General features: G+C 53.6%; 2 protein-coding genes across 8 annotated transcripts in view; both read left to right on the top strand.

Moving 5' to 3' along the window:
* The window catches only part of ABHD14A (abhydrolase domain containing 14A), an 11,297-nt gene extending 2,341 nt beyond the window's left edge, over positions 1–8,956 (top strand). The window contains exons 2-6 of one of the 3 annotated variants that reach the window (XM_032791331.2): positions 573–681; positions 5,396–5,666; positions 6,551–6,666; positions 7,175–7,410; positions 8,002–8,956. In XM_032791331.2, coding sequence (XP_032647222.1) covers positions 5,407–5,666; positions 6,551–6,666; positions 7,175–7,410; positions 8,002–8,184 — 795 coding nt within the window. In that variant the 5' untranslated portion in view covers positions 573–681; positions 5,396–5,406 and the 3' untranslated portion in view covers positions 8,185–8,956. Of the gene's footprint in view, positions 1–572; positions 682–3,995; positions 4,248–5,395; positions 5,667–6,550; positions 6,667–7,174; positions 7,411–8,001 lie in introns of those variants that run through there. The other 2 variants (XM_032791349.2, XM_032791340.2) reach the window with 2 other exon arrangements.
* Positions 8,957–17,280: 8,324 nt separating this feature from the next.
* ACY1 (aminoacylase 1) lies at positions 17,281–38,956 on the top strand. 5 transcript variants are annotated; one of them, XM_032791248.2, is made up of 16 exons: positions 17,281–17,562; positions 18,327–18,423; positions 21,422–21,560; positions 25,286–25,350; positions 28,512–28,616; positions 29,930–30,024; positions 30,739–30,815; positions 31,625–31,714; positions 32,170–32,226; positions 32,386–32,459; positions 32,932–32,981; positions 33,565–33,709; positions 33,986–34,054; positions 34,306–34,385; positions 35,344–35,404; positions 36,358–38,955. In XM_032791248.2, exons 2-16 carry the CDS (start codon positions 18,421–18,423, stop codon positions 36,520–36,522), a joined length of 1,275 nt encoding a protein of 424 aa, XP_032647139.1. In that variant the 5' UTR covers positions 17,281–17,562; positions 18,327–18,420; the 3' UTR covers positions 36,523–38,955. The 5 variants fall into 5 exon arrangements, with proteins under 5 accessions (XP_032647139.1, XP_074929164.1, XP_074929165.1 ...); XM_075073063.1 differs by lacking the exon at positions 18,327–18,423; XM_075073064.1 differs by lacking the exon at positions 18,327–18,423 and having other exon boundaries at positions 21,242–21,560.
* Positions 38,957–68,870: the final 29,914 nt, after the last annotated feature.

The raw sequence follows: 68,870 nt of genomic DNA, 5'->3' as shown, positions 1-68,870 counted from the left end.
GGCAGGGCCTGCAGGTTTTAGGTAGAGTGCTCCTAAAACAGAGTAGGGGAGTGCAGGGCAGATTTTCCAAGGGTGTGTGGGATTGGCTGTGGGGAAGATCTGTGGGGTAAAGGGTTGCAAAGAATCACAAACAAGGGAGGGAGAAAAAAGCCCTAGGGATAAAACCAGGGACAGGTTGAAGGGAGGGCCAGAGAGGTGGGGCAGGACTAGGGATACCCCCAAACCTCCCCACCCATTCTGAAACTCCAGAGGAGGATGAAACTCTTAGAGACCAGGCTCAAAAATCCCTGGAGGGCCTGTACAGCCTCACCCTCCAAACCACCCCCATCACCTGCCTTTGGGGAGTGCCCGGACTGGGACCGGGAGGAGTAATAAAAGGGCACCCCCCAGAAGTCCAAAGGCGGCTGGGGAGTGTGATTCCCCCGGCTCAGCCCTGTCCCAGTCCGCCCGCTCAGAGGCTCCCCAAAGGCACAGAGTGGTGGTTGCAGCAGCTGGGCTAGGGACCGTCCGGCTCTGGGGAAGAGCGCGGAGCCGTTTGTCCGCAGCTGCGTGTTCTCGCCTTCCCCCGCTAGGTGGGACTGTGGGGCTCGATTCGGGCTGGCAGCGGAGGGTGGGGGGGCGCTTCATTCCCACACCAGCCCGGGCGGAGGCGGCGGCTGTCGGGCGCTGCGCAGCAAGGAGGTAAGTGCGGGCGGTCCCTGGGGACTGGGGCGCTGGATCCGCCTGGCCAGCTGGCCCCGCCTGCGCTGGGATCCGGCGCGCCTGGGGCAGGCTCAGGCGCGCTGGCCTAGGCGTGCTGGTAACCAGGGCTGGCCCCCCTCTGCGGGCGCTGGGGGCACAGGCAGGCCGGGCCGGGGGCGGGAGAGGGCCCCGGTGCAGGGGGAGCCGGTCGGGGCGCGCCCAGGTGGCCCGTGCGGTACAGGGGTGCACAGGCCCGGAGTCGCTCCGCTGCACTGCGATACTGCGGGGAGGGGCTCTAGCCGTGCGGGCCGGCTACTCTGGAGCGCCCGTGGCGCAACTGGAGGCGGAGAGTGGGGAGAGGAAGCTGATAAACAAGGGTGTGTCCCAGGACACGGGCAGAGGTGGGTCTGGCAGCCCCAACCTTCTCCCAGCGGAACTCCTGCTTCATCGCGCAAGGGTGACCCTGTCACCTGCCCTGATGCGCCCAGGTGGGGTGAGGTTTTGTGGGACAGACTCTACGCTGGTTCAAAGATGTCCAGAAGGGAACAGGTGACAGATCGTCTCTCTGTTCGTGAAGGCAAGCATGGCACGCGTCTCTCTGCAGCGAAATGCCATGCCAGAGTGGCTGGACCAGGTCATCTCAGAGCAGGCCACCCTGGGTGAAGCCTTGGCTTCCCTCTCAGAGGAGCTGCATAAGCTGGTGAAATGCCTGGAGGAGATGGCCGGCTGGGTGGAAGCCCAAGGTTGTGACCAACCAAGCTGCATGGTGAAGCAAGCAGCTCTGATGAGAGAGCTGGCCCTGGGCAGCCTGGAGACAGAGCACCAGGCTGGAGAACAGGGTGTGGGCCCGGAACGTCAGAGTCATTGGGGTTCCGGCCACTGTGAAAGACACAGACCTGATCCCTTTCTTGGAAAACCTGGTGCTGGCTTACCTGGGCTTAAATATGAAGGAGGCTCCTATGCGTATAGAAAGTACATATCTGCTTCCCACGAGGGAAGCAGATGACGGTGCCCGGGTGGCTAACACTGGCACTGTGCTAATGACCCCTCTCTGATTTCTGGTCTCGAGAGCGGCTGTGGGCAGCACAGGCCTGCTGAGCAACCAAATTCCAAGGCCCCAAGGTCTCCTTCCCTGACCTCAGCCCTGCCACGCACGCCCAGCAGCAGTGCCTTGTGGTGCTCAAGCAAGAATTTGGGAAGGAGGGGGCTCAGACCTACTTCCTGTACCCTGCCAAACTAAAGGTCTTGTGCTGGGGACAAACCTATGTCTTCAGGGACTGTGCGTCTGCAGCCCGCCTGCTGGATGAGATCAGACAAGGTAGTCGGTAGTGGGTGCAGAGAGTAAGGCTGAGCCTAAAGTGGAAGGCCCAGGGCCTTCCTGCTGGTGGGCAGTAAAGATCCTGGGGCACTTCTAGCAAAACAGTTCAGCACTGAGTGCTGAGTTCCTTAGAGGCATGCTCAATAAGGGGGAGTTGTGTTTGCTCTGTCTGTCATGTGGATGAGCCCCTCAGGTAATTGGGAGCCTCAGATGATTGAGGTATGGTGTGTCCAAGACAGCTGCTTTCTCCCTGCCTAAAGCCTCCCCTGCCTTTGGTTCTCCTGCTACAGTGTTCTTCCTCCTCTGTATTTGTGTGCTTAGATTTCAGCTCTTGGAAGCAAGGACTGTTGCTTTGTTCTGTATTCGTACAACTCCTAGCATGTGGGGGCCTCATCCATAGGTGGAGGCCCTTGGCCCAACCATAGTACTGATAATAAATGAGTGTTACTGTGCATCATCAAGCAGCTATTATGTTTCACCCCAGAAGTGGCTGCATGTCAGTGGTGGAGGAAGTGAGCTTCCAGTGTCACTTGTGAAGTGCATTGGGGCCCTCCTGGATCAGATGCATGTCAGTTACCATCACTGTCAGTTACTTGCATCTTGACAGGACAGCTTTCAGCTTGAGTCAGGTGATCTGCCATACAGGCTAGTGCCTGTGGGGAGAACCTGTCCTCATTCAAAGGTCTCATTCCCTCTGTGTGTTTGGGCTTCTTTGAAATGCTGCTTGCCAAACGTCAACAGCCCTTGAAAGCAAATAGCACAGAGTACGTGCCCAGCCTCAGGGCTCCCGTGCAGCTTGCGTGGCTTGCTGTCTGGACAGGCCTTTGAAAATCTCATCCCTGAGACTGCCCACAGGACACAGGGAATAATTGGGGCACCTGGAGAATGCTGGGTCCCTCAGTGCTGTCTGGGAACAAGAGAGTACAGCAGGTGGCCCCTCTGACCTAGAGCAATCACCTGTGGCATTCTTCTCATGCCTGCCAAATTAATTACAGAAAGCATCTCCCAAGCAGCAAGTAGGGAGTTGTTTCTCCTTGCAAGCGTGTCTTCGCTTGTGAGCCTCCTGCAGAGCCAACTCTGTATGGGCCCTTCCATCCCCTCTATGATGTGTGCGGGAGAATTTCCCCCAGTGCAGGGCCTGCCAAGGACTCCAGACAGCACTGAACTCCTTAGGGTGGTGTTTGGGGCCCCTCTACGCTGGGGGGCAGTGAAGTGCATTGCCCTGTGTGCCAGTGGAGGTGTAATGACTGTGCAGGGAGGGCATCCCAGCCCAGCATTCTGTTAATCTGCTAGCGGTGGCTGTTCTCTGTCTTGTGATGTGCTGCAGCCCAGGGGTTCAGGTTTAAAACCTTTCTGTAGAAGGGGCTGGATAGTGCAGGAGATTGAATAATGGGCTGCGAAGTCTCCAGGGTACCTGCTTAAACCCCCGATGGGTTGGTGGTTCCTAGCAGGTAGGTTTGTGGATAACTGGCCCCCATGGAGACTGACCTCTGCTTCCTTCCTTATAACTGGGTCCTTCACATCATAGGCTGGGAAGGGGGAAGCTTTCATAGAATATCAGGGTTGGAAGGGACCTCAGGAGGTCATCTAGTCCAACCCCCTGCTCAAAGCAGGACCAATCCTCAGATTTTTACCCCAGTTCCCCAAATGGCCCCCTCAAGGATTGAACCCACAACTCTGGGTTTAGCAGGCCAATGCTCAAACCACTGAGCTATCCCTCCCCCTGCTGCTTTCACTGCTGCAGCACCTGTGTTGTGGGTTAAGGGACGCTGCTGTCTAGGGCCATCTGTCTGATGCCCTGGCACTAAGCCCCCTGTAAGGAGGAGAACGCCATGCATGTAAGCCAGGGGTAGGCAACCTATGGCACGTGTGCCGAAGGCAGCACACGAGCTGATTTTCAGAGGGACTCAACGCTGCCCAAGTCCTGGCCACCGGTTCGGGGGGCTCTGCATTTTAATTTAATTTTAAACATTTTAAAAATTTTATTTACTTTACATACAACAATAGTTTAGTTATATATTATAGACTTATAGAAAGAGACCTTCTAAAACATTAACATGTATTACTGGCATGCAAAACCTTAAATTAGAGTGAATACATGAAGACTCGGCACAGCACTTCTGAAAAGTTGCCAACTCCTGCTGTAGGAGAACAGGCTGCCCCTGAAGATGTGCCAGGTGACATGAGTGTGAAGTTTCCTGAATAGTAGAACATGCATCTGGGAGCAGCTCCTTATAGTACCAGCCAGGTGCCTGCAATAGCCATAACTGCGGGGGGAGAAGGGCCAGTTGGGGGGCCTTTAGGTGCTACCATGCTGGGGGATCTGGAAGGGGTCTGCCACTCATCTCTTGGGATTTGACCCACGTTTTCTCAGGGCCGTTGCATGCCATGCAGGTATGTTGGGGGGTGGGACGGAACATTGAGCTGGAAAGGTTCTGGGCAGTTGGGAGTGATGGGTGGGGCGGGGGGCAGTTGTGGGGGCAGCAGGAGGCTGCAGATGGGGAAAAGACCACAGGGACAGTAAAGGGGAGGCAGGGGGAGTGTGTGGGAGATCAGTGTTGGGGCCTGCGTTGGGGTGGAGCGGCATAGAAACCACAGACTGGGGAGTGAGCAGGCTGTGAAAACCACTGCGTGGAGGAGTCCGCCAGTGCCAGGTGGGCCAGGGTGGATCTGTTTCTGCAAGGGGCACCTGTCTATTAAACTTTTCCTCTGCGCAGTGACCCACCACTACTAGCTGGGTCCCAGGGGTAAGTGATTTGGGGCAGGGGAGAGGTACAGTGAGGGCAGTTGTCGCTACGTAACATGGTGCATGTGCTGGGGTCACGGCTCCAGACCAGCCTGCCTCCATTCAGGCATGACCAGGATGGTGACTAGGAGTGAGTGAGGCAGAGACCAACGCCAGCTGCTTCCCTGAGCCCTAGACAGGGTAGGACCCAGCCTGAATTGGCCTCTGACCCTGGGCCTGAAGTGTCTTGTCTTAGTGACCGTAGCACCAGTCTGACTGAGCTCTGCCACGTTCCCCCAAATGTCTCTTCTGGCCTATGACCATGCATGAGACTTCAGGAATAAAGGAAGCCCTATCATCCCCCCCAAAAAGCTGGAGGCCAGAATCCACCTTGGGCTCCAGAATCCCCCCCAAAAAGCTGGAGGCCAGAATCCACCACCCTCATGGTGCCTGGTATTTGGGTGGGGAAGGATGCATTCCTGATTGGGATGTGGCCCTGGGGGATAATGGTGCCACCTTAGTCTGCATGTATCCATCCCTCTCCTCCTGGTCATTGTTGAGCCGTTCCTTGTTTTCTCTCCCATGGCTGGGCCTTGCTGTGCATTGTGCTGTCTGAGCCACAGCACGGAGCCGGTGCTCGGCTGTTCACCTTCTCTCTCTGCCCCTTTCAGAACGGCTGACGATGGCTCTGATCCGCACCAGACTGGGGCTGCTGGTCCTTGGGGTTCTTGTCACTTTTGTCCTCTACCTGTTGCTCCCTGCCATCCAGCATGAGAGGTTCACGTCCAGGGCAGGCAGCCACAAGGCCCAGGCAAGGGCTGAGGAGAAGGGCCAGCGAGATGTCAACGTCACCGTCCTAACGGGGACCATTGCAGGGAGCCCGTCCATCTTATTCAGAGAAGGCTTCCTGCTCCAGAGAGCTGGGACTCCCAGTCCCAAAAGGTGGGTTAGTCTTAGAATTATCGAATATCAGGGTTGGAAGAGACTTCAGGAAAACATCTAGTCCAACCCCCTGCTCAAAGCAGGATCAACCCCAACTAAATCATCCCAGCCAGGGCTTTGTCAAGCCTGACCTCTTTCCTTAGAGGTTTTTAAGATTCCACCACCTCTCTAGGTAACCCATTCCAGTGCTTCACCACCCTCCTAGTGAAAAGGTTTTTCCTAATATCCAACCTAAACCTCTCCCACTGCAACTTGAGACCATTACTTCTTGTTCTGTCTTCTGACTACCAGAGCTGGTTCTGGAGTCAGCACCGTGGGTCACCCTAAGCAGTCTATATCCTGGATCAGCTATTCCGGACTCTGTGCTCTTATCTGAGCTCCTAGGATGAGCAAGGTCTGGCTCACCTGGTACAGGAGTGGGAGACTTCCAAGGAAAACCTGGGGCGGGTGATTCAGCAGCTGGTATTACTCTCTGTAAGTCCATTGTGCCCATCCCAAATCTTGACTACTCTTAAATGACCGTCCAATTGAAACCGCAGGGGTGGTGTTTGTGCATTTCCTGTCTACACAGTTTGGTGAGCTCTGAAACAGCTGCTGCGTTCCACCCCAAAGGTTGCTGCACTACTCTGTTGGGGGAAGTGACTCCCCTATATGTTCAGCAGGGATCAGCCAAATCTGAATGTGGAGCAGCTGATCCAGAGATCACCATGGATCTAGGTAGATAATGATGACAAACAAAACATAGCATCTGTCATCCTAACAGCCCCAAGCTCTGCTCCTGGTAAACTGGCACAGAAACAGCCTCCTCTGCCCCAGCCACAGCAGGGTGGGTCTCATTTCCCTCCTGGTGGGTGCCCCTCTATCTGCTGTCATGTGTTCTGCAGGCTGGAGGTCATTTTTCTGCATGGCCAGGCTTTCACTTCCAAGACCTGGGAGGACCTGGGGACGCTGACCCTGCTCTCAGAAGAAGGATATCGCTCCATTGCTATCGACCTGCCTGGTAGGAATATGCCAGCCATGTATTCAAGTTAATTTCTGCCTGCAGCCATAGCCCCCGTCTCCCTCTGCCCACCAGCCAGCTAGCATGTGCCAAAGTGACAGTACCTCTTTAAGTGGTCAGTTCCAGGGAGTTGCATGTCTGGTGGTGATCACTACCTAGTCCATGCTTGCGCCCCTGGCTCTGTTCCTCTCCTGGGGTGCTGCCCGTATGCACTGGGCAGAAGGCTGGGGCTTCGGCAGGGATTTTGGTTTTGTGACACTGTTCCACTTTGCCCTGGAGATGTGGCAAGACTAGCATATGTGAGTCCTGCTGGCATCCAAACCCAGCACGTCTGCTAATTAACGTGCATGTCCCACAAGAAATCTCTATTGCACTGGCTCCTTGCTGGGGTGGGGGGCGGGGGAAAGTTTTAGGATAGTGAAACCTTCCTACTGCTATGGGCTCTGGCTCCCCCTGCAGACACCTTCACCTGGGCCTTTGGGGCACGCTAACCCCTCCTCCTCCGCAGGCTACGGCAACTCCCCGCCTTCCGATGCCATCTCCACAGAGCAGGGCCGTGTCGCCTTCCTGCAGCATGTGTTGAAGGAGCTGGGGATCCAGAGGCCCGTTCTGATCAGCCCGTCCATGAGTGGCCGCTATTCCATCCCCTTCGTCCTGGTGCACGGGGCGCAGCTGAAGGGCTTTGTGCCCATCGCGCCTGTGGGGACCCAGGACTACACGTCCCAGCAGTACCAGCAGGTCCAGGTACGGCAGGGAAGGGGAAGCATCTGGCTCTGGGGCAGGAGACAGAGCTGGTCCCTAGAGCAGTTGCTTCTCAGCTGGTTGGTGGGAAGGAAAGGGGGTGGGGAGGGTAATCAGGGCCTGACTCACAGAGGAACTTGTACAGCTTTGTAAGTGCAGCCCTGAGCTTCTCCAGTCACTGCAGCAATGGCTTGTTGGCCCAGCTGGCTGCAGTACAGCTCCCCTGCTCAGCTACAGGCTTTGCTAGGGCTAGGGGGCTGTGTGTGTATGTGGAGGGAGGAGGCTGTGGGCCTCGCTTCCCGGGGTGCTGTGTGGGGAGGGGCAGCCCCATGCTCTCTGGGACTGGGGGACATGGCCCCAGGCTCCCCGAGGCTCTGGCTTGAGCGTTTGGGCCCCAGGCTCCCAGTGGGCCCTGGGTTGCACTCTGCCTGGACATGTCTGCCCTGTCTCAGGACTACAGTCCTCTCCAGGTAACTTGAGTCCCTCATTCCGTACTCTCGGGGCAGTGCAGGGGGGTGGGGGTCTGTAGCCCGTCTCCCGCTGCTGGGGGGTGGCGAAGGTGTGACGGCTGAAGTTCTCCCCATCTCTCTGCAGACGCCAACTCTGATCATCTATGGTGAGCGTGACACCGGCCTGGGCTCTCAGTCCCTGCAGAGCCTGCAGCAGCTCCCAAAGCACAAGGTGGTGGCACTGCCTGATGCTGGCCACGCCTGCTACCTGGAGAAGCCTCACGAGTTCCATGAGGCGCTGCTAGCCTTCCTGGGCGAGCTGCAGTGAACATGGACCCTCCTGGGGCTGGAGCCTGGCTGCGCTGAGCCTTGGCTGTGTGGCTGGGACGCTGACTTTCTGACCTTGTCGTTAAGGGCTGTGGGACTTGTCTGGGGGTGGGGAGTTCTCACCGCTGCCACCCTCCTGGCTGTCTGATCCCACGGCGAGTCGGGCTGGAGTGGGTGTGGGAGCCAGGGGCTTGGCAAGGGACTTTGTTCGATGTCGTCAGCCTCTGCAGGGGGATGTGCCAGATGCCGGGATTGTGCCTGCTTAGGGGCATGATTCTGCCGTGTGTGTTGGGAGGTAACCAGCCCCCTGCCAGCTTCTGGTTGTGCTCTCCTGTTGCACAATCCTCATCTTTGTTGCTTTCTCGTCCCCCTGCCTTGCCTCTCTGCAAGGAGCCCTTGCTCGGGCCCCGGACCATTGCTGCTGAATGATGGGCTGATGTGTTTGCCCGAGGGATGGGACACAGGCCAGGTGACCTTGTGGGGCTTGTTCCAAAGAGTGTTACTGTAGAGTAGCTGAGCCTCTCGCTTGGCAGGGGCTGGGGTGCAGCGGGACTTGGTCCCCACCAATGGCTCCGATGGGTTAGCGGTTGTGTCTGGTTGTTGTTTGTAGGGGGCATTAAATGAGCCCTTTGCCGTTGAAGCAAGGGCTGTTTGGCATGTTACCGGGGGGTGATTGATTTAACTCCTGGGTGGGTAAGCTACTCTGACCAGGCCCAGGGGAGGGGTCTCTGTGGAGGAGTCTGTTATGAGGCCAATAAACCATTTGTACGGTACTCGCTGGGCATCTGTCTCTGGTGAGGCCATGCCAGGCTGTCTGTGTTGGCCCACCCCCCACAGGCAGGGGGTAACTCCTGCACCAGGAGCTGGAGCTTCAAGGGAGGATGCTGGCTCCTAACTACCGCGCAGAGTTGCCTCGGGTGCTCTCAGCTCCGCCTGTCCCCTGCCTCACCTCTAGGACAGGTTCCAGAGCAGCCAAGGGGGCACTGGCTGCTTGAGCCCCTCCTACAGTAGATGAGCAGAGAGCTGCCCTGCGTGCAGCTTCACGGGCAATGGAGCTGTTGCTGCTGGGTAGGGCAGTGGGAGCTTGGCTCTCTGGGACAGGGACTGTCTTGTCCATGCAGTGCCTAGTCCAATAGGCCCTGATCCTTCAGGGGGATCCCTACTAGCAGTGGGGGACCAATGGCAGCAGTGCACTTGCTGTCTGCACTCGCAAACTCCATGGCCCAAAGTATCTCTGCTGGCTCTAACCATGGAATTGCTCCCTAGTCCATGATTGCAGGTCCCCCTCTTCTCTGCTTTCAGGGGCTTGTGGTCTCAGTTGAGTGTTACTGCTCCAGAACTTGTAGAACTTCCCTGAACAAACACAGCCCATCTAGCTCTGGGACTGCTACCACAGCAAGCCCTGGGTCAGCCCCCCAGCTGGTGTCTGTCACCGCAGCTCAGACTTTAGTGGTGAGGGGCTAATTGCCACCTGGTATTTCTGAACTAGAATGATTCCAGTCTCATTGCCAAGCCACCCTGTGGTGCCGTGTCCTGCCCCCTACATTCTGTCCGGTTCTGCTAATGTTGCAACTCTGCCACTTCAGGAATTAGCCTCTCTGCAGATTCTCCAAAGAGCCGGCTAAGAAATCATTTCCCGTCCGCCGGAGCTGACTTTACTGCTTCCCCTCCCTGTTGAATGGAAAGGACAAGTTGTTACCTGGTGAACTGAGCCTCCTGTGGGGAGTTAATCACACTGATTCATCCCCTGTGTGTGCTATGTTCTGCCCCACACCAGGCTGCATTTCAAGAGGTGAATCTGGTTAAGTCTTATACCATGTCTTCCGAGATGAATCCTGCCTGGAACCCTTCAGGGTGGCTCTAACTAGCCATGAGAGGAAGCGCTGTAGAGTAAGTTCCTGCCCCACGGTCCCCAGCAAAGTGGGAGCAGTAGTTCTGAAGGGAAGTGCTTGCTCATCTACTAGGATCCCTGATCCTCTCCCAAGTGTACAGGTGCACAGCCAGTTTTCTTAGGTTGGTACTGAGGGAGACTCCCTTTGCCCTGTCCCTGGATCAGCCAGGCGGGGTCGCGGTGCAGCAATGAAAGTGGTGGCCTTCAATCCAGATATTCCCCCAAAATGCACCGTATAAATACTCCCCCACATTGCACGCTCAGCTTGGTGTCTGGCAACTGCTCAGCAAGGCTGTGCAGGGGTGGGGCGGCCCAGCAGTCAGAGCGCAGTTAAATTCAGCAGGACATGGGCCGTGATGGCGGATTTCCAGGCAGCGAGGTGTAAATCAGTCTGGGGTGGATCTTGGCAGTGGCACATTGCAGCTTGGGGTGTTCTGCATTCCCCAAGTGTTCCTGTTGGACTGGCAGCTACAGTGAGACCACACTGATGATCTGTGCTGCCTTCCAGGTTGGGGTCACTGTGGGGGTGAGGAGTTGTCTAAACAGTTACAATGTATAGTAAGCTGCCCGTAATGCTTCCCACCCACAAAGCTCTGTACACCCAGTCCCCACTGACTTCACCGTACTGCCGGGGGAGGGAAGAGTATTAACCCTTATTGATGGGGAAACTGAGGCAGGCTGTGATATGACTTGCTCAAGAGCGGAGAGGGTGTCAGATCAAGGATCAGAACTCAGGATCTCCTGTCTGCCAGTCCTGTGCTTGGACTGCTCAGATGGGCCTCTCCACTGAAGCAAAAGTGCCCCCGGGTGGGACTTTCGGTTTGGCCTAGCCCCTCTGGGCTGCTGCAGGGAACACAGAAAAGAGGAGCTAAAGACAAGTATTGCAGGGGGGTGGGGACACTCTCTGCCTGGGCTAACTGGCCTGGGCTGGGGCTGATCAGGGAAGTGGGGATCAGAAAAGGAGGTGTTGAATGAACAGCTGGAGAGCTGAAGTGAGCTCATGAGATGCACTGGGAGAGGGCATGGCTGAGTGGGAAGGAAAGGAATTATATAAACTGAGTGGATTCTCATAAAGGGGATGAGTGAGCTAGCTAGCTCAGGAGAGAAGGGAAAACCTCTGCAGGTCCTCTGGGGCAGAGAGGGAACAAGGTGGACCAGGTAGGAGCCCTATTGGGGGTTAAGGAGAGACCATGGGTATGGAGGCCTGGTGTCCTCTTCTGAGAGGAGTTTGAAGGCCTGTGGGCTGGAATCCTGGCCAAAAGACAGAGGACAGCCGGAAGCAGGAGTGAGCTCCTAAACCCCCAGGTGGGGGGTGAGCTGTTTCGTGTTTGACTGACTGACGTAGGTGATGAGGTGGAGGCTGCAGTAAACCCCCAGCTGAAGGGTGCAGACTGTCATTTCATTACCGGTGTTTAATGCTGCCAATGGGCATTGTGGAGGACACTGATGCCCCAGAAGGGGCATGAATCCAGAGGAATTGGGCTGGAGGGACAGGTGCCCTACAGAGCAAGACAAAGGACAATACCACAAGAGGACGCTGCAGTAAGGTGAGTCCCGGCTGTGTCACAAGGGAGTGCTCTGGGATGGGGAGGCCCATTACATCCTCACAAACTGACCCCCAGCAGTAGCCTGCCCTCCTACGCTATGATGGGCAACAAAGGCTGTATAGGTCCTTCTCTCTTGGGGTTGCTTAGTCCTTCCTCAGCTCTCTGGCTTAGTTTAAGCATGAGGCCTGGAGTCAGGACGCCTGGGTTCTTTTCCTGCCTCTCTCACTGATGTGCTGCGTTACCTCAGCCAAGTCACGCTGGCTCCCGTGTTTCGACTGTTGTGCCTCAGATGAGGCACTTAAAGGTAGATAAAGGCAAGAATGTAGGAATGGCCTGATTTTTCCAAGGTGCTGCCCCCACTCTAATGCAGTCACTAGTGCTGAGGGCTAGCAGGCCATTGCCATTTATGTACCTGTATTTGGAAAGTGTGGGTGCTGCTGCAGCTGTGTGCCTCAGTTTCCCTGTCTGTACAATCTGGCTGATTCATAGACTAGGACTGGAAGGGACCTCGAGAGGTCATCGAGTCCAGTCCCCTGCCCTCATGGCAGGATCAAATACTGTCTAGACCATCCCTGATAGACATTTATCTAACCTACTCTTAAATATCTCCAGAGATGGACATTCCACAACCTCCCTAGGCAATTTAATTTCCAGTGTTAACCACCCTGACAGTTAGGAACTTTCTCCTAATGTCCAACTTAAACTCCTCTTAGCAGTTTAAGCCCATTGCTCTGTCTATCATTAGAGGCTAAGGTGAATAACTTTCTCCTCCTCCTGATGACACTTTTAGATACCGGAAAACTGCTATCATGTCCCCTCTCAGTCTCTCTTCCAAACTAAACAAACCCAGTTTCTTTCAGCCTTCCTTCATAGGTCATGTCTCCAACCTTAATCATTCTTTTGCTTTTCTCACATCTTTCTTGAAATGCGGTGCCCAGAACTGGACACAATACTCAATTGAGGCCTAACCAGCACAGAGTAAAGCGGAAGAATGACTTCTCGTGTCTGCTCACAACACATCTGTTAATACTCCAGTCAAGTTTGCTTTTTTGCAACAGCATCACACTGTTGATCTCATATTTAGCTTGTGGTCCACTATAACCCTAGATCCTCTCTGCGTACCTTTCCTGGACAGTCTCTCTCATTCTGTATGTGTGAAACTGATGTTCCTTCCTAAGTGGAGCACTTTGCATTTATCTTTATAAACTACATCCGGTTTACCAGACCATTTCTCCCATTTGTCCAGATCATTTGGATATGACCCTGTCCCCCAAAGCAGTTGCAATCCCCTCCCGTTTGTATCATCTGCAACTAATAAGCGTACTTCCTATCCCAACATCTAAGTCGTGATGAAGATTTGACAGAGCGGTCCCAAACAGACCCCTGTGAAACCCACTTGTTATACCTTTACAGCAGTGATTGGAGCCATTAATAACTACTCTCTGAGTTACGGTTTCAAGCCAGTATAGCACTCTTATAGTAGCCCATCTAAATTGTATTTGCCTAGTTTTCGATAAAATACATGCAAGACTGTATCAAATGCCTTACTAAAGTCTAGTGTACACACATCCACCGCTTTCCCTTATCCACAAGACTTGTTATCCTATCAAGAAAGTTATCAGATTGGTTTGACACGATTTGTTCTTTACAAGTCCATGCTGGCTATTCCTATCACCTACCACCTTCCAAGTGGTTTGCAGATGATTTCTTTATTACTTGCTCCATTATCTTCCTGGCACAGAAGTTAAACTAAACTGGTCTGTAGTTTCCTGGGTTGTTTTATTTCCCTTTTATAGATTGGCACTATATTGCCCTTTTCCAGCTTCTGGAATCAATCCTGTCTCTCGTGATTCCAAAGATAATAGCTAGGGCTCAGATACCTCTCTTTTAGCTCTTGAGTATTTAGATGCATTCATCAAGGCCCTGGTGACTTTGCAGAATCTGACTTTTCTAAGTGATTTTTAACTTGCTCTTTTTTTATTTTATCTTCTAAACCTACCCCCTTCCCATAAGCATTCACTATGTTAGACATTCCTTCAGACTTCTCAGTGAAGACCGAAACAAAGAAGTCATTAAGCATCTCTGCCATTTCCAAGTTTCCTGTTACTGTTTCTCCCTCCTCACTGAGCAGTGATGATATTGACATGTCCCAGAGAGCAGTTGGGAGGTTTGTCCCTTTGAATTTCTCAGCTGGAAGGGGCCGTGGAAGGGTCAGGGGAACGGTATCCTCTGTCTAGGGTGCTACAGGTTCATTCTGAGCAATTCAGAACCAGCAAGAATCCCCCTTCCCTACCCCCACCCCATCCCAGTTCTCTGCCCTGGGTTTGCAGGAGGGCAGGAAGTGACCCTGGAAGAGGAAAGGAATCAGAAGAGAGGGACCAGAGCTGGAATGGCAGGACCTAGCTCTTACCTACTCCTGTGTGTGAGGGATGGGGAGAGTTTCTGGTCCCATCTCTTCTCAACTAGCCCTTTGAAGATTATTTTGAGCAATAAGTCCGTAAGTAACTAGGGCAGCCACGGGGCCCTGGGCTGTGCAAAGTTCAGGGTTTGATCGTCCCTTTCCCCTGCAGCTGGTTAAATTTTCTCTTGATCATCACCCTCGGGTGGGAGTGATCCAGCTGGGTCATTCACTGGGGGGTGTTGTGCCTTACAGGGCCTGGGCACTGGCTGCATTTTGTGGGATGCAGGGTGAGGTGAGCATATGACCAGTCTTCCCTCGGGAAGGGACTGTGGCTCTTGCTGGTACTAAGGCCAGGTAATGCCCGGCCACAGGGAGAAGGAAACTAGAACCTATCGGGGTCCCTCGTTTCTGCAGCCCATGGGAAGTTAGTGAGATTACGTATCCTCACTCTGTCTCGGAGCAGTCCCAAGACTCTCACTCAGCACCAGCTACTGGGGACCTGCCTCCTGTGTGTTCCCTGTGTCCCACCACTAATAACTGGACCATTCAACCTGACCGACCTAGGGCCTGCCCCCTATAACAATAGAGAGACTCCAGGGAAACCTTCCTCAACTTGGCTCAGACACCAGAGCCCTGGGGCACTGGTACTATGTGCTGCAGCACAGCACTGACTGCAGCCAGGAAGCCCTGCTCAAGTTATTTTACCAGCCCTCCAAGCCAGATGGGTTTTACCCCAGCACAACAGGAAAGATGCTCTCCTGAGCTCAGCAAATGCCCTGTGGGTATCTGTGTTATCAGCCTCTTCTGGGATGATTACTGATGATTTGTGCAGATTGAGGTGGGTACCGTCCAGTCCTGTAATAACAAACCAGTCCGTGTTCTGATGAGCTCCCACGTTTGGTTAATGACAAGACACCATCAGGGAATAAAAGAATTGAGGGGGAAGAAGGATGAGAAGAGCCTGTACTTGGAGTAAAATTGCCATTAGTCTATACATCCGGCATCCAGGAGTGCTACACAATGGAGAAACCGTAGGACCTTATTAAGTCTCACTGACTTGCAAACCAGAAAGAATGGGGAATCAGACCGGGAATTGATCTCAGCCACAACCTGTCCATCAGTGAGCTACCACCTCTGTAGGAGCACTCCCTTCTCTGAACATGCCTGGATCAAATGCTGGCTAGTGATGAGCTGGTTGAACCATCAGCTGGGACAGGACTTAGCCCTGCTAAAAGTTTACTGCGCTATGTGAACCCTACCTCGAAAAGTCAGATTTCAGAGAAAGCTGCCAGATAACCAAAGCAAACTAACGGTTTATGTTGGAGAACCTAAAAGTGAACATGCTCCAAATCATATGTACCTAGGGTCTCATAATACATGGGAGGGAGCATTAGGCTGGCTGGAAAAGCATTATGAGATCAGCTGTGCCTTTAAAAAACCACTGCATATCTACCGCCCTCTGCTCAAACTAGCTGTCGTCTTATTCAACCCATTCTACGATACAGGAGCAAAGTCTGGAGGCTAGGGTGACCAGACAGCAAGCATGAAAAATTGGGACAGGTTGGGGGTAATAGGAGCCTATATAAGAACAAGACCCAAAAAGCGGGACTGTCCCTATAAAATTGGGATATCTGGTCACTCTACTGGGGCACAGCGTTACTAGCTAGTTACAAGAATTAGGATAAAATCCCAAGAGAGACTTGACTTCTGCAATTCAACCAACAGCTATTCCAAGCACAGGGACTGCATCAATAATGTCTGCAGAATAGAAATGGGTCAATTACCTCCCCCTAAATTGTGGTGTTTCAACCAAACCAGCCCCCTTCAGCTCAAAGCCCTAAAGGATGAAGACATAGGTCCAGATGACAACAATATACTCCCATGTGTCATCCCTTCTGGGTCTCAGTAATGTTACTGTCCCAATCTGTGCAGCAAACAACCTAACTGCAACACAAAAGCCTGGCCATTTTTAGATCGAGACTGGAGGTTTTTCCAAAAAAATAGGGTCCAGTTCAATCCAGAATTATTCGGGGGAAGGTCTGTGCCCTGTGTCAGACAGGTGGTCAGATCAGATGACTGGCCTTGGACTCTATGAAAAACCTTATCACATGACTCCAGGAGCTGAGGCCTTAAGAAAGACACCAAATACCACGAGACTTGCACTAAAATCACAAGCATTGGAAACTGTTCCCATCTACCCAAGCACAGCTGTCAAGTTTTGTGTAACTCCACATCCTACTCCTGCCACTGCTTTGGGGCAGATTGTCTTGACCGTTAGCAGACATACCTGGTTAGATGCACATTCACTCATTACATAATTTGCATAAAATGTCACACCAAGTACTGTGGGGTTTGGCTCTAGCTATGCTAGGAAAGTGTTAACCATGGATTCCCCACCCTGCTGCCTGGTGCATTCTCAACTGGGGATGAAAACTATTCAGCAGCTAAGGTAGGTGGAGCTAAACTGTTTCATCACCCATTCCTGAGGGTACAGCTCTACCACTTGTACCATGTTGTCAGCCATGGGTCATTTCCTAGTGTAGGCAGGGATGTAGGCATGGAAAGTGGGGCCACATGGGACAGTTTTGCCTTGATTTACAAATGCACAATTTGCTTTTCTCAGTAATTCAGCTGTTCTTAGTGTGCCCAACCTCCTTTGCTGTGTGAAGTTCATGAGCAGGGGAAAGTAGCAAGATCTGTAAAAAGTTGATGAATGAGATTTTAAATGTCTTATGGAATCAAGTCTTGGAGTGTTTCTCGGGTGAGAAGCTTATGCATTAAATAGATGATGCAGCTTTTTGTTGCAATGAGGATTGTGCTGAGTGTGAGGTTTGGTTTCGGTTCCTTAAAAGGACCTAAGCCCCAATCCTGCAAACTCTTAAGTGTGCGAATAACTTTACTCCCATGGGAGCGTTTGCAGGACCTGGCCCAATATTCCATCTGGATTAGGCCTGACATTGCATAATAATTATTTTTAAAAGGTCTGACAAAGCCTCACGTTAACGGACAAGCATTCATGAATTCTTTTCTGTCAAAATTTGATTTAGGTGAAAAAAATCATTGACACCTCTTGTGCTTTTATTTAAAGTCCCAGGTCCTGGATTATCTGAGCATCTCAGCTTTCATTTAAAAAAAAAAACGTGGATGGGGGTTCTAGCCTTCCTGGTTATGGGCAAAAGCTTGCAAATGTGACCTGAGCGCACCCTGAAAGCTCAAAACACCATCAGACAAAAAACAAAACAAAACACCCAAATGTGTTGTTTTAAAAATAAGATTTATTTTTTTCAACCAATCACATGGGTGTTCTGCTAGACTCATGCTTTTTGAATGTTTTGGGTTGGCAATATTGTGTAATCCTTCCACCAGAGATTACAACAGTGTAGGAGGCCAGAAGAATCTGAAAGTGAAACTAGAGCGAAACTAACAAATAGTTAAACTGACAGAGTTCTGTGGGGAACAACTAAAGGTTCTTACATGGTGAAAGAAAAATTGGATTTGAAAAATCTTTTCATTTGGCAGTAATCAAAGATGTTCACAGAGGTAAGACATCTTGTAAGAGTATTTTTAGGCTAGCTGTGCCACACTAAAAATGAGACTCTAACTTTGTAAGATTTTAGGCCCCAGGCCTACAACTGGATGTGCATAGAGGGAATCTTGCAGCTGCCTGGGAGCCCTGTTGAAATCAATGGAGGCCCACAAGAAGTGCAGGGGTCTCTGGTGAGACATCTTGTTGCAGCACTGGGGCCTGGTTTGGCTTGCATAATCTGTTTAAGGCTTCATGTGCTGATTGTTGTTATCATGTGTCTATGTGCAGGGCCCACTGCACCTCAGTCAAGTGGAAGAGCAATTCAAATGTCATTTATTTCCCCTTGTTTTTCATTATAGAAAATTTTTTTTTTAATAAATTAGGCTTTGGTTTCCAGAAACTAAAGCCTGCCTTAAAGCTGAGCAAGGCTGAAGTGGGATTTGTCAGCTTGGATTTATTTTTGCCCAGATGTTTGAGCAGAAAAGTTTCGGGGTGACTGCAAAAAAAGGCTCTGGGGGGAAAATGGTAAATGGGGGAGGGAGGACAGAGGTGGCTGGGTTTGGGCTTGCAAAACCAGCGGCAGGCTGGAACCAGGGCTTTTTTTATTGGCCCCACAGAAGCTCAGTGTGGGTTCAGGGAGAAGGCTCCGGTGTATGGGCCCGTATGACAAACGTGGTGTTTTGGTCTGCCTATAGCATAGAACAGAGTGTGTGGAGAAGAGATGGGGTTAGGCTGTAAATGGTGGGGCAAGGACCTTCTTCTTCTTCTGTTTGTACAGCACTGGCACAAGGGGCTCCTGGCCTGTGCATGGCGCAGCGCTACCTGCGGGACTGGAAATAACGCAAGCTAATACCTCGGCAGCAAGCCTATCAATGGTGCGAGTCTCCTCGCAGACTGGTTCCAGTGGCTGGGTACTGGGTGAGAGCAAAGCGAGAATGGCTCTGCCTTGCAGCACTGATGGAACTGGGGCCCTCAGCTGTGCAGTCGCCTTGGACTTTGGAGTGGAAGGAAAAAGCTGCAGCCTAACTGCTGAGCAGCCTGGGGGGCAGGGTTTGGGGTGCAAGGGCCCGATCCTGCAGGTGCCCCACGGCTGCGTGCGCAGGGGTCCAGCCCCAAGCTTTGCCGGGACCCGGGGGAGTGGGGGAAGGGGGCGGACCTACCCCCCTCTCTGCTGCCCCCGGCGAGAGGCAGCTGCCTGCCGACTGTCCTAGCGCGGGGAGGGGCTGGGGCTGCGGCGGGATTGGCCGGGCGGACTCAGGCTGCGCCCAGCCCCAGTACCAAGGAGCGCAGAGCCGGGGCGGAGCAGGCGGCGGCGGCCGGAGCTGGGGGGCAGCGCAGAGGTAGGGCCCAGGCGGCGGCCGGCCGGGGCGGGGAGCGCACGGGGCAGCCTCCCCTGTTCCCCGCATGTTTACTTGGGGCTGGGCAGCCGAGCTGGAGCCGGGGGCACCCAGGGGCCGCGTAGGGGGCCTGGCACTGCTCTGCCCCCCGCCCTCGAGCGCCCCGGACTCCTCAAGCCGGGCAGTCCCCAAACTCCTGCCCGACGGGCCCCGATCTCCTGAGACCTGCACTTACTCCTGCTCCCAGCGTGCTCCTGCTTCCCAACCCTGCGCACCCCACATACCCCGACCCCTAATGGCCCCCCCAGCCTTAGAGACCTGCACTTCCCCCCACTTCCCCAATCCATGCATGCGCCTACCTCCCATCTCTCACCCCATACACGCTCCTACTCCCATGCACCCCCGAGAACTGCAATTACCCCAACTCCCCACCCTCCCCTAACCCCCCAATCTAGACACCCTCCTACCCCCATCCTACCCACTCCTCTTACTCCTAGCCAGTCTATACTGCCCTCATTCCCACACTTACCCTTACCCCCACGGACCCCTAACATCCATACCTCTTCACCCCCCCACTTCCCCCAGCCCCTGCCTCATACACATGCCTGCTTCCACCCCCTCCCTCATTCCCACTCACCCGGACACCCCACTACAACCTCCCAGCACTGCCATACCCCAGACCTCCTTGTTTAGCTCCCTTTCACCTCTGCTAACCCCGGCAGCCTACTTCTGCCCTTTATTCTCATCTGCAGAAGGGGATACTGAGGCACAGAGAGACTAAGTGGATTGCCATAGTGTCACAGTGGGACAGCTGTGAGTAGAACCCAGGAGTCCTGACTCCCAGTCCGTGTAGTACAGGGGTGGCAAACTATGGCCTGGGGGCTGCATCCAGCCCTCAAGATGTTTTAATCCGGCTCTCGAGTTTCCACCGGGGAGCGGGGTCTGGGGCTTGTTCTGCTCGGGGACTCCAGCATGTTCCCCCTCTGGCTCCTGTGTGTAAGGGCAGCCAGGGGTCTCTGCACACTGCCCCACTCCAAGTGCCCCCCGCCCCCCCCCGCAGCTCACATTGGCCGGGAACTGTGGCCAGTGGGAGTTGCAGGGACAGCGTCTGCGGATGGGGCAGCATGCAGAGCTGCCTAGCTGTGCCTCCACATTGGAGCTGGATGGGAGACATGCTGCTGCTTCTGGGAGCTGCTTGAGGTAAGTGCCTGCCTGGAGCCTGCACCCTTGACTCCCTCCCGCATCCCAACCCCCTGCCCCATCCCTGATCCCCCCTCCTGCCCTCAAATCCCTTGGTCCCAGCCCCAAAGCACTCTCCTGCACCCCTAACCTCTCATCCCCAGCCCTACCCCAGGGCCTGCAGCCCGAGCTGGAGCGCTCACCCCCTTCTGCACCCCAACCCCCAATTTTGTGAGCATTCATGGCCTGCCATACAGTTTCTATTCCCAGATATGGCCCTCGGGCCAAAAAAGTTTGCCCACCCCTGTTGTAGTAGGTTCAGAACATGTTCCCTTGCAATCTGCCATCCCATTTTTCTCATCCCCCTCTACTAGGGTTGCCACCTGACTACAGGTCAAAGTTTTATGCTGTGGCGTTGAGAGCTGCCCTGTCTTCCTGTTGTGTTGGCACACGGGGGGATGACATAATGCATGGTCAGAATAAAGATCCACTGGCCCTAGGAGGCTTGCAGGACATGGGACAGACCTGTGAGAATGGGGATGGGCACCCACTCTCCCCCATGTTGGCATGTGGGGGGTCTGGAGGGGATCGCATGGTGTCCAAAGCTTTTAACTTAGCCGCCTTCCTCTGCAGCATGGGGCTTAGGTCACTGGCGTGTATAAGCTACTGTGAATGGTGGATTCTCTGTCACTTGAAGTCTTTAAATCATGATTTGAGGATGTCAGTAACTCACCCAGAGGTTAAGGGTCTGTTACAGGGGTGAGTGGGTGAGGTTCCCTTCTGGCCTTAAAGTCTGGGTCATTGGGCTGTGGAGTGACGGACCACTCCGTTCTGGGCGGACACCCTTGCCAGTCCCACAAGCAGCTCTAGCATCCTCTGGTCCCTAGCGCTAACTGCCTCCTGCCACAGATCCCATGGCAGCTCCTCCTGGGCACTGTGGCACAATGCTGCCTTCCAAAGCTCCCAGGGTACTTGCTGTCATGAGGAACGATTCTGGATGGGGATTCTGGCTGCTTCCCCCTTTTGGTGGCACCGTGTCTAGCAAGTTAAGCCACTGACATCAGGCAGAGCTTTGGGAGGAACGTGCCTTGGTGTGGATGTGGAGCTGTGGCTTTGGAACGAATCCTGATTGGGGAAGCTTTGAAAGCCTAAGCCAACGTTCCCCTTACATATACAGGTCTAGATTCAGCCCTGCTGCATACAGCTGCTTCATTGGAGATGGTGGAGTCATGCCAGCGGGAGATTTGGCCGGTACATTTGATGACAAAGTCTATTCACAGCTGTGCAGGATGGCGATTTTATCCCTTTCCCTGATGCATCCTCTCTTCTTCCTCACTGGGCCCTGATACCCCAATAGATGGACATCATGTTGCCTGACGGAGGCCCTGAAAGGACAGGGGAGAAGGTCAGAGGCCAGGATCCCGGGGAGCATCCTTCAGTCACACTCTTCCGAGAGTACCTGAGGCTCAAGACGGTCCAGCCCGAGCCCAACTATGGTAAGGAGGCTGGTTCCCTTTCTATTACCAGAGCAAGCTGCTGAGGCAGCATGAGCACTGGGGGAGGGTTACGCCGCCAGCTGGCAAGGGAGATGGCCAGGCAACTGGCTCACTGCTGCGACAGCCAGTGGCAACGTTCTTGACTCACATGCTGGGCACAAAGCTCTCAGCACCCTTCTGGCGCATCGCTGGGCTCTTGTTCCCAGACGCTCTCCTGGAGAAGATGGGACAAGGGTGCCTTCCTGTATTGTCTGCCGAGGAATCCGCTATCATCTGGTAGAACCACTTAGTTCTTAAAACCATCCCCTCCCTGCAAAGACACCTGCTCGTGGGTGGAAGCGAGTTGGTGGGTGTGAGTCCAGAGGAGCCCATGTCACCCAAACCACCCCCACAATATGCTCTGCTTGGCCTCCTCACAACTGGCCAAAGATGGAGTTGGGCCACGGGGGCTGAAGCGTCCTGTTCCACCAGCTCAGGGCTGAGGTCCATGCTCAGTGCAGTGTGAGGGAAGCTGGATAACATTGCTGCTGCCTGTGCTGGGTCTGCCTGGTGCAGAGCCTGAGACCTGCATTGCTGACGGCACGTGAATGCTGAAAATTATTGAGTGTTGAGGGAGGGGGCGAAAACCCGCTTCACCAAAGAACCAAAAATACCGCCCAGATATTCAACCTTAAAAAGAGGACAGCAGTTGAAATGGAGTGGATGGAGCATTGGGGAAGGGGGGGGAGTGGGTGGGGCAATTCACAATGAAATGGTATGCTAATCTCTCTGACGCTGGCAGAAAGTTCCCTGAATCTTGGCAAATGAGTGGCTCCCCTGAGGCGGAAAGAGTCCTAGTGAGACTTGTTAGTGATCGTGCAGCCCAGCCAAGAGGCTTCTCAGCTCATGGTGGCCTCTAGAATGAGAAACTCCCTGGTAATGTGAGATGGGGACTGAAATTCCAGGCTGTGGAACAGCCTTCCTTGAACAGCGCCTTCTGCCCCTGGGATTTGGGAACCTTCTTGCAGGAGCTGCTGCACCACGTGTCTCACCCACGGTTGGGATGATGCTTAGACTGATTCTCTACTGCAGGGGTAGGCAACCTATGACGCGGGTGCCGAAGGCGGCACATGAGCTGATTTTCAGTGGCACTCACACTGCCTGGGTCCTGGCCACCGATCCAGGGGGCTCTGCATTTTAATTTAATTTTAAATGAAGCTTCTTAAACATTTTAAAAACCTTATTTACTTTACATACAATAGTTCAGTTATATATCATAGACTTATAGAAAGAGATCTTCTAAAAATGTTAAAATGTGTTACTGGCATGTGGAACCTTAAATTAGAGTGAATAAATGAAGACTCGGCACAGCACTTCTGAAAGGTAGCCGACCCCTGATCTACTGCGTCACACCTTGTCTTTCATGCCTGGGCAAAGTGGATGAAAAATGCGGCCAGATCAGACCCTCCACCCCTACTAACTCACACTGGTCTGTCTACCTAAGAGGCACTTGGCTGCTCTTTGGACTCAGCTACTGTGCAAAGTCCACATTTTGAAGCTGTCTTCCACGTGGGGCCATATCTCCCCATTGTTCTGAACGTTAATCAATCGCAGAGCAGAGGGATTTGAATCTTGGGTCCAGCAACAGCATCTGCCCAGTCTGCGAGCCAACGGAGTTAAGACAGATGATTTCTTTATAGTGTGGTTTCTCCCTGTTGGAGCTGGCTAGCCAAAGCCAGGCGAAGCTATTTTAGCTGGTGCTGTATTACTACTCATACTGGATGAACTGGGAGCTTTAGTTTCATATTGAGTGAAATATAGTTCTCATTAAACCAGCATGTTGTGGGTTAGTAACTGAGTGTGTGTGTGTGAGATTGTGCATGGGTGTGTCAGAGGAGATGTCTTCCAAGGGTGTGATCCAAAGCTCATTGAAGGATTATTTACCCCTTCTCATAACACAAGAGTTAGGGGTCACAAATAAAATTAAGAGGCAGCGGGTTTGAAACAAACAAAAGGAAGTATCTCATCACACGACTCAGAGTTAAGCTGTGGAACTCTTTGCCAGAGGATGTTTGTAAGGCCAAGACTATAACAGGGTTCAAAAAAGAACTAGATATATTCACATGGAGGCTAGGTCCATCAATGGTCATTAGCCAGGATGGGCAGGAATGGTGTCTAGAGCCTCTGCCAGAAACTGGGAATGAGTGACAGAGGATGGATCACTTGATGTTTACCTGTTCTGGTCATTCCCTCTGGGGCACCTGGCACTGACCACTGTCAGAAGACAGGATACTGGGCTAGATGGACCTTTGGTCTGACCTGGTATAGCCATTCTTATGTTCTTAAACAGATGGAAAGACTCCCATTGACTTCAGTGGCTATTGGATCACTCTTAGTCATAAAGCCAAACTGGGAGCTGATGTAGGGTTCACAGTTCAATTTCTTTACCGAGAGGACATAAAATGGCTCATCCTGGCAGCTCCTTCCACCAGTCCAAATCAGCCTCTTTCTGGCTATTTTCAATTCACTTGTAATTAACTGCCCCGCATCTCCAATACACACACACTCAGTTGGGAATATTAAATAGCTCTTAATTAGGGGACAAATCCTGCAGTCATTACTGATGCAAAAGGCCCATTGACTCAGTGGGCGTTTTCCCTGAGTAAGGACAGAAGGGCTTAATACCCAGATCCTCAAAGGTACTGAACCATAGGCCATGTCAACACTAAAAAGTTGGGTCAACCCAGCTCTCTTGCTCATGGGTGTGAAAAATCCACACCCGTGAGCGACAGTAAAGCCAACCTAAACCACAGTGTAGAGAGTGCTGGGTGGATGGGAGAATTCTGATGTTGACTTAGCTGCCGTGCCTCGGGGAGGCAGAGGAACTACAGTGATGGAGGGCCCCTCCCCTTGTTGTACTGAGGATCTAGTGAAGACACGGGCCTGACCTGCGCTAGAAAATCAGGTCGGCTTAACTATGCCACACAGGGGTGTGAAAAATCCACAGTGCTAGGTCCACAGAAGAATACTTCTGTTGACTTCCCTGTCGCCTCCTGGGGAGGTGGATTTTTACCTTTGCCGAGGGGGCGTATGGGGCGAGGGGAGAAGCGGCAGGGATTAGGGGCCTGACAAAATCCTGAGAACCTGGGGGGATAAGTCTATTAACTATGTTCAACGTCTCTTTAAAGTGGCAGATTATGATTGTACTGCAGTGCAGCACCACCTGAGGCCCAGCCAGAGATCAGGAACTTGTTGTGCTAGGTGTGGTCAGAGCAGAAAACTGAGCCTTGCCATATTCCGTGGCAGATCTCTGAGCCGTGGCAGAGGCTGAGTATGAGTAGATTGTTGATGGTAGGCCTGCTAATACATCCATTCTTGGGGCTTAATGCTGCAGTCGTGTTCTGTTACTGACAGCGCTGTGCTGGGAGTTGTGTGCTCGGCTGTATAGACCTGGCACTTGCCTATCAACCGCATAGACTGCGTGCCACATTATTCACCAGGATGGAGCCTGAGCATGATGACCTTTGTGCAGTCTGCGCTACTGATATTCTTGCAGCATTGCTGCTCCAAAGGGTTCCCCTTTGTGGCAAGGGGCCTCTGGAGATGGGAGGGGCTAGAATGTGGAGACAGCCCTTTCCTAGTGCAGCATGGGGATTCCTGGATGGGAGAGATGCAACAGGTGCAAGGAAACAGCAAGGGGATTCCAGCTGAATGTCTGTAACTTTCCTGCTTTCTCCCTCTCTCAGATGTGGCCGTGCGGTTCCTGGAGCGGATTGCAGCTGAGCTTGGCCTGGGGTGTCAGAAAGTGGAGGTAGGAAAAGTGAACCCACTCACTCCTCTGCCCCCACAGTGAAATTCATTCCCGATCTGTCCAACCTGAAACCACCAGGGGGTGTCTGGGGTGCCCCCCGGTAGGTATCCTCTGTACAGCACAGCTCCAGTCACGGTGTTCCGCCAGCACTGCCAGGTAGCACACCAAGTCCCACCTCAGAGACACTCCCCTTTACAATGTGTCTGGGCTCATTTGCCTCACCAAGCGCTTTTATGTCTGCTTTGCTGCATGACTTAGAAATGTAACGCTTCCCATTCACTGCGGAGCCGTCTTCCTGCCAGAGAGGTCTGGGTTGCTCACCTTATTCTTTTCCAATGCTAAAGAGGCATTGTCAGTGCTATAGCCTGGGATCCTCCCAGTAAACCAGGGAATGACTGAGAAAATCGTTCAGCAGTTCCCATCTAAAAAGAATTGGTGGGTCTCAGCCAAGTTCTCAGTGGATGTGTCCTCATCACCAAATTCAGCCTTGCAATGAGCACTCCTTGGTACCCCTGTGGGCACTGCCAGGGTGGATGTCCCTTGTCCTTGGCGGTCCTTCCAGTTCTGGGCTGAAGGCCATTGGCAGCAGTGTGGAGCTGGCCTGCACTGCTTGTGCCAGACTCATTCTTTGGGTAACCGGAGGACTCGGTCTGCAAATGCGGGTCTTTCATTAGCAATCAATCCCCATAAAAGTGGCTAGAGCAACTTGAGCATGTCACACTGGAATCCATCCCACCTGCACCCATGGAAGAGTCACCCTGGTCATTAGTGTCCTCCAGCGTGGAGTGAATACATGGGTCACCATCAGTAGAGTAGTTGTGGGGGAGCGGCTGCTCCCCCACTGAGCACAAGTGGCGCTGTGTCAATTTCTTGGCACCTTTTTACTCACCTGGGGGAGCAATTTAAAAAAAAAAGGCGCCACCCGCTCCGGGGCTTTTATTTTACACACCTGGCAGCACTCCGGGTTTTTGGCTGCAGGACCTTCACTCGCTCCAGGGCTTTGGTGGCATTTCAGCGGCGGGACCTTCACTTGCTCCGGGTCTTCAGTGGCAGGACCTTCAGTGCCACCAAAGACATCTGGAGCGAGTGAAGGGCCTGTCGTCGAAGACCCGGAGCATCCGGTTGGTGAGTAAAAGTGCTGCAGCGGGTGGCGCCTTTTTTTTTTTATTGTTCCCCCTATTCCCTCTACCTGGCTACGCCACTGGTCACCACTAGGAGCTAAACCTCAGCCTTGCTGGGTAGAGCGAAGCATAGATCCGGCCTAGATACACCGGGGCAGAGTCTGACCTCAGTTACCGCAGTGCAGGTCTGGAGATGGAGTTGCTCCATATTCCACTGGTGAGACCAGCAGTTGGCCCTTTATCTGCTCCGTGGTGCACTCCATCTGCTTCATCCCAACCTGCACTGGCCAGTATAGATGTAAAACAGTATCAATATTAATAATTAGACCTGTGAGTCCTCTCGCCAGCACGCCCTCTGGCCCCTACTCCAGAGATTCACTGTGCTGCATTGGCATGCATGGCACTCTCGCTGGCTCTAGGGGGAGTTCTGGGCAAGAAGAGGCTACCCTCTCGGACCCTTTCTCATGATCCTTGCACTGGGAGTCCAGGATGGGCCAGGGTGCTGTTTGTTTGCTTCCCCCCATTCATAGCAGGAGAGACCCTGCGAAATGTGACGATGCGAGTAGTTGTTTGCCATTGGTGTACAAATCCCGTGCGGTCAGTAATCCCCTGCAGACTTGGCCAGCCCGTTAATCTGCTATTACAGGTTCTTGGTCTATTTTTGAGTCGATCCATCCCGGCTGTATGTGCTGTAATTAGAATGGGACTTAGCAAGGTCACATTCCTCCGAGGAGGCGTGGGGTGACACAACTTTCCCTGCGACTTGTCCCAGCTCATGGGCGCATGAATCCCGACTGGCAGAAACTTGAGTTAGGAAAAATGGGGGGAAGTTCCCTGAAGACAGGATCTCAGTTGTGTGCGTGTTGGCTGGATCTCCTGAGTCATTGGGAGATGCAGAGCGTGCCTGGATTTCAATAGTATTAGTGATTGCTGAGCCCGTATTCTTTCAAGGACTCCTGCCACTGGCATTTGCTGTTGGATTTTTTTTACCGAGATTCCATAACCCTCATCAGTTGTGTCTAGTGTCCTCTGGGGTGGCCCTTGGGGTGGGGAGGATCAATGTTAAAGGCTCCTTGCTTGGGGGATTGGATGGTTCCGGGGGTACGGAGCGTTCCCTGCTCGTTCACCGGCTCCTGTGGTAACACACTGCCCTTCTCTAGCACTTCTCATTCCAGGCACAGCCATCCAGGGTGTTGCTGTCTGGTGACTCTTCAGTGAAATGAAATGGGGGGTCTTGGTGCAGTTCCTAGTGGACCAAGAACTCAGGAGCTCCTTGCTTTTGGGTCACCCTTTGGGGTTCAGCTTATCTTCAGCTTTTGGCGTCCGTGCTCAGGGTGAGGGTTTGCCTCCCTGACCTCCACAGCTATGAGTCCCACACACTGACCCTGCCCCGTGGGAAGAAGTGTGTCCTTTTGATTGGGTGCCTGTTTATCAGCCATTAATCGAGTGACTCCCCTCTGTTCTCAGAATCCCCTTCCAGGTCTTCAAGCTCCCTGTTGCACCATTTGGATATGGCTTTGGAGCCCTCCATAGCTGAGGCATCCTTATGGGAGGAGTTTGCGTTCTGCCTGGGATCTCTCAAGCTCGGAGGGCCCCATCTCTGTCCGAGTGCCTCGCAGTTACTGATGGATTTATTTCTTGCAGCACCCCTCTGAGGCAGGGAGTTGTAATCCTAATAGCACAGATGGGGAACTGAGGCACTGGGGAGATGCAGTGACTTGACCAAGGTAGCTCCGGGAGTCTGTGGCAGAGCTGGGAATTGAGCCCAGGTCTCTTGGTTCCCAGTCCAGTGCCCTGTCTGTGAGACGCTCCTTCCTGCCCTCCTAGAAGTGAGAGGAGTCTCTGGTCCTTTGAAATCTGCTCCCTCCCAGGTGAAACAACCCCTCCCTTTGCAACAACATGTGTGCGAACCCCGCTGCCCATCCTCATCCTCCCCACCCAGGGGCTGCTCCGTCAGCTCCTTCTGTCTGCCCAGCTTCCCCGACCCACAGAGGGTGGAGCATGCCCTTCCGCTGTAACAGACTCCCTTTTGCTTCGCAGGTGTTCCCAGGCCGGGTTGTCACCATCATGACCTGGCAGGGCACAGACCCGCAGCTCCGCTCCATCCTGCTGAACTCGCACACGGATGTGGTGCCGGTTTTTGAGGTGAGAGGCTGTGCGGGGGGGCTCACAGCTGGGATTTGGCTGCTGCCCATGGGTGGGCAGGGGGCGGTTATTTGCCCAGAGGAGAAGTGGAAGTGTTTCTCAGCAGCTCAGGAGGATGCCCAAGGGCACTGCTGGAGGGAAACCTGGGCCATCTCTGCTGAGGACCTGCGGCTGTCAATGCCATCTGCACCCTTTGTTAATGCAAACACAGCGTCACCTACAGGAAAACGTGGGGAACTGCGAGCCTTTGTCAGGGTTGCTGTTGCAGGCGGTGGGGTCTGCCCAGGGAAAACGCCTTCCACTTCCATTTGGGGCTGCCCCTTCCCTCACCGACACTGTGTGCTAATTTTCAAGCTGAGAGGCTGGTTTGGTCCAAGGCCCCATTTAGCCCTTGGCCTCTCTGCTGCGATGGAAAAAGACACCTACTGGGATAGTGCTGCCTTCAGAGCCTGTCACCTTATTCTTTTAAGATTGTCTCCATTCTGCATGGGACTTCCTTGTTTGCTTCTTGCACTGTGGCTATAAAGTTCTGATGCAGGCCCCTTGATCAGATCCCTGGCTTGTCTGGCTGTATTCTCCAGGAGAATACAGCCAGACAAGCTCACCATCCACCACCACAAACTTCAGTTGCTACCTTTTGTTATTCTGGGGTTTACTTACTATGCAGTCCTGTTTTCCTATGGGCTGCATTAAGTTCTCACTGTACTCGATTAGACGTGCACCTGCTCTTTGTAATGAGTGTGTTGGAGTCCAATTTGCCCTGAGAAGCCGCACTGTAGGAGGCCCTGCTTTTTTGTTGAAATTGCCCAGGGTGTTTCCTGTTAACATGGTTGCATGTGTGGGGGTTGGTCTTGTCCGTTACTGCTTTCCTGTCCCTTCAGATCTGGACAGAGGCGTGTTGGCAGCAGTGCATTGGGCAGCTGCAGGGCAGACTTCTCCATACTGTGCCTGTTTTTCCCTTTGGTCTCCAGCACTGTCAGGCTGGCATTAAATCACACTCCCATCCCTTTTGCCCCCTCCCACGCCATCTACCTCCTAATGGCTGAGGTGCCACCTACCACATCAGCCCTGTGTGCTGCTTCATCCCTCCAAACCAGACCTCTCTCCATCTCCCAAACAAGGTGCTGTCCCTTTCTTTTATGGGAATGGGGATCAAGTGCAGGGAGATCAGCTTCCTGTCCTGCTCCTCTCCTCCATGGAAAAGTCAGGGCACCATACTGCGAGCCAGCCAGACTGTGCTCATGCCCTCCGGCAGCGCCCGCTCCCCATGGGGAATCCTGCTATGAGACTCCGTGCTGCTTTCTTCTCTGCAGGAGCACTGGACCCACGACCCTTTTGAAGCCTTTAAGGACTCTCAGGGTAACATCTACGCCCGCGGGGCCCAGGATATGAAGTGTGTCTCCATCCAGTGAGTGTAGCTGGCCTCCTCCATTCTCTGTCTTGTCTTAGTTCACCATTGCCTCTCTGGGGCAATCAAACTGAGCTGAACATCCCCTTCTGCACACAGCTCCATCCCTCTTGACTCATGCTCACTATGAACCCTTGGGCCGGATCCTGATCTTGGTTACACTGGCATAAATCTGGAGAAACTCCCCTGAGATCAGTGGGCAGGTGTTCTGCAATTGTCCCATGCTGGGTGCCTTGCCCCGGCTGTGCAGCCGCTGGACGCAGCTGGAAACAGATGACTGGGCTAGGTAGGCTGGGCCAGTATGGGAATCCCTGCCAACAGCTGTGTGATGAAGTAAACACTGGAGATCCTGAAAGCTCAGCAGATGCCTCTTACCATCGAGGTCTAGTTATTTATATATTGCCCTAGCTTGTATCTGCCTGGACGTATAACTAGCACAGGGCTGGGGGGTTCTGCTCCCTGCATTGGCTGGCCGGGGTGGCCAAAGCCCCGTGACACCTGCCCCCCATTCCTGGACACCCAATATGTTACCTGCTCCACACTAGGCCCCTTAATCTTTGGCTGAGATCAGGTGCGGGAAAACCAAGGGGTGCTAGTGCCGGCTGCAGTCTAAGGGTACAGCTCTCTCCATGCATCTTACGCCTAGCCTGGAGCACTGCCTGAGCTCAAGGTTCTCACAGGTACCAGCTTCCTAACCAGTCTCTCCCTGTTCAGGTACATCGAGGCCATCCGGAGGCTGAAGGCCGAGGGGAAGCGCTTCCCCCGAACAGTTCACATGACATTTGTGCCCGGTAAGTGACTGGCCACTCTCCATGGCCAGCTGGTTGCTAGAATTTGGCTGGAAGGGGTAGGAAGGTGGGGCTAGAGATGGAGCTGCCCTGCTTTTTCCTTAGCTTTGGGACTCCCCTGACCAGCGCGTTCCTGGGAGTGAAACACCCGGAGAAACCAAGCACATCAAGCCTTGAGCATGTTCATGAGTGGGAGTAAAGCACGTTGAGCTCCTGACCTGGAAAGCACTGGCCAGATCCAGGCCCTGATGTGTCCTCCTCACTTGTCGTTCAGCCCTGCTCCGCAAACTTTCTTGCATTTAAGGCAGGCTGGAGTAGGTGACTCTGTGCCAGTCTCTAGGCTGTCATGGGGAGCTCTGGCAAGGCAGCGTGAGAACTCTGGGGAAGGAGGTGGAGAAGAGCAGGGAGCTGTTACATGGGGTAGGTTGGAGAGATTGCAGACCCCAGTTCAGTCCCACCAATGCCTGCTGCATTTGGGAAAGCACTGATGGTGGCCTTTCCTCCCACTGCATCAGCATTACCCCCATCCCTGCTTTCTAAACTCTGACCATGAGCTAGCTGAGTAGTTCCCATGAGCTGGCAGACAGCTGGAAATGCCAGTGTTGGGGAAAACAGCTGCTTTCCCCTGCCTTGCATCGATCGCAAGCTGACTGCTGTGGGAGTTGGACTGGCCAGAAGCTGCCGCGGGTCTTGATCTGCCATGGGGTGCTCTGGCTGTGCCACTAGCTGGGGTGAAAGGGAGGGCTGGGCTCAGCCATGGTGCCCAGCAGAGCTTGGTGGCCACTAACTCTGTGTCCTTCCCCTGAGCACAGACGAAGAGATCGGGGGCGTCAAGGGCATGGAGCTGTTTGTGAAGCGCCCCGAGTTTCAGGCTCTCAACGTTGGCTTCACCCTGGATGAAGGTGCGGCTCCCCGGGTGTGATGGCGGACGAGCCAGTGAGAGGGCTCTGTGCAAGGGGAGGGCAGGCAGGGAGGGACTGAGCTGTGCCCTTTCTGCTGGCCCCTCTGCAGAGATGAGCTTGGCCCCCTGGCCATTAGGTGGTAGATAGGCTGAGACGCATGAAGGGTTGGTGGTGGGGATAAAGGAGGGTCCTTTGTAGGCACATTCCCTCAGCCCAGGGCCCAGCCTCGCACCCTGTCTTGGCAGGTACCTTGTCTCATGGGTGAGGGACGTTGAGCGGCTGAGCCATCTGCACTCATGGCGCCTGATTGGGGCAGGGCTGGGGATCTGGAGATTCTCCCCAGGCCTTAAATGGCAGCCAGCGGCTCCCCTATTGCATTGCCAAGGCAGCAGCTGGCAGTGGCTGCTTGGCTTCCACTCCACCACAGCGACCTGTCTTCTCTGTCCCTTCCCCAGGCCTGGCCAACCCGACAGACGCCTTCACTGTGTTCTACGGGGAGAAGTGCGTCTGGTGTGAGTAGGGTTCAGGACATGTCCCCTCGTTTTGTGTCTGTCTATCTGTGCGTTTCTAACATACCCATCATTGTGGTGTCTGGGTGCCAGGCTCACCCACACTCTCTCTCTCTCCCTCCCCCCTCTTAATACATCTCCCCCTCTCGTCGGCACTTGCAGGGATTAAAGTCAAATGCGAGGGGAACCCAGGCCATGGATCCCAGTTCATTGAGAACACAGCTGCTGAGAAGTTGGTAAGAGAGGTCGCCCTCTTCTGGGGGGTGAGGGGCTTGCGGTGTCACCCACCCTGGCTTCATCCACCTGCCCTCTCAGCAGGAAGGGCAAGTGAGCGTGACAGAGAGTGAGTTGCAGTCCTCTTGCACCAAGGGAGAGACCGTCAGCTTCTCTCCAGCAAGGAATAGTGCAGAGTTCCCGGGTGCAGGGGAGATTCCTGCCATTCCAAGCCCAGCCTCTGCCAGCAGGGGGCGCTATGGGAAGTGGGGCAGGAGCCTTGGCTGTGTGGGGGAGCTCCTGGCTACGTCAGCCCCAGCCTCTCCCAGTCAGAGCATCCCTTGTGGCTCCTGTATGGGAGTTGGTTGGTTTGTTTCTGGGAAGCCCTGGGTGAAGGGCAGAGCTGCTTGCCCTGAGGGTGCAGGTACCTGGGGGAGCCGAGATGTAGCTATAATACGCCGGTCAGGACACTGACACCCCCTGTTCCCACCACAGAACAGAGTGATCACCTCCCTCCTGCAGTTCAGAGAGAGTGAGAAGCAGAGGTAAGAGGCAGTGCTGCATGAAACCTGTGGCTCGTTTGGTCCCCAGGGAGAAGGTGGACATCCTAGCTCCAGAGGATGGGTTAGGGATAGACAAATGGGCCTGGGACTCAAGACTCCTGGGTTCTGTCCTCTGCTCTGCCACAGTCTCCCTCTGTGTCCTGGGACAGGTCATATTACTGCTCTGTGCTGTGCCTCAGTTTTCCCATCTGGGAAATGGTTGTGATTATCCTGACTTGCCTCCTAGAGTGGGTGGGGCGTGAGGGTTAATTCACTGATCTCAGTAGGGTGCTTTGAGATCCGGGCAGAGGACACAAGGAGCGTTGTTGTGAGGGCAGGATCCAGGGCCTGGTTCCACTTGGCAGAGAGCGTGGCTGTCCCAGCGACCCGTGTGTGTCCTCGCACCGTGTGTCAGTGCACATGGATGTCACATTGATGGCCCCAGGCGAGGCAAATCTCTGGACCTAGCTCTGCCCTCCCCTTGGTCAGAGTGCAGAGTTCTTTCCCAGGGGAGTGGTTGGGGGTGAAAGGCTCCAACAGACACAGATCACAGACGCTGGGTGTGACGCCCCCCCCCCCCCCGCAGATTGAAATGTGACGAGCACCTCACCCTGGGTGATGTCACCTCCATCAACATGACCATGCTGAGCGGGGGCGTCTCCTTCAATGTGGTACCCTCGGAGCTGTCTGCCGCCTTCGACATCCGCATCCCGCCCACTGTCAACTTGCAGGTACAGTGCCCATTCTGGCAGGGGTCCCGTTCCCCCAGGGAGGGGGTGGGGTGCACATTCCCCCAGTTTGGGGGAAGATCTTGATCTGCAAGCCATCACCCCAGCAGTGTCCGCCAGAAGTATAGAGCTGATGCTGACTCACTGCTAACATAATGTCCCAGTGACACAAAGGATTCTGGGAGGCATCAGAGAGGCAGAACAAGGGCTGATGGCATGGACCTGAGAGAGGACCCCCCCACTTGCTCATGCCCCGTTGGTTTGCCCCCTCTCCTGCAGGCATTTGAGGAGCAGCTGACAGTCTGGTGCCGGGCAGCTGGAGAGGGTGTCACCTATAAGTTTTACCAGGTACGGCAGGGAACTGAGGAACTGGGCCCGGAGCCTCCCCTTGAAATCTACTTGGGTGTGTATAACTTGGCTGGGCACCTCCATGCCCTTCCTGTGCAGCCCGTCCCAGCTGGACCCTCACCTTCCTGCCCCACGCTGCCCCCAAGCCTCTCGGCTTCCCACCCCCCTTGCTCTGCTGCCACCCCAGCCTCCCCCCTCCACATCCCAGCCTGAGGAAGATTTAACCCTCTCCCCTCTTTCCTTTGGTGTAGAAATACATGGATCAGACAGTGACCTTCACCGAGGAGTCCGACCCATGGTGGAAGGCGTTTAGTGGGGCCTGCAGAGACATGTGAGTACGACTCTCATGCAGAAAAGGACCTGGGGATTAGATTGGATGAGAAGCTAGATAGGAGTCAGCAGTGTGCCCTTGTTGCCAAGAAAGCCAGTGGGATATTGGGCTGTATAGTAGGGGCATTGCCAGCAGATCAAGAGATGTGATCATTCCTCTCTATTCAGCTCTGATGAGGCCACACCTGGAGTATTGCATCCAGTTTTGGGCCCCCCACTACAGAAAGGATGTGGACAAATTGGAGAGTCCAGCAGAGGGCAACGAAAATCATTGGGGGTCTGGGGTACATGACTTATGAGGAGAGGCTGAGGGAACTGGAGTTATTTAGTCTGCAGAAGAGAAGAGTGAAGGGGGATTTGATAGCAGCCTTCAACTACCTGAAGGGGGGTTCCAAAGAGGATGGAGCTCAGCTGTTCTCAGTGGTGGTAGATGACAGAAGAAGCAATGGTCTCAAGCTGCAGTTTAAGGGGTCTAGGTTGGATATTAGGAAACACTATTTCACTAGGAGGGTGGTGAAGCGCTGGAATGAGTTACCTAGGGAGGTGATGGGAATCTCCTTCCTTAGAGGTTTTTAAGGTCAGGCTTGACAAAGCCCTGGCTGGGATCATTTAGTTGGGGTTGGTCCTGCTTTGAGCAGGGGGTTGGACTAGATGACCTCCCGAGGTCCCTTCCAACCCTGATATTCTATGGTTCTGTGACAAATGGCTATCCCCCCAGCCACGCTGCTGGCACAGTGCCGGCAGGCTGGGCTCACCTAAGGGCTTGGAAGCTCTGCAAAAGCGGATGCCTCTCAGCCAGGCCTGGGCTGCAGGGACAAGCTAAACATGGCCCTCCCCAGCTCTGCCACATGGGGGTGCCCTCCGTCCCTGCCTCCCCACCAGGCCCTGGCTCCACGTGGCAGGGGAGAGAATAGCCGCACTGGGGGCATGGCTCACCTGGGCTCTGTCTCTGTTGGCAGGCACATGACATTGAAGCTCGAGATCTTTCCAGCCGCAACTGACAGCCGCTTTATCCGAGCAGTGAGTGCTGGCGCATCCCCCTGGTCTGCCTCCTTCCCTGCCCACTGCCCGTCCTGCAGGTTCTGGCTGGGTCTCCCTGGTTTTTCCATCCCCTCCTCCGGCCTCTTCCCCCTCCCTTTTTCTTGCTCTTGCTCTTGCTCTCTGTCTTAATTTAATTGATGTCTGACTCTGCTCTGTTATCTAGTGGGGATGGCTTTGGCCTGAGAGTCAGGACTTCTGGGTTCTATTCCTGCCCGTGCCACCAATTCCTAGAGCAGGTTACGCCCAGGTGCCTCAGTTTTCCCACCTGTAAAATGGGAACTGACCTGCTGTCAGGAAGTGCTTTGAGAGTCTCCGGCTAGCGCTGCTCTGTAAATGTGCTGTATTATTATCCTTCCCATTGGTTAACTGTATTACAGTAGTGCCTTGTGCCCGGCCCACTACAAACATTGTTTCTTCTTAAGGAAACAGCGTCTTTGGGGGCTTCAGCTAGGACGATCTCAGATATATGGGGGTGGAGGTATTGAGGCAGTGAGGCCGGGAAGGAGCCCAGGGATGGTTGAGGGGAAGCTGCTTTCTCAGCTGTGAGAATGCGGGGTCTGGGTGGTGCCAGCCTGGTAAAAGAGAAGATTGCTGTCCACCTCTGCCCTGCTGCATGACAGCCGCCCGTGCTGGAATGAGCCAGACCTCCCACTGCAGGCTCTGGCACGGTCCACGGCAGTTCAGGCCAGCATGGGACAAGGGCCAGGGACGGTGAAGGGTGGGAATGCAGTAATGCTGGGGCTGGCCAGGAGGGGGCACCACACAGGGTTGAAAGTCAGTGGGGGGTGGGGAAAACACAGTGCGATCTGTTTGCAGGTGGCTCGGTCCAGCTCCACCCCCCACTGGTTCCCCCCTCCTTGGACCCCATGTAGTTTGATGCGGCCGCTAGGCTCTGTGTGGTGGCAGTGACTTTGCCTTTAACTGCTTTGCAGGCTGGTCACCCGGCCCTCGGCTTCTCCCCCATGAACCACACTCCGGTACTGCTGCACGACCACAACGAGTACCTCAACGAGCGGGTTTTCCTGCGGGGCATCGAGATCTACGCCTGCCTCCTCACCTCCTTGGCCAGCGTCCCCCCTCTGCCAGCAGAGGGCTGAGGGGCACAGTGAGGGGTGGGGGATACCAGAGCGAGAGATGGGGAGTGAAAATTCATGGGGGCAGGGGGCATTGGACATCCAGGGGCTGGGGTAAGAAGCAGCTTCTTGGGGGTGGGCAGGACTCCAGGGTTCCTCGGTGGCAGCGCCATGTGCAGAATCACCCTTCTGTGCCAGCCTAGAGGGGCAGGCATTGGTTGTGTCTGAGGGAAGAGGCAGCTTGTGTCTCTGCCTGTGCTCCAGGTCCCCTGAGCCCATTCAAGGGGCCCTGTGGAATTACACCTGGTGTCCAGCTTCCAGCCCATGGCTCTGCAAGCTAAGGGGGAGGCTGCACCTGGGGGCACGACATGCCAGGCTTTCTCCCATTGCTTGCACTGGGGGTGGAGAATACATCTTGAGTGCCCCATGCCACCGCCAGGAATTTACCCCCTCATCACATTGCAGCAGCAGTGCAAGCCCTCCCTTCCCAACAGCGGTAAGCCTGGGTCCTGGGTCTATGCGGGGTGGGGGGAGGGTTGCTCTGTTCATCCCAACCCCTCCAAGGCTCCAGAGCCCCTCTCCCTGCTGCTCCCAGCCCCAGATCTCTGCAGAGCCGCCTCCAGGGATGGGCCAGGGCCATGGGGCACTCCCTGGGCATCCTGCGCCTCCCTTGGGCCCCCTTGGCTCTCCCTGGCTGCCTAGTGGCTCTCCCTGCTCCTGGGGCTAAGCATCACCACTTGCCCCAGGCAGGGCGAGGATCTGGAAGCAGGTGTAGCTGTGGGTGAGTGTAGACATTGAAAGCAGGGTGACCTAGTGGATAAAGCACTGGACTGGGGTTCGGGAGACCTGGGTTCCACTTCTGAATCTAGCCCAGACTCCCTGTGTGACCTTGGGTGAGTCAGCTGAACTCCGTGTGCCTCCATTCCCCAGGTGATCATACCCTCCCCCCGAGCTCCTGGCATGCTGCTCTCAGAGCCTTGGCTGGGCAATGCTTTGTACCTACTGCCTACTCTCATTAAACCACTGGGTGTGGGGGGGTAGCAGGAAAGCAGCTGGGATGGCACCTCCTCCCGAGTGCCCCAGACTGTCACTGCCCAGCAAAGAGGGGTTGGGGCTAAAGCCAATTGCTGCAAAAGCTCCAGGCAGGAATCAACTCTGAGCTGGCAGTGGCAGGTCTGTCTCAACAGGGATCGGTATTTCCCAGCCATACTGGGGCTAGCAGCAGGGCCATGGGGGGAAGGGGTGCCCAAGTCCCCTGTCTGTGTGACCATGCTATGAATTTTCATTCCCTGGGGCAGGAAAGCAGCTGGGATGGCACTTCCTCCTGAGTGCCCCAGACTGTCACTGCCCAGCAAGGAGGGTTTAATTGCTGTCTTAATGAATCACACTGCATTGATGAATGCAAATCAGAGCACAGTGCCTGGCTGGGTTGCTGTGTGTGGCACCCTGGAGTCCCAGGCCGGAGGACTGGCCCCATCTTGGGGAATGGAGAAGTGTCTTCTAGCACATCAGAAAGCCTCAGTGGGGACTTGTTCCAGATCCCCATTCCCCAGCTCCAGCTCTCTGGCTGCAGCCCCATTCAGGGCTCCCCAGAGGATTCAGGGGGCCTGGGGCAAAACAGGGGAGCTGTGGCGCTTGTACTCACCCAGCGGCAGTCCAGGTTTCTGGCGGCATTTTGGCGGCAGGGGGCCCTTCAGTCGCTCCGCGTCTTCGGCAGCACTGAAGCGCCCCCTGCTGCCAAAGACCTGGACCGCCGCCAGGCCAGGGCTCGTAGGGCATTTCGGCAGTGGGGGGCCCTTCAGTTGCTCCGTGTCTTTGGTAGCACTGAAGGGCCCTGCCACTGAAATGCCGCCAAAGATCCGGCCCACCACTCGGCCAGGGCTTGCAGGGCCCCTGTGGGGCCCAGGGCCTGGGACAAATTGTCCCACGGGCCCCCCGCTCTGGGCAGCCCTGGCCTCATCACCCAGGCAGGAGCTTGCTGCGGTCGGGGGCTGGTGGCTACCAGCAGGGGATTGATGCTTAGGGACAATGTGCTGCCATTGCCCACCTACCTGCAGCACCCTGTTGCCCCTCTGTGAGCCAGTCATGGAGCAAGAGAAACCCTGATGCACCAGGCCAGGCCTCTGCCTGGTGGATGACTGGGCATAGGGAGGTTGACATCCTGTTGGGGGATGGGACAGATTCCAAGGAGCAGGCAGCCAGTCGACTGCCCAGTGGTTACGGTGGGCTGACGCTGAGCAGCTCCTTTGTGGGGTCTGGGGAAAGTGGTGGGCCTGCACAGGTTGTTCCTCATCTGTGGGGTGGGGGGTGCCCACCCGAGCTCCCCCACCCCAGCCTTAACTCCAGTTGTTTGAGCTGCGGGATCAGGTCCAGTTCTTTACTGACCTTGTGCCAAAGCTGCCAGCTGTTGGTGTGTGACTAATTAAAGCTGTTTGATTGGAAAGAACAGCCAAGGGTGTGGTAACTCCTGGGCTGGCCTCTCCCCATCTGTCTGTCTGATCTTGAAATCCATCCCCAATGCGCTCTTTCCCCATTACATCAGCCTCCCAAATGGTTGCTCTGGGGTCAACTTCATGCCTTGTTGCACCATAAGAATTGCTACAACTGGGGACGTCATTGGGTCAGTGTCTTCCCCCACTGCCCTGAACTGTCCCATCCTGAGATCACGTCTTTTCCACTGCTCCGTGCTGGGTGACTTGGAGGCTCCAGCTCTTCAGTGCTCTACCCAAGGCTAAGGATTTCTTCCTGACCCCTTTGTGTCCTGGAGCTTCAGCATGAAATGCTCTGAGTGTTACTGGATGTGCCATTCTGACAAGTACCAGACCCTTTGCTAACACTTCCTGAGATGCATGAGCCTCAAGTTAGGCAGCTAAATCCCTGGGGCAGTGCAGCAAGCAGGTTATTTAGGTGCCTAAATACAGCTGGAGGGAGAGAACATGAGACACTTAAATTTGGGGATTTGGCTAGGTGGAAGTGGGGGCCTGAGCACACCAAGTCATTACCTGAGCAGCTTGTGGGCAGCAAGACTAGACCTCTCAGCTTTGGACCCCCAAGCCGAGCTTGAGCTAGAGGAGAAATGATGTGGCATTACCAGCTCCAGAGCTTTTACACTTGTCATACAAAGTGTCTAAACCTTGTCTGGGTGTCTGTGTCCTGTAGAGGGCAGCAGTGCAGCTTAGGGCACTAACACAGCACTAGCCCCAAGCTGCTGGATCAGTTTGTATTTCAGGCTGACAACCCCTGAACTTGGCAGGCTCCCCCTGGACTAAAGCTCCAGAATGAATCCTGCAAGAGCAACCATTTGCAGAGTGCTGCTTCTCCTGTATCTTTGTGTGTAGGGGCTTTATTGTTGTTCCTGGAGCTTTGGCCTACACGGCCCCATTAGCCAGCTCAGCCCATGGGCTGACAGTGGCGGTGGCGTTGTGCCACCAGCTGGTGCTGAGCCACTGTCCCTTTGGCCTGGAGTGTGGAGTCCCTGAAATAGGGACAGCGTAGGGGATTGGAAAGGAGTGCCAGACCCTTCCCTGCAGGAGCGTCTCTGAGCAGGTGGAGTGCTCCGTTGTGTCTAACAGCTCTGCCCCCTGTGCCTCTGGGAGCAGCAGAGCCAGAGCCCATGGCCTGCAGGGTGCATGAGGGCTGCGGAGCCAAAACAGGGAGGGCTGTGGGGAGAGCTGGATTCACTCCTACAGCACCAGCCACCTGGCCTAAGTCATGGCTGCAGAATTTGAGCAGCTGGCAATGCTGTGTAAGAGGCAGGGAGAAGAGGACGTTTTCTGCCTGCTGGGTCTGAACTCTCCTTGGGAGCTGAGTACCTTGGGCATCTAGAGAGCCTCATGCTGGCAGCAGCCTCTTGCGGGGTCTGCCTGCCTTTTGGAAAATGCCACGCTTAGCGTGCCAAACGAGGATAGTCCTTCTGGCTGGCAGAGGAAACGTGACACTCGAGCTGCCTGTAACCAAGGCTCCTTTTCCATCTCCTCCCTACAGCTTTGGAGGTGGGTCGATGCAGAGAGTAGGTGCCTGGTGGGCTGAGATGCCATGCCAGGCACAGGGGACAGCAAGGAAGAGGTACAAAGCCAGGACTAGGCAGGCAAGGACGGGGGCAGTGATGCTGGCGTAGTTAGTGCAGGGAAGTCGGCATGGTTAGAGGATCCGAGCTGTAGCCCCTGCCCCAACATCACGGTGGAAGTGTTGCCAGGCCCTGCCCCTGCCAGACCCCTTTCTGTATCCTGCATCAGTGGGGCAGAGGGATGGAGGGTAGGGGCAAAAAGGGCAAGCAAATAATGACACTTGCCTGGCTCTCGCGAATGGACCCAGCCTCAGCTCACCGCAGGCTGGAGCACCCAGCACTCATTTCATGGAGACCTTGCCCTGACTAGTGCCAGGCCAAGGAGAGCGGGTGAGCACCTGGGAATGAGATGAAGGGACTGGTGGCGGTAGGTGAATTGTTAGCCTGGTAAGCAACAACCAATCCCACGGCAACTGACGAGCTGTTAGTGAAAGGCCTCACTGGCTCCGGGGAAGCTGGCGAGGCAGGGGAGTGGCGCAGCCACAGACCAGCTGGGCAAGTTTGTCAGCAGATTCCAGCCTCTGCAGCCAGGCTGTGAACTGCAGCTGGCCGGTGAGACATGGGCGAATCACCCTGGCACACTGGGCTGGAAAGTCAAAGCAGCACTTGGCCATCAGGGCCATGGGTAGGAGAAAGCCAGCGGGCTAGACGTGAGGGGAACAGAACACAGCAGCCATACTTAGAGGCTCCAGCCAAGCACAGGCCCCATTGTGCTAGGAGCTGTACAGACTCATAGTGAGCGATGGGCACTGCCCTAAAGCTCTTGCTCTCCAAAGAAATGAGAGTGGCAGAGCAAACCAGAAGCCCAGAGAGGGGGAGTTAAGTTCACATGACAGGTCAGCGTCAGAGTCCAGATCGACTGAGTCCTAATCTACTGTCCTACCCACTAGGCCACGCTGCCTCTCTTGGAGCTCCCCCTCCCCCCACTGTGTGGATGTGAACCAGCACCTTACCTGTGGTACGAATCCCCATGGGGCTCAGCTAGCTCACCTCAGCCAGGTGTGGTGTGGGAAGTGGGAGCAAGCACGTGGCATGACTTGCTCCTGCTCCTGCGCCCAGCTCACCTTCTGAGTACGTGGTGGCCACTAATTAGAGTTAAGTCAGAGGGGCCTTAGTTTTCCCCAAAGGAAAGAGAAGCTTGATCCAAGGAGTCTCTGGCCTGGCCGATCTCTTCCAGAGGACAGGTGATTGTGTCAGCACTGCACTCATCTGCCAGTGGCTGCTGCCCTCCAAATCGAAAGCTGCCTCATGCAGCCTGAATGACAGTGCTCCTGCTGATGTCTGCACCCAGTTCCCTTCTAACTGGTCATGCCAGTACTTGTCTAGTAGCATCCTGCTGTTCCGTGCAACTGTAGAGCATTTCCGGACTCTAGCATGGGGCACACAATTCCTCCAACATGCTGGATTGGAATCAAATGCCTTTGATGACCCAGAAGCACCACTAGGTAGCACTCAGGCCTTATCCTCTTGGTAACCTTTGCTTTCGCAGTGATAGCCTAATGATGACATTTATGTGGGCCACGCTTTGGCCTGGTCTACATCTAAAAATTAGCTCAACTTGGCTACGTGGTTCAGGGAGGTGAAAAATTTCCTGCCCATGTGCATCACAGTTAGCCCAACCCAACGTCCAGCGTAGCCGCTGCTAGGTCGCCAGACAAATTCTTCCGTTGCTCTAGCTACTACTGCTATTAATTGTGTGGATGGCAAAACCTCCTTCTGTCGACACAGATAGCAACTCCATTATGCTGTGTGGCTGTAGCATAACCATGGCCTTTGGCAGGTGTTTCCTTGGGTGGTGCCCTCCTGCCATCTCACACACTTACACACCAAGCTAAGTTCATATGAGGAGCAAGGCTGCTGCCTCGCCAGCTGCCCATCCCATCACTCCATAGCTGCTCATGCCAGAATATGAAACTAAGGGGCTTGTGTACCATGCCTTCCCCAACCCACTCGCCCTCATCCAGGCACTCCCCAGCCCTCATCCAAAGCCCAGGATCATGGCTAATCTGGAGTGTGTCCTAAAGCTCAGCAAAATCTCCCCCCGCTAGACCAAGGGGAAGGTGGTTCAGGGTCAAGGCTCCTTCTGGGAATATTCCCTGCCACCAGCTGTCTCCCTCTGGAAGCTATTAGCGCAGGTGCTTTCTCCAAAGGGAGCTGACCCAGGGCTGGCACCTGGAGAGAGGCATCTCTCAGCTACCCAGGCTCAAACCAGTCAGGGATTTATAGGTCAAACCCCACACACAACAGCTGAACCGGCTTTTGGGGCACTTGTGGTGTGAGGCATGACCATGCACTAGGTGGCGCCATGTATCTAGAAATCCTCCCCCCCACCCGCTCCCCAAGCTGGGTGACAGAGGTGCGATGAGCTTTGCTGACTCATTCCAAGGTGGGGCCTTGGGTCCTGATGTGTCTTGTTGCACAGTTACTCGTCAGTAAGCGCCACTGTTCCAGATGTGAGGGGCACACATAGCTCTGGCCCCACTCCTGGCTGCTGGCTTTGCTGCTTGTATGTGCTATCAGCCCCCCAGACTCAGCTGTATATTCCCCTTCAGCCTGTGGGAGACAAGGTTCTTATGGCCCAAGGGAAGTGTCTTACAATGAGCCAGGGGATTTTTGCACTTTACAGGCTGCTTTGTTCTAAAGTTCAGCTGGATCTAATTGCACCTGCTGAGTGACTGATCCGAACACACACACGACAGGGCCATCCGGGGAAGAGCTGTAGCGGGGGTGGAAATAGCTCAGCTGCTTCACTGCTTGTGAGGCACTGGATGCATCCAGCACTGGGACTGTCTCTGCACTACAGAATGAGGAGACTCTTCCTAGCTGGCTTTCGCTGCTCTAGATAATGGCCCATTGTTCTCCCTGAAGCACGTCACAGGAGGAAGGCTTGCCCCAGGGAAGTTAGTGTGAGTTTTGCCATTGCCATTCATGCAGCCAGGATTTGCCCTCCCCACCCCGAAGCAGCCAGGTTATTTAAAAGGGTTTGGGGAACAATGATCCAGCTCTGGGTTGTTCGCAAACTCCTTGCTCTGTGATTGGTCAGCCAAGTTCTGCAGTATTGTTTCTGCTGCCCGATTGGCTGGGTGAGACTTTTTTAAAGAGGCACCAAGTTAGCAAGGAAAGACAGTCCAGGCAGTAAGATGGAGAAGTTGCCTGACTGGAACAGGCCAGGGGGCCAACCCCATCCATTTCAGAGGAAGAAGAAAGATACCCTGAAGTGGGCAGTTATGGATTAGCTGGTTGGGATGGGAAATCTCCTTCCTGACCCTCTCCGAGATGAGAGTGGTCTCTGAAGCATGGGAGTTGCTAACCCTTCCAAATTCCTGGGCAATTTGTTTCTTAGCAGTCTGTTTGTATGTGTCCATAGGCACCTGTACAAAGATGAGCCATGGCCCAGGCATTAGCAAGAGCAAATCCTGCTAGCAAAAAGCCTGGGTCACAGTAGGGCACATATCTGAGCAAAGCAAGGCAGTGTGTGGGCCCAATCCTGGGGAGAAAAGTACTTTACTAGTCCCCCATTACGTGTGCATGCAGATGTCCCAGAGCAGCCCCTGGCCCTGTTGCCCTGGTATCTGTGATCCACTCCACTCAACACACACAGCAGCCGGTGGAGTCGTTTGCAGGGCACAGCTGAAATTGCAGTCAGGTGAGATGAGAAGTGTAGTGTGCCAAGTCTGAACTTCCCTTCCCTTCTCCCAGGACAGGGAGTCTTTGCTGGGCCCCCAGACTGTGCCCCTGGATAGAAGCCAATGGCTGAGGAAAGTGGACTGGCAGGCCCACAAGGAGCAATTTCCTAGTGCCAGTTAGGAGTCAGGTTAGACACAGAGGTTGCCATCTTGGATCACTGAGTGAGGCTGTCAATGAGGATGGAGTGGAGTGGAGAGGGCTTGAGTAGTGAAGGGGAGGTCAGGATTTGCTGTTGTGCATTTCAGGTGGTAGGGGAACAGTCAGCTGGAGACGCTGGAGATATGGCGAGGGGAGGGGAGGGGAGAGGAGCCAGCACCATGGAGGTGGTAGCTGTGGGCACGAATGAGGTCACATGAGGCGGGGAGAGAGGGGGCTGAGATTAAGCCATGAGGAAGGCCAATGGGAGAAGGGAGTAGTGGGAGATGGAGAAGGAGCAGGCAGTGGGCATCGGCAGTACAGGGTGGGGAAATCAGGGCCGGGGCACGAGTACCTGACTCTGAAGGCACTGATGTAGGAGGTTTGGGGAGGGTCTCTTCAGTCCTGGCAGGAGACGACAGCTCCCTCTCATAAGGAGAATGAGATGTCCCCTTTCCTTGGGGCAGGAACAGCAGCCTCTCCATGTGATGGTAACCAGGAGGTAGAGGGAGATTCCCCCCACCCCCATTCCTATGTTTCTGAGACCCATGCTCAGACCCCCATGTAGGGGAAGAGGAATGGCCTTCAATGGGAGTGATCTTTGCCCCTCCCCCCACATCACTAGCAGACCCTTCCTGGAGGGTCACAGCAGTGCTATGGATGGACAGTCCAGCTAACCCCCAGCCAAAGGTCCTGTCCTCCCCTGTTTCTGTGCAGGGTGGAGTAGTTGCATGCCCTGGAGTGTCAGTCGCCTGAGGATGCTGCTGCTGTGATGTCGCTCTAGCCCATGTGGAGTGGGTGGGACAGGCTTTGCTCCCTCTGCATCCAGTGGGGGTGGTTTGAGAGGTGGGCTGGGGAAGAGTTCTTCAGAGACTGGGTGACCTCAGACTTGGAGAACTGCAGCTGCCCTGTTGGGGACTTCACTGGCTCTCCTAGTTTGCTAAACCCCAGCGAACAGCCCTGTCCCTTCCCTGGCATTCCTAGCGCCCTGCCAGCTGGTCCCCAGGATGTTTGTGCACAGAAGCTGCCCCTCTTCCTGCCTCATTTATTCCATGATGTCACAACCCACCAGTTGACTTCACCAGGGTTGTGACAGTGATGTCACCAGTGCTGGGTGGTGATACCATGGCATTAATCTGGGGCCTGGAGGAACAGGCCAGTTAGAGCAGCTGATGGCACACAAATCCCTGACCCATCAGCACTGCTAGGCATACCAGAGTGTGCTGAGCCCTTTGAAAAGCAAAGGGTGGTGGACACACGCTAGCCCAAATAGTATTGGGGTGTGGCCCTTTAAAGTGATGGAATGCTGGGAAATATAGTCCAAAGGGATGCTGGGAATTGTAGCCTGGGGTCAGGTGACTGAGGTCAGGTGTGTGCGGGGCTGTATAAAAGGCAAGTCATGCTCAGTTGGAGTGCATTCAGGGTAAGATGTGGGGCAAGGGTCTATGATGGTTAGGTTGGAAAACAGTGAGGTAGAGTTGATGAAAAGGGGCTTGGGACAGGGTGTTGACAGACTGCAAGGAGGAGTGAAGTGAGAAAGAAGAGCCCTGTTCACTGGCTGAGGCCTCAGATAACACCTGCACTTTATTTAGAAGGCTCAGATGGGTGTTCCCAGTGTCCTTGAGGTGAAACCTTGTTGAACCTTTTGTTTTCCCTGGGAGGCAGGGCTGACTCCAGTGTTTTTGCTGCCCCAAGCAGCAGGAAAAAAAAAAAAAAGCTGCAATTGGTGGCACTTTGGTGGCAATTTGGCAGCAGGTCCTTTCCTCCCAGAGGGAGCTGCCACTGAAGAGCCAGACATGCTGCCCCAAGCACCTACTTAAGTGCCCGGAGCTGGCCCTCTGGGAGGGGAAGGAAGTGTTTGAGATTTGTTGTGGAGGGTTGAACCCCAAACCACCCAGGAGACTGCAGGTCACTAGCTGGTGTAAGGGGAAACTGAGGCAATGATGCTGAGAGGTAAGTCTGTCCCACTGGGGAAGGGAAGACAGGAAAACACTGACTAGAGATTGGGGTGAGGGGAGAGAATCAGGTCTAAATGTGGGCAGACTTTAGACCTGGAGTTTGACTACTCTAAAGTCTGCACCAATTGGCCCCTTGACTCATCTCTGGTTTTGAGGAGAAATTACATTTGAGTGAAACCAAAAAGATGTAGTTCTCCTGTCTGCTCTAAGTCTTCTATCTATAATATAGATGCAAATAAGCCAGCAAGTTGGTCTCTTGAATCATGTCTGCTGACCTTGATCTTGGTTGTCCCACAACTGATATTGGTTAACCTCTCACATGTTGTAATGTTACATTCTTGTACCCCTCTCTCATCCTTGTATGCTCTCTGTGTTGAGATGGATTCTGGAGCTGCAGCCCTTTTCTCCCTAATTCTCTGTGTTGGGGCAGTGCAGGCGAGTGGTGTGCACATAATCCCATTTTGTGGGAGAAAGTGGTGGCTTCTCCGTCCATCTGCAATGGAGACTCTTTCCTGCCCTAGGGGAAGAACCCATATTGGTTTCAGTGCCTGGCATGAGAAGGCTCTGACTCCTATTTCTATGGCTAGCTCCTGTGGCACTTGGGTAGAACGCTGAGTGGAGGAAGTGGCTCGTGCATTGTCACTTGTGCGATGTAGACAGAGCTAAGTGCCGTGTGGATTATCTGAGGGGCCTGTGGAAACTGCTGCCTTTCTAGACCAGGAGAGCGAAGGAGTAGGAATCACTGGAGCAGAGAGAGGATAGGGTTTCCAGCCGGCTGCCAGATGAGTTACCAAAACCACAGGTTCCTGTTTCTGGAGTTACTAGTTAAATAAACGCCTGTCTTAGAGATGGGACTAATTAGCTGGGAGCAGCCTGGAGAAGGAAAACTGTTCTTCAGTTCAAAGGATACTTACCAAAAATAACAGTTTAGCAGCTGGAAAGTTAACAGCCCTCCAAGCTAAAACTAATGCAAACCTTCCCATGCTGAGATGGCAACACGCCTAACTAATAGCATCACACCCATTCTGGGGGATTCCAGACAGAGCCAATCATGGTCTGCTTTCAAAGGTGGAGTACTACTGGCCTCTTGAAAGAGGAGCAGGGGCCTAACTCCCCAATCTGAGGGAAGGGGGCAGGAGGCACAGAAAGGGAGCTGGAGGTCAGGTGTCAGTGGAGAAAATGGGACCGAATTCACCAGTGCTGCAGGAAAGGATTAATCAGCTCTCACTTGCTAAGTGGCCTGGCCTGGAGAACTGATCTCAATGTTGTTATGTAATGCTTGTAACTGAATATCTGGCTAGCTGGTGAGTGAATGAAGCTGTGTCTGGTCTGATGGGGAGCTGCTAGATCTCAGAACAAGTTTATTCAACATCAGACTTGCCTCTGGCCTTTTGGCAGCATGGTGTGGTGGGGTGATGGACCCCACTCCCTCTAGACACAGCCTCCATTCTATCCAGCACGTGTACAGGAGCAGGCAGCAGTGTCTCCTTCACCTAGCTGTTGAGTACAGCTGGCCAAATATTTACCCAATATATTATTTAAACACTGCTGTTATCTGTCCCTACTTCTGATGTCCAGGCTGCTGTAGCCGGGAGCATGACAGCTCTGGTATCCTTCATGTTGCACTTTGACAGGGAACTGCATTGGGGGTAGACTGGAACCTGAGCCTGTTGGGTGGGTTGGCTGGGCTTAGCAGCCGGACGTGGGGCTGTCTTGCTGAGTAATCCAAACCACAATGGATCTGCACAACCGAGTTGGAAGCTCCTTGCGGTGTCTTGGTACTGCAGATCCAGTCCTGCTGGAACCAGGTCGTGGAGAGGAAATGCATGTGCCCATTGAAAAAGGGAAGGGGTGTTCATTCAACACCAAGCTACAAAGAAAAACCATCTTGTATGGAGGTTGGTGGCTTTGGGTCCATTCACCACTAACACTGCTGGTAAGAGCTGTGAGATGGGAAATCAAGGCTGGAAAATTCCCAGAGAACACTAGGAAGGTCACCACTTCTCCCCATTTGCTAGAAACACTGAAAAACCTTTTGCCATGGGAGACCTGGGTTTAAATCCCACTGTAGGTAACAAGTGACTGAGTCTGGGGTGGCTCAGTGATCCTTCTTTACACACAGCAAAAATCATGATGCAAACTGGCAGGACCGGCAGTCTGTGCTGAAGAGAAGTCCGGGGGTGGGCTGTGAGTCATTCCCGAGGTGCTTTGGCAGAGCTGAACAGGGACCAAGAGAGGATCTGCAGGAGCTGCTAGCCTTGAGGACTGAAATGCATTGGCTGCCCCGTGGAGGAAATTTGCCTGGCTCTCAGGCATGTTGTATTCCAGGCTCTAGCTGATCCTTCACTCTGCATCCACATGCCGGAGTACATGGGGGAGGGGGCAGTGGTAGAACAAGACCCCCTGCAAGATCTAGGCCTGCCCTAGAGTGGCCTGACACTGCAGAGTGTTCGCACATTGCTACTGGCATCAGCCAGTGCCCTAGACCTCCCTGGAGCTGAGACTGTGGTCTGCTGAGCAGATGCTGGCAATTAGCACACCCTACTCTCGCTCTCCCCACCTCGCTCTGATTTCCTGGAGACCTGATCTTGGCAGAGTAGGAAATGAAGAAGGCTGGCTGAGCAAAGGAGAGTGAGAGAGCTGATGCCTAAGGCCATCATAGTCCATTCTGGTCAATTTCACAGTCAAAGGATTTTAAAAATAGTTACTTTCATGAGTTCCGATATTTAAATTAGAAATTTCATGGTGGTGTAACTGTAGGGGTCCTGACCCAAAAGAGGGTTGCAGGGGGGGTTGCAAGTTTATTGTAGTGTGTGTGTGTGGGGGGGGGTCATGGCATTGCCACTCTTACTTTTGCACTGCTGATGATGGTGGCCCTGCCTTCAGAGCTGGGCGGCCAGAGAGTGCCGGCTGCTGCCAAGAGCAGCACAGAAGTAAGGGTGGCATGGCATGGTATTGCTAACCTTATTTCTGCACTGCTGGTGGCAGGGCGCTGCCTTTGGAGCTGGGTACCTGGCTAGCAGCTGCCATTCTCTGGCCACCCACCTCTGAAGGCAACACAGAAGAAAGGGTGGCAATACTGCAATAATCTAGCCCCCCCCCCCCCCCCGTCCTCCCTGCAATCCCATTTTGGGTCAGGGCTCCCAGTTTGAGAAACTCTGGTCTCCCCCAAGAAATCTGTAGTACAGGGTAAAAGTATACAAAAGACCAGATTTCACAGTCTGTACATGTTTTTCACACTTGTGAATTTGGCTTCTGTTGAAATTTCCAAATAGATCTTTATCTTCTCCCCCTACCTCCCTAGCCTTACCCACCTTTCTCCTCCCATCCCATAGGTTACAAGCAAAATCCTTGGTGCATGAAACCCTACACCTTCCCTGTTTCATTGAACAAACCCTGAAACTGCTTCAATTCAAAACCCCCCCTTCCTGTTGGCCAAGGTGCCCTTTTTTGTGGAAAAAGTAGATGAAGCTGTTTCATCCAGATTCACTGAGATGCAAGGCCTACATTTGAAATACAGTGCAATGCAGTGTTGGCTTACACAGCTGCACAGGGCTGGCTGGCAGCCCTGGGTGGAAACACTTGCTCTTACAAGCACGCTTGTTGCCTCACAAATGGTCGTTGTGACATAGCTGTGTTGCAGCCCCTTGATGCTGTGTAGTCACAGTCTGGTGTGGCCACCGCGTGATGACATTGCACCAAACCACCAGATTTCTGAACACACTGAAACTGGGCACAACCCCACCCCTCTGAAATCAGCAGGAACCAAGGAAATCCAAACCCAATGGATTTGGGGCTTGCTGTGAAGAGAGGGGGCTTGAGTTCAGCTGGAATCACATGGACTCTTCTGCCTGCCAGCTAGTGGGAAGATCACTGCTGACTTGCCCTGCAACTGCTACAGCAGAGCCTTAAACCAGCAGCCTCCTAGTCCATAGGCAACTGCCCCATCTCTGGAGCCAAAGGGAACCTTTGAAGCCAGGCTAAGCTCAGCTCAGCCAGAAACTATGCTGGATGGATTTTGCCCAGACCTAGTTTCTTATGCCAAGCAGCTGACTGGTCAGAGGGCTTAAGGACAGTAGAGGGGCAAACCCGTGAAGGCAGGTTGCAATAAGTGGCTGGCGTAGCAACTTACAGAGATGCCTGGGTCTGAGCAAGGGTGAGACCCTCTGAATTACTGTCTGTTCACAGCTTCGTGGGCAAAGCTGGAGTGTCCCCCTGTCTGCAGGCTAACTGTGAACTTGCCATACAACTGGAATTTGCCACAGCGTGACAGGCTAACAGTGCATCTGATTAACACACAACAACTCGCGCAAGACGCACTCTGCCCAATATAACAGGCCAGCCATCAGAGCCCTGTGGCCATATTTGCAGGTGCTGTGGGTCAGGATTGGGGGGCATTGGCAGAGCTGTGTGGGAGCCCAGGGCTGGGATAGCGTGTGGGGTGTGTGCCTGTGTTTGGGGGGTTGCAGGCCCAGATTGAGGACACTAACAGAGCTATGCAGGGAGTCCAGAGCTGGGACAGCAGTGGGTCCTGCACACCAGATAATGAGATGGTTTGGCAGAGCGGTGGGCATTGGGATGCTGCACAGCACCCAATGCCCTGTTCTGACTAGTGCTAGTAGACTCCATTTTAGGACCCTTAAAAATCTTTCACCCAAACTTTTATCCTCAGATATTTATTCCATTTAAACTGTTTGCTGGGCTTGCCCCCCAACCCCTGTCAAAAAGGCTGGGGGTGGTCTGGCAGTCATACTGGCCAGGCCCAAATCCAAGCCAAACACCCAGTTGGCTCTCTCACGGTGAAGCTCTGAGCCGAAGGACGCGGGGTGGATGAAATCAGACGTTTGATGCTGAGCAGATTCTTTGTGTTGGCAGCAGTATCTTGGTGAACTACTGCTGCTGGCCTGGGATGCTATGGAAAAGCAGGGTTCCCAGGGTGTCCAGGGGATGCTGGCTTCTCCTAGATGAAGGGGTCACGCTCCTAGGGGTGTCTGGAAAGACCGGGGAGCCTCCCAAAGGGGAGCTGCCCTCTCTGAGCAGGGCAGTTGGGGAATAACCAGGGCGCACACTGGGTTTGATGGGATAGGAGCTGGAGATTAATAGGTGGGAGTGGGAGGGGGGTTTTGTACCCCCTTATGCTCAGCCTTCACCGTGTCCTCTCTGGAGCCTGAGGTCCCAGCTAGCCCCGGACAGAGTGCAGGCGGTAGCAGTGGAAGTCCCCCCCACTTTCCTAGGTGGTTCCCCCTGGCCTGGTGTCTCGCTCAAGCACCGCGGCTGGCTGGAATGCCCGAGCCCTGACCTGGACCAGTGATCCCATGAAGTGGAAAATTCACTGCTGGCAGCTGCTGCTCTCTTTCATCTCCTCTCCAGGAGAGCCCTGGAGAGTGGTGGAAGTGGATGTGGGTGAGGAATAGCTGACCCACGGTGTGCGTGTCTGCAAAGGGGTCCCAGGCGAGTTCAGGGGGAGTGGAGCCAGCTCCTCTCTCTGGATCACTGGCCTGTGACTTTGGGCTCTGCTGGTAGGTGAAGAATGTTAATGAAAGGCCTGGGGCCCCATGTCAGTGGAGGCCTCCGCTCCCTGCAGGAGTTGAGACCCACTGGACCGGCTCCCTCTGCAACCTGAGTCGCCAGTTCCTCTGATCTGGGACAGCGGGAGCGAGTAACTCCTCTTCCTGGAGAACCGAGCCCTGCTTTCCTGGCTCAGCTCTCCTGCCTCCTCAGGGCGGAGGGGCAACTGCTGCCCACTCTCTGTATGCCCCATGCAACCCAGTCCAGAGCCCCAGCCACCTTCACCTCAGTGCTAGGGCCCCACACATCTCTGCCAATGCAACCCAATCGAGGGGTGCAGCTCCCCACACAGCCTTGGTCTGCAACCCCCTCCTGTCCTGCAGCTGCCCCCCATTCTCTGCCTTGGGTCTTTCGACCAGACTGTCGATCTGCATGAGGTGTGGCAGTTCTGAGACGTGTGCTGTAAGGAGCATTCACCTCCCCATACCTGGGAAGGGAGGCTAAAGACAGCTGACTAGCAAATTAACCCATTATGCCACCAAGCCCAGCTACTGCATAATCAGAGTCCTCTCCCTCCTTGGCCCCAGTCTCTGTATCTTGTCCTTAACTTATTAGTGCTTCTGAGCAGGGCCTGTATTCTTTGTATTTGTTTGCACAGCACCTGGTACAATGGGGCTCAGCTCTGGACAGGAGTTCTTAGCATTGCCACAAGGCAAATGGTTGGTCCTCATGGGTGCAGGAGCCACTGAGTGCGATAAACAGGGACAGAGGATTAGCAAGGGCAGAATGTAGAGATTCTGGGTTTGATTTGGCAGATGTCAGCAATGTCACAGCATGTTCTGCATATGTCATCCTTAGGGGGCTGTGGAGCCCGGGACAAATCAGCCCCCACCGCTTGGCCCTGCTCTGCATCTGGCCTGGTGCTGAGCTACCAGCTGCTGCTGGCAGTTGCTGGTGCCTACCATGGGGCTCTGGCCGGGACAGTGGACTCGCTGCACCAAAACGCAGGCAGCCAAGCCGGGCACTGTCTCCGCTAATTGCCAACAAGATAGCACGCCCTGGGGAAGTGACAGATTCGTCTTCCAGCAGTGGTGCTGGAATGTTTTTAATAGGGGTGCTGAAAGCCTTACCCCTGTCCCTGCCCCCCCAGAGCTGAGGCTAGGAGCAGAGCACCAGACCTGCGGGGCTGGCAGCTGGGACCCCGGGGGTGCTGCGGGACCCCCCAGACCTACAGGCCTGGCCCAGAACATTTTGGCACCTGAGGTGGGGAGCTCAAATGATGCCTCCATGCCCCTTTGCTTGGGCCAAAATTTTGAAAGGTCTCAATTCTGCCTTCTACTCCTCTCATGGTACTGCTCTGCTACCTACCCAAATAAAGGAGAACTAACAACTTAAAATGCCTTGTTCAAAATTTTTAACTAACACTTAACTTTCAAATGCCTGAACAGCAAATGTAACTTTTCTTGTCTGCATAGTAAACACTGGCATTTTTATCTGTTTGAATAATCAAAGTGGTGCTTTCCATGCATTCTTGGTTGCAAAGATTTGAACTGCTTCCTGAAGGTCCACAGTCTGGGCCAGCTCATGCTCTGTTGAGATGGTTGCAAGGCCGACCAGCCTTTCCTGTGTCACTGTGGAAAGTAGATGTGTTTTTATTAACTTCAGCTTGGAGAAGCTGCATTCGCCACTGGCAACTGTTACAAGAAGTGTTAGAAATATGCACAAAGCAACAAAAGCATTTGGAAAGAGGGTGGTCGTCTTATTTGTGCACATATATTCCAGAACAGCCTTTGGAGTTGATTCTGCTGAAATGTATCTTGAAAGGGCTTTTTCAGTTCATCACCTAAATCACTCGCATCAATATCGCGCTTGTCATCATGTGTCACTGTCTCTAGTGCCCTGCATTGCTGGTGTAGGTCTTCTTCGGGTATAATGAGGAGTTTTGGAATATCATACAACATCCCAAATACACTGTTGTGTTCCTTGAGCTGCATGAAACAGTCTTCAACTGACTGTTTGCACAATCTAGCATCTGGTTAAAGAATTCAACTTTGTTTGGGGTCTCTTATGGGATTATCCTGTGCCTTGTAATCAAAATGTCATATTCTTCAGTGACTCTTGTATTCTTGAATGGCTGGGAAAATCTGCCAACTTCTGTGCACTCTTCAGAACATTTTGAAATCCCTCATCTGACCAGTAAGACTGTAGATATGACTTTGCTTTGTCCAGTTGTTCCATTGCTCCAGATATATCAAGGTCAACACCTTGGAGTCTCTTGCTTACAACATTTATTTCAAACAGTATGTCATGCAACAACACTAAGCCACACAGCAAGTTGAAGTTATGTATGTTTCTGGTGATTCTATTTCTCTCTGCCACTGTTCTCCCATAAACAGTTCCTGTCATAGCATTATCCTCCACAATGACAACTATGGCATCATCTGTCTTCCCAATTTGGTGTTTTGATAGGCTTTATTGCCTTCATTCGGCTTTCCCATTGTGTGGCACTCAGTGGTTTCAGTGTCAGAGAGGATGTTCCCAGATGTTGCTTCAAATTTGCCATCAATGAGTTGATGCAGAGAAAAATACATAGATGCTTTGATTAATGTTAAAAAATCAGCAGCCTCACTAGAGGCTGATGCTGTATCACTGACCACCAAGTTCAATGAATGAGAACTGCCTGGGACAAAAAATCTCAAGGGTTTAATTCTCGGATCCATGTCTGCACTCCTCTGTTCTTTCCTCTCATGTTGGCACCATTATCGTAGCACTGACCTCTCATGTCAGCTATCGCAACTCCTGTATCTTCCAACTTTTTAAGAAGCACATTTGTCATAGCAGCTCCTGTAGTATCATCAATGTCATAATTCTAGAAAATGCTCTCTGACAGTCACCATTGCAGGGACACTTTCACTAGGTTCTGTTGTTGTTCCAAACAGAACCATTAGTCATTTGTTCCATATGGCTGATGTCAGGTGTGCAGTCCAGAGTAACGGAGTAATATCTGTCTGACTGCAGATCTGCCACAATCTTCGTTTGACTTTTGTTACCAGTAACTGTATGATCTCATTTTGAATTGTTTTTCCAAGGTAGTAATGTGTGTATATTTCTTGGGTGGTGACTCTTCTTGGGTGCTCCTGGAGTGCAGCATCAAACTCCACCGTCAGCTCCACAATTTTAAGGAAGTTTCCATTGTTTGGCACATATAGCTGATCTGAAGTGCCATGCAGTGCTAGGTTTTGGGTAGCAAGCATTCTCACAATGGCAGTGAGCCTTTTCAGAACATTTTGGCCAGTAAAGAGACTCTGATGCACTCTTCTCTTGATGCTGATCCATCTATGGTGGCCTTAACCTTAGTCTCATCTCAAGCTCTTTCCACCTATGGAATGCTCTCTGGTGATTTGCTGCCTTCTCACGGCATGCCAGATTTCTAGCCAGATTTTTCCAGTCCTTTGTTCTCGTAGAACCCAATGTGGATGGAACATTAGACTAGAAGAGTTTGCAACAAAAACAGTATGCAGCATTCTGGGGTTTTTAGTACATAAGCCATGGCCTCTCCACTTTGTCATCATTGGCGATTTCACTCCAGTAATGTGGTGGATGGAAACTTCTATTTTCGTTGTCTTAGGGGAACATGAAGTTTTTCACTTGCTGTGGCCCATGCAGTACAAGGACATCCCTTAGGCTACTGCTCAAGTGGGTCCACAGTCCTGGATCATCTAGACTTAAGGAACTAAACTCAGCAACAGCTGTTTCTTGTGCCTCCACCACACTCTTCTCTGATCTTCACTTTTCTTCAGGAATGTGCATGGCTACATCCATTTGAGATGGAGATATGGATGCTGCAGTAGCTGTCAGGTCACCAGCACTCTGGCTAACTGGAAGATCAGGCATCTCCTCACCACTCACATCCTCGCTGGGGCCGGAAGGCTCACCATGAACATTTGTGTCTATGTATCTCAAGAGAGCTCCTTCCTGCTTAGATAGAAAAGCTTCCTTTGCCTCTTTCTTTTTTTGAATGCTGCCCCAGAGGGGCATTTTCTTCTTTCACTCATGACTGCTGTTCTGTGCCAGCTGTAGTGGCTCTCAACACTCAATAGAAGGGGACAAATAAGCAGGCTGGTAGCAGGGCCTGAGTGAGGGAAGATATCAGTGTCTTAAGGGCCTAAATGGCTCCTACTACTTCAGTTGACGGCCTGTTCTCCTCCAGTGGGTTCAGAGAAGCAGCAGGAACAGGAAGCTCCCTGAGAAGCTGGTGTTAATCAGTCCAGGCTCCTGGGGATGCCAGAGAGGTACATAAGAGGGTGCTGCTCCTCTTTCTTCCTGCAGCTCCTGCTGTTTTCTGTTATTCCCTCTCACCTTTTCTCCTGCCTGAGTTATGTCTCTTGTGTCCTCCTTCCTCCAGCACAGCACTCCACCATCTCTGTGCATCGAGAGCAGACAGAATACATGTGCACCAGCAGCAGACACAATTTTCTACACTGTGGGTCCTAGTGGCACCCTCCCCACCCCCAGTCTGGCACCTGAGGCGGCTGCCTCAGTTCGCCTCATGGTAAGACCAGCCCTATGTGCCTCTGGCTTCCGGGACTGACCGCACTGGCCAATCACACCGGCCCGGGGGCCCCCCAAAGCACAGGGCCTGGAGCGGTTGCCCCAATTTGCTGTACCCAAGGGACAGCTCTGCCTGCATTGCAAGGGAGGCTGTGCCTGAGCCCTGAGCAGGCAGAGTGCTAAACACATGGGGAAGTCAGAGGCCTTGAACATTGCTGATGCGTGGACCGTGGCTGAAGGCTGACCTCATGGTGCAAGCTGGAAGGAGCCCTGCAGTCCAGAAGAACCAGCCTGGTCCCAGAACAAACCCTGACGTGCCCGGCCCGCCATGGATCTGATAGGCCTGCTGTGCCCAGGCCTTGGGCTGTATGAAGGGACTGGAAGCATGGCAGGCTTATGCCCATATGTGTGACTCTGCTTTGTGGGCCTGCTGTTCTGGGCTGACCAGGGGAGGGATAGCTCAGTGGTTTGAGCATTGGCCTGCTAAACCCAGGGTTGAGAGTTCAATCCTTGAGGGGGCCATGGGAGCTGGGGCAAAAAATCTGTCTGGGGATTAGTCCTGCTTTGAGCAGGGAGTTGGACTAGATGACCTCCCAAGGTCCCTTCCAACCCTAATATTCTATGTCTGTGCTGTAACCTTCCCTTCTGGAGGCTGCCTGCTCCATTTCCCAAACAGTAGGGCCCAGGCAGCCCCCCTCACAGCGCCCTGCGCTCAGACAATAGCAGCAATGTGTGCTGCCTAATGACAGCATCTGACTCCAATTACGGCTTGCTTGGATTTGCATTTCTGCTTAATTGAGGAAGTGAGAGGAAGCCTTTCATCTGCTAATGTGGGTTTAATTAGCCTGTAATTGCTTGGCTGTCCAGGCTCCTCGGGGGCTCAATGAAGCCATCACCTTCTCCTTCTGCCCCCCTCCCACTTCAGCTCCTCTGTCTTGGGGCATAAGCCATGTGGGCGTGGACGGCAGTGACTCACTGCAGATGGGAGGGCCCCAAAGCAGAGGCCATTTCCACTCACTTGCTAATACTGGGCCTTAAGGGTTGGGGAGGCTGCTGGGCTGTAGCTCAGATTTTGCTGGAGGGGGAGAAGCTGTGGCGAATCAGGCCCACGGCCCCTTGTGTCTTGCATAGTCTCCTGAAACCGTGCAAAGTGAACATCAGATGATTTGGATCTGGTGCAACTCCACACTCGCTTTACACAAGTGCGAATGGCTGCATGAGGTGCAAAGTAGTGAAGACTCGAACGCTATGTGTAAAGACGGGTGCCTCGCCTCCAATGTGACTAGGAGGAGCTGAGTATACAGGGAGGGAACGGCCGCCTCTGGGACAAATGGACAGTGTTGATTTCTAATGTTTTGTTGAGTGGTCAAGGGCTGGCTGGGCTGCCAGCTGCCTTGGGGGAAAACCTACAACCACATTGTCTGCAGTGGCTGGGAGATTGTGGGCACCTTGGCCCCACTCTGTGGCTGCCTGGTGCCCGTGCAGCTGCCCTCGAGTGTCAGGCAGTGGCTAAAACAGCCCTGCCTTTAACCAAGAGGAAATGAGTCAGAAATGCACAATATCTCTGCAGCCAGCTCCACTTGGAAACCCCTCAACTGTAAAGAAAGCGGCATCTGAGGGGCCAGGAAAAGCTTGTTTGCCTTTCATTAATCTCAGAAGGGCCTTTGCTTAAGGCAGGGTGGTGTGACATTGACTATGATTCTCATCAGTTCTTGCTGCAGCCTTTGTGCGTCAAGTGCTACTGCTTGGGAGCTGCTTCTCCTGCTGCTGGAGTGAAAAAAGCCAATGAAGGAGAAGTGATGGGACCATATGGAAAGGGGAACTGGGAGAGGGAAGGATGGGTAGGAAGAGCAACAGGAAGAATGGGGCCTCTGACTTTGAGCCTAACTATTTACTGAGAAGCATGTGGGGCACCAGCTCTTGGAGAGGAGAAAGTGAACTGTACTTAATGGCTCAATAGACGTTGTATTTACTGAGCACTGATAGCATGTGCATGGAGCTGTACGCAGCTCTGAGAGAAGCACAGCCCCTGCCCCTAAGAACTAGCCGACTCAGCTATCCACACTACAGGCCTACAATCCTCTTCAGCAGGTGAAGTGTTCAGTAATTGTTCCGGGCTCCTGGTGTTTGAAAGAGATTCTCTTTACCAGGGGCAGCTCCAGGCCCCAGGACGCCAAGCGCGTGCTTGGGGCGGCATGCCGCAGGGGGTGCTCTGCTGGTCGCCGGGAGGGTGGCAGGCAGGGTGCCTTCGGCGGCATGCCTGCGGAGGGTCCACCGAAGCCAAGGGACCAGCAGACCCTCCGCAGGCACGCCTGCAGGAGGTCAACTGGAGCTGCGGGACTGGCGACCGGCAGAGTGACCCCTGCGGCATGCCACTGTGCTTAGGGCGGCGAAATGTCTAGAGCTGCCCCTGCTCTTTACTTAGCTGGCTGAGGGAGAAGCAGCTCTGAGGAGGTGTGGCCTCATGCTGTGAGATGGCCAATGTGAGGAAACAGATGGAGGAAAGGACGGGCACTAGCAGTGTTGTCATGGAGCTGGTGGGATGTGCGTGAGAAGCATTACTCCATGAGGTAATTATGCTCCTGACTAACCTGGGGTACAGACTGGCATGTAGAGTTGGCTCTCTGAGCCACATTTGCTTGGAGGGTGCGATGGGAGAGATCCAGCAGTTGCTCTGAGCATTGGGGCTAACGCCCTCATGTCCTTGCTATGGGATCCTGCTGGAATAGGTGTGCCATTATCTGAGCAATAAAGAATGGTCAGCCCCATTGCCCAGGGTCAGAAAGCCAGACCTTGCTTATCTACCAGAGCAGCCAGAGGGCCGGGGCCCAGGTCCTGTCCAGACACCTTCGCTCTCCTCTCGGATCTCTCCCCGTTCTCCCTACTCTCTCAAAGCCTTATCAAACTCTCCATAAAAACTTCAAGGGGAACTGTATCTGTGCATGCAGCATCTGGTGCTCCTGCTGGCTTCCCTCTTTGGCCTTATCTGCCAGCTGCTCCTGTGATCCGGCTGGAAGGAGCCCAGGTCTATGGGGAGAGATCAGCAGCCAGGACTCCCTCACTGGAGGGATGACTCAAAGGTTCCTTGTGTGTGCCTGTCTCCTCGGATCCTCTCCTCTTACCCTCTACCTTAAACTGGAGTTGGATCTCTGCCAGACAGGCACTGCACGGAGAGCAGGAGCATATCTGTCACCACACTGCATCCCTCGCTTCCCAGCCAGTATGCCCCATCCCTTCTCTGCTCAGGTGTGAGAGAGCAGCTCAGTCTCTAGGTCCCCTTATGTGTTCTCTGAGATGCCGCCAGGTATCACTGGCTGATAAGTGGACATCCGTTTATTTTGTGCAGGGATGTCCATCCCCTGCCACAGCCTCTAGCTGCCTTCAGTGGAAGGAATAAAAGCCCCCTCTGAACTTTCAGCAGTAATAATCATCAGTCATCAGTACCATCCGCCCACGTGACCGTCATCCATCACTTGTGCTCTATTCATGATCCAAACTCTTGCGTAGAGAGAGAAGTTTTGTAGCTGAGCAGTAGTTGCCTAGAATAATGAATGCCTGTATTCCAACCCCACCGAGTTCTCTGGGGAAGCTTTGCACCATCTCTGCTTCCAGCTCCTACTTCTCCATGTTTCTTAGTGTCCAAATGATGCACCAAACTAATGGTTTCCATATATTGCAGTTGGGACAAAATACTGACCAGTCTCTGTGGGGTGGGTCTAGGGGAGCAGTGATCAAGTGGCTCCGCAGAACCATGGAACACCCAGTCCTGCCCTGGGGAGTTTAGCATTGAAATAGATGAGATGACAAAGGGTGGGAAGGGAAGTGTGTCTGAGGTCACACAATGGGCCGAGGGAGAGCAGGGAATAGAACGCAGGTCTACCACCTCCCAACAGGGCTGCCCAGAGGATTCAGTGGCCCTGGGATCTTCGGCGGGAGGCCCCCACCGCTGAATTGCTGCCAAAGACCCGGAACTTCAGCGGTGGGTCCCGGTGCGGAAGGAGCCCCTGCTGCGGGTCTTCGGGGCACTTCGGTGGCGGGTCCCGGAGAGGAAGGATTTCCCGCTGCCAAATTGCCAATGACGACCCGGAGCGGAAGAAGCTCTGGGGGCCAGGGCCCCGTGAAAATTTTCCGGAGCCCCTAGAGCAAGTGAAGGACCCTGCTCCAGGGCCCCCGAAAAACTCTCCCTGTGGGGCCCGGGGCCTGGGGCAAATTGCACCTCTTTTCCCCCCCACCCCACCCCTCGGGCAGCCTTGCCTCCCAACGCTCCATCTACCCATGCCCCGGGATGATGCTAGCAGTATTGTGCTGCTAGAAGTGCTGTCTCTGTCCTGCGCATGTTCTATCACTCTACATGCCCTGAGTGGCCTTGAGGAGTGCTGTCCCTCACACCTGAGCGTGCTCCGTTTCCCAATGCATCTTCATTGCATGTGAGCTAGAGCTGGGACTCCTGCATATATTACCCCTCTTCCAGGCATGTGTTCTCACTCAGATCCTAGTGAGTCTGGGGCAGGAAGCAGCAGCCCTGAGCCACCAACAAGCACATGTTGCTCCTTCTGAGTGGGACCGTGGGAATGTGGGAGCCACAGCAGGCTTGCTTGTTGGGTCAGCAACACTGCCAGTGCTCCCTTTCCTGTCTTATCAACCCCAGGATTGCTGGATGGAAAATCGGTGCTGCAGCGGCATTGCGCCGACGTGTGAAATCCGGTAAGACATGTTCACACGACCTGCCACTGCATCCTTGGCTTAGTCCCTATCTCCCACCCAGTATGCACACAGTCATGCTGTCCCCAGCGTGTCAGTCTCAGTTGTGCTGGCTTCTCCGCTCTGTCCTCGGTCATGCCTTGTGGGCCTTGTTCTCCCGTGATCTCTTCCCTTACTTTCTCTCTTCCATGAACAGAGGGAAATTCTGCATGGAGATTGGCCGTGGGAAATCTAGCAATAGGACCTAGTGCCATGCAGCCCATTGAGGCTTAGCTACCCCTCCGCCTAGCCCCTCTCTCATGCCCCCATCTCTGGTGTCCTGGCACCAAGCACTAGTGTCCATGCTAATGCTGACATTTCCCTGTGAAGGCTGTGTGCTTTTCAGCTGCACGTGCAATAGCAGGTCTAACTGTTGCAGTGTTTGTGCAGGACACAAATCTGGCATCTATGTACAATGGGGAGGAAGTGTGTCACTAAGGACTATAGAGAGCTTGGGTCAGGGCTCTAGTGGAGACTTGTGGGGTGACCTGGCCAACTGGCTTCATCTCTCTGGGCCTCAGTTCCCAGCCTCTAGAAAGGGGATAATAACTGGGGCTGATCAAAACCTTCCCATCAATCTCTTCCCTCACTCCCCCCCAATAGCTTTTTGACAAAATGAACATTTTGTAGGAGACTCATTTTCTTCAAAACCTTTGGATTGTTTGGTTGGAAAACGGTCTCAATTGAAACTGTTTCAAAACTTTCCCGGGGGTGGGGGGGATCCTCTCTTCTCAACCAGCTCCCCCATGTCCTCTATCCTGACACTTTAGACTGTTAGATCTCTGGGGCAGGAACTCTTACTATGGGTTTGTACAGCACCTAGCACAGTGGAGCCTCTGTGTGCTATCAGAGCACTCCCGTATGTAACTGCACATAAATCAGAGGCACAGTTGTGACCTGGGTTATTTGACAGTAGGACTCTCTCCTGAACATTACTGAGTTGCCTCTTTCCCACTTTCCCTTTCTTAGTCTTTTCCCAACTTCACCCTGTCGGAAAAGGCATGTCCTCCAAAGCCAGAGGCCTTCTGCCAGAGCTTCACTTTATGCTTCTGATTGCTCTCTTAAACAGCCTTCCCTCTGCACCCAGCAGTAACCCCCATGCCTTCAACTTCCTAGCTGTCCTCCTGTCGATCTGTGCCACCAGTTCTTTGAGTCTCCTTCCTGCGACACAGTATATCAAAATCTCTGCCCAGACCTCCAGCTGGACGTCTCACCAATCGTGCAGCACAGACGATCCTGTCCTGGTCTCTGTTAACATGTTCTGGGGCCCAGTTTGCTTTGCTTACTGCTGCCAGAGGTAGAGCAGATAGAAGAAGAGAGAGCCATGTGCTGAAATTAATTTTGGGTAGCTCAGGGGACTGGTAACAATGGTGAGTTTCTTAAGCCTGGATGGGTCAGGAGTAGGGTGACTAGATGTCCTGATTTTATAGGGACAGTCCCGATTTTTGGGTCTTTTTCTTATATAGGCTCCTATTACCCCCACCTCCCCTCCCGATTTTTCACATTTGCTGTCTGGTCACCCTAGTCAGGAGTGATCAACATTCACTGCTACAATGGCTATTTGGCCTGCATGAAGTAATGTACTTTGAGGTCAGCTGATGAGGCTATAAAAGAGACACGTAAGTACCTTAGGAACCTTAATCTGAGCCTCTTGAGCCCCATGTGAGTTCTAGCTGACAGATGAGGAAACGGAGGCAGGCACGACTTGCCAAAATTTTCACTGCAAATCAGTCACAAAGCTGAGACTAGGACTCACAGGTCCCAGTCTTGAGCTCCAGAGACTAGCCACTCCCAGAAGAGACCACTTGGCCATCTCAGCTGAGTCTAACAAGCAGGAGTCCTCATAGCAAACCCCACCATCACTGGTGGGAGGCATTGGCACCTGTATAGATAGAGGTGCCCAGGGGTTGAATGGCACAGGGAACACCCAGGGTGGAGCTTGGCCATGTGACAGCGTACGGCAAGCCGGCACTGCTCTTTCCATGCTAGTCTCTTCGGTAGAGCCCATCAGTCAGGCCCAAAGCTCTAACTTCTCATTTAAAAAACTGCTGTACAGTGTGTATGGAAATCAAAACCCAAGGGGCAGCCAGCAGATTCTGCAAGGATGTGGCCCCTTATAGCTGGGAATCCTGAGCTCTGCCCTGTTTTGCCTGGAGTTGGGCTGAGTGGCTGGGGCAGTGACAGGTTAGGTGCTGCTCTGGCAGGCTGGTAGCGTGATCTGAAGAAAGAGCTGGGTGGGAAATGGATTTCCTGGCCCATGAGAATTTTCAGGATTTCCAAAATGTTCCCATCCTGAGCTGGAACCAAAAAATCAAAATCTCAGATTTTCACAAACCCAAAAACTTCAGCCAGGTCCTCAGAATGTTGGAGTCTGACCTTTGGAATGTTTTGACTTTTTTTGGTCAAGAGTGCTATTTTGAGGTCAAACCAATTTTGTGTTGGAACTTTAAGTTTATTTATAGTAAAACTCAGTCATGTGCTGTTCTGTTTCCTTTTTGAAAAAGGGAAATAAACCAAAATACAGCTCCTTGCCCAGTTTCAACAAATTGACATTTGCCAACACAGTTTTGTCCAAACGAATTCCTGAAGAGTCCTAGCGTGAAGCCCAAGTCTGCCGCATAGGCGAAAATGAGCACTGGAGCTGAGTGATTTTGAGGCAGTGCCTTCAGCTCCCCAGTGTGGGGAATAAGGCCTTGGAGCTGCTCTTGCTCAGGCTCCAGACAATGTACCAGTACTGCTCAGCCACAGCAGGGCCATCTGGTTGACCACTCAGCCTGGTTGGCCAAGGATTTAAGAACAGGCATCCAAGAGCACCAGCTGATCTCTGGCTGCTCAATGCCTATGCCCCAGCTGTCATTACTCCTGTGCCTGGCTTGTCCCCAGGCCTGCTTCTATACGGACCTGCTGACTCTTGACTTCTGCCTTTGGTTCCTGACTCCCAGCACCTGCTCCAACCACTGGGCATGACTGCCCCATCCCAGTTCAGTGTACCCAGCAAACTGGCTCTGCAGGAGTGGCTGTCATGAGATGGGACTGGAGCTCGCTTGGAGCACTTGGGAGCAGAGTGCCGCTTAGTGTAGGCCTGCAGGGGAAGACAAGGTGAAGAAGCAGGAGTCATGAGCAGGAGCCAAGATAATCTGAAGGTGTGTCAGGGTGACCCATCTCCTCCAGGCAGAGAACAGCAAGTCACCTGCTCAGATCTATTCAGTGCACAGCTGGAATGCAGACGTGCAGGAGCTAGGCCTAGGGGAGAGCTAGGAGGAGACCAGCCCCTGGTGCAAACCAAACGGTCATCCAGATGCTCCAGCCAAGAGCAGAAGCAGAGCAGGTCCCTATCTCCATCACTAGGGGATGGAGACTGCCTGGAGCATTGATCATTCACGCACAAGCAGGAACAGACCATCAGCTGGCACAGTGCCTCCCCCGGAGTGTGGCACTGCCCGGATAATAGCCTGGTTGGTGCCCATCTTTTAGAAACACCTGTCATCGACCGCTCCTGGAGCCGACATGGCAGATGAGTGGGCAGGGGAAGGAGGTCAAGTCCTACATGACGCTGGGCTGCAGTGATGCAGAACATCCTATACTATCTCCACCTCTTAATTCTTTGTCAACTGACCGGTTAGTTCACATGATGGTGACAGAGCCCCCCCTCAGCCTGGGGTCCCATTGTGCTAGGCGCTGTACAGAGGCACAGCAGGGGACAGTCCCTGCCCTGAAGGACTTACCTTTTAAATCCATGAAAGGTGGGAGGTGAAACAGGCATAGGGTGGGGACGTGATTTACCCAGGGCCAGCTGGCAGTGCTGGGACTAAGACCCATGTCTTAGTCCTAGTTCAGGGCCTAACGCATAGGCCACACTGCCTCCCCACCTCTGAAGTGTAAGGGAACCATTCTTCCCACTCAGCCCTTTTTTCCAGCCCCAGCAGCAGAGCAGGCAGATGGTGTGATGGTGGGGCACTGTCTGGCCGGATGGCAGCCTTCGGGGGAAACAGCACCATTATTGTTCAAGTTATTCCAAGCTGACATGACCTATTTGGCACAGAGCTCCCTGCACCAACAGCCATGAAGTCCTGTTTCCCATTAAACCCCACACGGACAGAGAGTTACCGGCCTACACAGGACAATCTGTCCATGCTCTGCACCTGAGCAAGCAAATGGAGCTGCCAAGAGCTTGTGTCTCTCCATCACATGCTGCAGTTATGGGCTGAACCTGGAGCCTGTGAGAAATCTGTGTTCGCATCCTAACTGGCCAGTCCCTGACTGCTGCTGCTGCCCCTCTGCTTGTCCTGACTTGGAGATAATGTCCATCAGACACAATCCACAGCTGATAGAGGCACTTCTTGCTGAAGTCACTTGCCCTAGGCTCTAGGAGGAGTTTGCAGCAGAACTCTGAAATTCCTGGCTCCCAGTCCTATGTTTGGACCACTAGGCCATGTTGCCTGCTTCTCAGTCACAGGAGATGACGTGCACTTCCCCCTTAGAACGATTCTGTTTCCAAAGGTCGGGCCAGCTGACTGGCCAGCAACTGGAGAAGGTCAAAAGCTGGAAAGTTCTGGTTTGGCAAAGACACCAAAAAGCCACATGGTCTATATGCAGCATGTCAGGCTTGTTGGGTGCCTGGCATTGGGCTGGGATTGGAAATGTCACAGGAACACATCTCCCCTGCTATACATTTCCACAGCGTTTCCTGGCCAGTGCCCAGAAGTGCAGAGTTAGGGAGAAGTGAATTAGTCTGGCTGTACAGGCTTCCTTTTGGCTCTGAATTGGAACCAAACCATTAGGGACATTCCAAAATTCCAGATAAAGGCTTCTCCTCCTCGCTCTTTCGCCCACTTTAGTTCCTGGCCAGGACCAAAAGCAGTTGAGGACCTGTTGCTGTGAGGTTTTTGTGTCTCTGGCCCCCAGCTTCAGGTTTATACTGAGAACTGGAAGCCAGTGGGCCCTTGGAACTCTCTGAGGGTCTCTCCTGTCTCACAGAGAGATGGTCAAAACCAAAAAGCGAGGTTATAAATTGCTGTATCCACATGTCTCCTGCATGGCCAGGAAAGGTTCTACGCAAATCTTGGGTGAGGCTCTGGACCAAACCACAGACAGGGATTTCACTCTCTGGAGTGTGAAACGTAATTCTTCCTCAGTCACTTACCACTTTCCACTGTTCAGATTTGCAGCCCGCGCCCATCCTCATGGTATCTGATCACCTCAGGCTAATTATCCCGTCACACTGATGGGGAAGCTAAAGCACAGATTAACTGACTTGCCACAGTCACACAAGCAAAGCTGGGTACGTAATCCAGTGCCATGCCTTACCCACTAGACGACACTGCCTCTTTACATATGTCTGGGGGAGAAAAGCTGAGCAGCCAAAAATGGTGGCAGCCCTTTAGTGACAGCAATCTTTAGAATGGGCCAGCTTGCTCCTGTTGCATCCCCGCACCGATCTTCTGTCCCCTGACCCCAATGAACTCAACCTGAGCCTGACAACTCTGGGCTGGGCAGAGTTTACAGCACAATGTGAGGAAATTTGCATTGCTACATCCTCCTCCTCCTCCTCCTCCTGCAGTGGGCATGGGCTGGAATGCAGCCATCTCAGAGCACAGGCCTCGCTGGGGCATCACGGCTTGGATCTGATCTTCTTTGGGGCCACTTACCTTCCATTTGGGCAGCTATTGCAGATTAACAGCAACTACTTGCACCGATCTCTGTTCCTGTCACTCGTATGGAACCCGCTGGCACCAGGGCCATGTCCCACCAGCTAGAACTCCCTCCCTGTTCAGAGAGCTGCACAAGAGGTCGCTATCTGGGGGAAAAGGGGGGCTTTGGTGCCTTGGACTCCAGGACACACGGTGGCTGCTGGGATCATGACTTATAATGTACACTTAGCCCACATGTTTCAAACTTGGCCATCAAAAGCAAGACAACTCAACCCAAGTGTCCTGACTTAGTTGGGCATCCTCACTGACGCTGATGGGAACCGTGGGTTTATGGCACCTCTGAGCATCCGGCCCGTTTCAGTTCATTGGCCCTGTATCGATACATATATGACTGCTCTGCACACACTCCCTTACTTGCAAGGAGCGAAAAGAAAGCTCATTCCCAGTGGGTGCTGATGTTGGGAGGACTCTGTGCTTGCAGCTACCCAAGCAAGGAAGAGGAGGACATGAGGCCGCATCTCTGTGGTTCAGGCAGCCTGCAGATCTTTGATGGCGTCTGCGTAGGTGGCATTCTAATAAGAAACAGCCAAGTGGAGACGCATGTTGGACAGGCAGGTTTACTGGCGATTTCAGGTCTCTGCATCATGTACACTCCCTTGGTGCCATCATGTATACCCTCTTGCCCACTCAAAGGACTTCTTGCAGCAGTGCCGTGTACGAAAACTGGCTGCTCATTGGACAGAGCATTGCTTTGTTTGCTTTGTTTGCGGTGCTACTGAGCATCAGAGCAAAATCCAAGTGTTTTTATTAGCGTGCATCTGGGAGTTGGGTGGTGCATTGCCAAGCAAAGGACTCTCTTTCTTTCAAAGCACATAGCAATGGAAGCCAGTTTAGGACCCCTTGTCCTCCTCTAGTCCCTAGCCTCACCTTCCTCCACATCTGTATCGTTCGCCTCTTCCTTCCTCCGAACACATGTTTTCTCTTAGCTCTCCAATGATTGGAATTGCTTCCAGACCTGTTAATCTCTGTCCAAATATTAGTATCCTGAAGCTGGAGGTTCCCTCTTGTTTAATCATCGGAGATGTTCTCCCTCTGAGAGGTAGTATCTCGAAACCAGCAACAGCTGGGAGCCTCAGCAGGAATGGCCCTGCCCCCCAGTGTAGCTTCCCCTCTGCCCAGCCCTCTGCTGCGTCACTTATGAGCTGAATTTCAGGCACGTGTGAAATTCTTGCTCCCTCCTGCTTCCCAGGGAGTGAAGAACCCACAGGACTCAAGCCATTGGTCAGTGGTGGGAGAGAAGGCAGAATTTCTGAGCTAAGGGCACATAGGGCTGATGCTGGGTCCCTTTCATCGTCACCGAACCCCAGTTCATCCACCATGACTGCTTGCTGGGCTGTCTAAAGTGGTAGCAGGTATGGTGGGTGAACTGGGGTTCGGTGGTGGTGAGAGGAGGTCAAGTCCCATAGCCCTGGGGTGCAGTGGAAAGATCTCAGAGCCCTTACATGCCGGGTGCCACCTCTCCATTGTTCTCTGGGCAGGGTTGCAGGGACTTTGCCCTCAGTGGGCTGTCTGGAGCCCTCCCTCAGTTGCTCGCATGACGTGTGGCCCAGTGGAAGGCAGCAAGGGGGCTGTCTGGCACTGCTCTCCACACCCCTCTGTTAGTCTGCCAACAGGATTCCTGCCTGTGATGAGCCACCGCACTTCAGGATTGTTCTTCAAGGTGTGTCTGCCACACTGGTACTCTTGTGTCACAAATCCTTTAAAACTGTTTGACCCGGGCCACCCTAATGTCTGAGGGGTCATGTACACTAGGCCTGTGTGGGCCACTTGTCACTGCTTGTGGCAGTTCATAGCCCCCTAATGGGCCTGAGTACCCCATGATCAGGCAGCCCTTTCTACTCTTCCCTCTCTGAGGAATTCTGCCTCCCTCTCTAGCTCGTGCAGTGATTTAAGGAGCACCCTGCTGAGCTGGGACATGCCAGCCGAAGAGATTAGGGTCTTGCTCAATATGCTGCAGGTAGCTTGGTTTGAATGTAGATGGAGGCTGGCCAACCCCAGCGGCCTATGGAATTCTCT

This window comes from Chelonoidis abingdonii, chromosome 16 (assembly GCF_003597395.2).
Source record: "Chelonoidis abingdonii isolate Lonesome George chromosome 16, CheloAbing_2.0, whole genome shotgun sequence".
NCBI lineage: Eukaryota > Metazoa > Chordata > Testudines > Testudinidae > Chelonoidis > Chelonoidis abingdonii.
This window is presented reverse-complemented; position numbering and strand designations above follow the sequence as displayed.

Excerpts from the sequence above, each read along its gene's own strand:
- ACY1 (XM_075073063.1), top strand. Across the intron at positions 32,227-32,385 it reads CGGGGAGAAGTGCGTCTGGT|GGATTAAAGTCAAATGCGAG; the intron begins GTGAGTAGGGTT and ends CGGCACTTGCAG. Across the intron at positions 32,460-32,931 it reads ACACAGCTGCTGAGAAGTTG|AACAGAGTGATCACCTCCCT; the intron begins GTAAGAGAGGTC and ends TTCCCACCACAG.